This window comes from Lemur catta, chromosome 1 (assembly GCF_020740605.2).
Source record: "Lemur catta isolate mLemCat1 chromosome 1, mLemCat1.pri, whole genome shotgun sequence".
Lineage (NCBI taxonomy): Eukaryota > Metazoa > Chordata > Mammalia > Primates > Lemuridae > Lemur > Lemur catta.
The window spans coordinates 62,575,943-62,648,031 of NC_059128.1; positions in this window are offsets into that span (position 1 = coordinate 62,575,943).

Sequence of the window (72,089 nt, forward strand, 5' to 3'; positions counted from 1 at the left end):
TATCAATTTTGAATATTTTATTTCTATATTAGAATAATACTTAATACTTAGATATACTCACCTTATTTCCATATTATTGATTCTCTGCAATGAGATTTATTAAGGAAAAATGTTTCTAGTTGAAGCAAATATGAATGGTAAACTCTGTATTCTACTTTTTTTTGACTTACAAAAATGTTTTGCTAATATACATTCTGAATCACAGTAACAAAATTATGCTTCCAGAGATACGAAGTTTCATGGTGTAAAAATTTTATTTTCAGATGACATGAGGGCAGACTTTTTCTAGCACTTCAGCATCCTAGAATATAATGGCAAGGTGACATGTAGTAATAGTGTTGTCTGCCTCTACTAGATATAGTCACAAATTAATTTGGGTATACCTATCAGCATTTCGTTTCCTTTATCATATCAGAACAAACATAAATTCAAAATGTATTTTAAGTGCCATCAGTACAGTGTTAGGAAATACAGAAAAGCTATCATTTCTAAAGGTGTTTGACTTAATTTTCTTTTTCACTTTCTCTATAAATTTAGAAACATTTTGGAAGTAATTTGAGGTCTTTAATGAACCCCTAAACAAATTCACTTTAGACAAATTTGGATTAATATATTACTTAGATCCTTACAATTCCATTTAGATTCTATCCTTTGTATTAATTAGTGTAGAATAGGCTAGGAAAACAACTGGACCCAAAGATGTAATAGATTAACACAATGAAAAGTTATTTCTTGCTCCTATAGTCCAAGGAATTTACAAGTTTACAGAATATAGAGAGTGTCTACTTCTCCGAATCATTTGTAGATCAGGGCTGAGGGCAACTTCCGAAACTTCAATATACAGTTTCCATGATTGCTCTGGGGATCATATACCAAGTCAGTCAGAAGGGGAAATGAGCATGGAGGAATACATTTAGGAGACTGAGGCCAGGGGAGGCACATATTTCATGAAAAAGAATATAGTAGCATGCACAAAGCTGTCTGAAAATGAAGCAGGAAAATGTAGTCCAGGAAAAAGAAGAATATGTTTCCTAACTCACCGCAAGTATCCATCACCCAAGCTGGCCTCTTCACCCATGTGCACAAGTAAGAACACACGCTTATTCAAGTGAGACAACCTAATTACCCTCCAGTTACAAAACTCAGCTCAAAGTTCATTAGGTTTAAATTTGGTTCCTCATGTTCTAGTGACCTGTGAATTGAAAGAGAAGTTGTGGATTTCCTCCCATTCTGTTCAGTATCAAGGCAAAGGCAAGATGATTGTATGAAAACTTCTATTCATGAAAGGGAAAAATGAAAAACAGCATAGTTCCCTAGTTAATGGCAGGACAAAATCCTGCAAGGCAGGCATCTTGGCCAGGGACATGGAGAAAGTTTTTTGTTGTTGCTGTTGTTTTGTTTTGTTTTTGATTATATTCAGAGTCTGTTCCCTTGGGGGATATTCTCCTCTTCAGTGTATCTTGCGGCCCTAGGCTCTGTCCTTTGGAAAGTTCCTCCTGTTTGATTGTCTTCAATGGCCACATCTGAAGCGGGTAGAGTAGAGGATGCCTTACTTAAAAACTTCATGGTTTAGACAGCTATTTCCACTGATGAAATTCTCTAATCCTGTTGTTGAAAGAGCAAGGGAATTTCAGATTAGGTCTAGTTGCTTTTTGCACAGATTAAATTATTGAGAAAACAAGATTGCCAAGGAAGAAAGAAATTTTTAATATGAAAGATGTCTTGAGAGAATAGGAAAGAGGATCTTAAATCAGTCTCCTCTAGTAATGAAAATCATGGGCTTTTAAAGAAGGGGCCAGGTGCCTTGGAGCAGGTCATGGTGTAACTAACAAGGTGTATGTGCATTGGGGGCAGGTTTTCAGGGATGGCATCAGGAAGTCTGCCCAGTGGTCTTCAGAATCTCAGCTGTCCTGCAGAATATCCACCATTTCTGGGAAACAACTCAAAAGTTCAAGTAGTTAGTTAAGGAAGAGGATTATAAAATAACATAGAGGGGCCATTGAAATTTGTTCATAAAGCCGGTTATAATCCAAGGGTTGTTTTATGGTCACATTCATTCTCTCTGCCTCTCCCTCTCCCATCCCTTGAAGGACATATGAAACAATAGGAGTGGATGAGGAGACAAAACTTCTTAAGCTGATTTTGCATAAACTGAAGCCCTTTGATTATACTGTCTTAACATGCCTTTGGTTCTCACAGCCTTTTTCAGTCTTATCTCCTATTATTCGGGGTTCACAGAAGTTGGGTTTTCCAGGCCTAGGATGCTTTAATCTCTGGTTTTCTTTATTCCCTTCAATCTCTATTTAAAACCCACTAATTCTTGCCTCAGCTCAGCTCTTCCTTATAATTCATGGCTGAGTGCAGCAAATAACAGTCACACATTTATTAACAGTTTGGCTTATTTTTAAATCTCTTCCCCTAGAGCTACAGGTTCAATAGACACTTTGTCTACCTTCCAAGTAATTACAGGTGTGAGTTTGAGTTTTCAAAGCATTTTGTCCCCATATAGCTCAAATCTACATCTTTGCAACTAACTGTATGTATTTTTTCAACATCTATTACATGATCTCCATTTGTTGTTGTTAGAGCAAAAATTTGTGTTATAGCACATTTTATTTTTTTTAAATATCACTCATTTCAATATTATAATTTCTCTATTAGTTATGGTGATCTGGGCTATATGTAGTAGAACTAAACATGTAACAGTTGAAGACAATAGCATTCTCATACAACTGACTATGAAATGTCAGGTCAATGATGACTCTTGGGGCACTCTGGGAGTTTCTATTTAAGCAAGAAGGAAGGGAAATTAGCGTGAAAGAGTGCTCATGGGTAAAGTTTGTAGAATGGACCTGGAAATGTGCATACTACCTCCTCTCACATTCCAGTGGTGAATACTTTGTTGCATGGTTACAGCAATCTTCAGGGGAAGTTGAGAATATAGTCTTAGGTATGTGCCTGGAAAACAAGGGTAGGTGAGAAGGTTTCTACATCACTTTTGAATTTCCCAGAAGTGGTTGCATAATCCATAAGTAACTGAGTATAATATAAAAATATAAAAGTAGGCAAGGAAAAAAAAAAAGTAAAGGTCTAATAAGTTCTAAAAATGGAACAACCGTAACCTCTGATTTTACAGTCATTTCATAATTTGCATTTTATAAATTGAAAGAAAAGACATTTCTTCAGTTACCTTAATCAAATGTACATAGTCCCCAAATCACCATCTCTTTGTTTATACATGTTTTGATAATGATGATGATGGATGATGATGACAATGTATTTAAAATTAGGCTGGATGATTTATATTTTAGTTCATAATGTTCATTTGGTAAAAAAAAAAAAAAAACAGAAAATGGAGTAAACTTTCGAGTTCTGATAAAACTCTAATTTCTGATACTCTGTGACTTAGCTATAATTATGCCAGTCACAAGGCAAATATTATTTTCCTTTTTAAGAAAACCAATATTTTTTAACAGTGGGAAGAATTTTCTATGTCTATATAATTCATTTCTATTAAGATTGCCATGTTTGCTTTTCTAATATAATTCAGGATTTTGTTGTGGCAAGGGAGAACACTGGACTGCAAAGTAGATGCCCAATAATGTATTTTTAATACTGAATCTAGAGCATATGTCATATGTCATCATTGCTGATATATCCACAACAAGGGTATTTTATTATATCCTGAATTTGGTCAAAGAAAATAAAGTATTTTAGTGTGGCGATGACATTCCGTGTTGAAATAAAAATTGAAGGTAATAGTGATTATATTTATTAAGCATTGATTATGCATCAGAACTTATTTATGATACGAAATAAGGTAGATTCTACCATGCTTACTTTACAGGTAATAAAATTGAGGCTTGACATAGCCTCATTACTAACTCAAGATCCAAAAATGAAAAAATTAAACAATAAAAGTGTCCCTAGAGATAGATTATGAACAACCATCTGTATGATCCTAAAATTCAGTAAGAATTGTCAGTAAAATATATTTCTCTATATTATAATAGCACGTGATTTTTACAGCATTCAGTCTGTACTGCATGCTTCTAGGAGCTTTACACTCATTAACTCATGGAAGACACAACTGAGTGAGGCAGGTACTATTTTCATTATGATATAGGACAATGAAATATGGAAAGGGTAAGTAAATTGCTCATGTCCACACAGCTAGGAAGGGGGAGAGTTAGGACTCACATCCAGGCTGTTTGATTCCAGCATCTGATTATTTAAATACTTCCTTATGCTGCAGCTCACAATGCTCAATTCCTACCAACAAGGAAGTTTATTAGATGAATAGTGACACATTGGCATGAACAAGGGCAAAGTGTTGGCTTGCAATATGTGTTTGTTAAACTGATAACACTCCATTTCCTTTTTGTTAACTGTTGGCTATTGACTAAACACATTACATTGTTCATCTGAAAAATAACTTTATTGATCTGCAAACTTTATAAAGATGCATGCCCTAAAGTCTATTTTACCCAAAATAATTAAAATTAATCAATTAAATATAGCACCCCCTCTGGACACACACCATTTTATTATGTAGTTTAAACCATCAAAGATACAGAATAAACTTATTACCTAAAAGAAAGTAGTAGAGTATCCCATTTACTTCTCCATTTATTTATATCCAAAATATTCAGAAAAGTAGTCATGAATGAACATTTTCTCTTCATTCCACAGTTAGGGAAACAGACGTTGATGGGTTAAGCAAACAGATGACACCACTGATTTTTTTTAAGAAATATTATACCTAGGTCCAGGGATATACAATAAAATTGTAAAATTATTTTGTTCCTTTGGTTAAAGTGAAAAGAGAAAATTAAACACATTCAATATTATGTTCCCCTGAGATGTCAGTTACCAAAATGGGAATGGGATAGGTGACTCTGAGGCCCTTACTCAGGTCTTCTACTACTTACAGCCTTATAAGTGGCTTAAAGGTCTCTCATTAATGGGTACTTCCTAATTGTGAAGTAAGGTGCTCCCTAATGGGTGTATTAGGCAACCTGTGTTGATAAGCTTTATCCATAACCCAAAGCCTCATCTTCAGTGCTGGGGAGAAAAGGCTACTATGATGTATAAACATATTTGTTTCCTAAACCTAATCCAGAAGCTCTAGTAGGTTACATTCTATTCTTTTTATATTTCTATCACATTAAGTGGTTCCAAACCCAAGTAATATTTGCAAAAGAAGGAAAACTTTACCTCAAGAGAAAAAAAATTTCATATGTACTCTTTTGTCCTCAGGATATTTTCTTTAGGAAAAATTCTTCCTCTTAAAACAATATGTGCAGCAGGATTTGAAATGGTTAATGATAATTCATTTCTGAACTACTTATCTAATCTAATGACAATGCCAAAGACTTCATTCAGAAAGTTCAACATATTCTTTTGATTCATTTTTTACTATAGCATTAATAATTACCGATGGTTTCTGAATGAAGAATGGTTTGTATCTTTCTGTTAACACATTTTCTTGACTCATACTCCCATATATAACATTTTCCAGTTCATTCCAAGCTTTCCGGAGTCACCTCTCTCAAGGTCAAGAAAAAGATACAATAATGAGAAAATAGAGCAAACAACTGCTAATGGCAGGAGCAGTTCATAAAAAGCTGCAATGGCAATTCCACCCAGACAGCAAAGGAATGCAACATTTTCACTGAACACTACCTGACAGATTCAATAATCAAGGGAAAGCCTTAATTGATGACACTTCATTAGCATAATGAGTCGAAGCTGGGAAAAGTGAGTCCCTTATTAATTAATCAAGCAAAGCACGAACTGTTTCAGTCTCCTACACTCTGCCATTTTCCATTAATCAAGAAAATGTGTATTAAACTCATTTGAAATCTCGGCATGTGGATTATCATTCCAAGGAAGAGCAATGGCAAAAATGTTTGCCCAGCTGCACACATCTGCTCTGGATTCACACACACCTCTGATTCGGATTTGCAAGGCTAAAATCATGTACAGAGGGCACAGAGATAGCAGTTCTCTGAAACATGTAAATCACCATCTCATTAGGAAAGCAAACAAAACCCCATCAACCTCACTATGAAAAAAAGAAAATGAAAAAAGAAATTAACTTCATTTGTCATTCCTCCCCTTGTTGTCCAAATCTCTGTTGCATGAAATATCATACAATATAGACATGTGCAAACTACTTATAATAACATGTTCAACATCCATACCTGATTCCAGGTTCACTGTTTCAGATTCTATATATTCCACTGGGTCATGAGAGAAATGATTTTTGGTGGTGGTCTCTGGTACAAAGAAGTCATGCACCTTAAGTCCCCAACGAACCACAGGCACAGGTGTGGAGAATCAATGCTAATGAGGTTAACAAGCCAGGATCAAAACTGTGGAATCCCTATAGCAAAATGGACTTGAAGAGAGACTAAAACCAGAACTCTATTATTGTGAGGTCACTTCCCTGTGATGTTTCCTATAATTTTCAGGTGAGAGGTGGCTGTAAACACATTAACAAGCTAAAGAGAGCTAGAATAGAATTTTAGAAAGAGATCACTGTAAAGGAAATCTATATACTTAGATTTCATATCTAGTTCTGATGGCCACTGTTATCTATGTAGCTTACTCTTAAAGAGTAGGAGCTTTAGTTCTCTTTCCTACAGTAAGAAGTTTGGACTACAGGAACTCTTAAGTCCATTGTAGCTCTTAGATGTCATTAGGAAAAGTCAGAAATTCAAAGCAGGCAAGGGTCTGATTTACTCAGTTAACTGACTATAGAAACTTTCTGTAACTTAAGCATGATGATTTAATAGAACTCCTTGCTTGCTTCTTAACTATCTGTACCAATGACCCCGTGTATTGTTGTGCCAATTGTGCACACAATGATAGTTTAACCAAACTCCATCTTTCCTTCTTATACACTGGTGCCAGTGCCTCCTGTACTGTTCTGCCCATTGTGCACATTTTTGTCCAGCGCTCCTTAAAGTTATGTAGTGCCCCAGCTTCATGGCCATACATGCCAGCTGTGGAAACCCAGCCATGTAAAATCAAGATCAGTCAGTCTGTCTTCTCTATATAGTCCATATGCATCCATCCTTGTTTCAGTCGAAGATGGATATGAAGCATTACACAATCTTACTGGTTCCAGTGTAAGCAGAAGAAATAAAAACTGATCAGATAAAATACAATTTTATCCATTGCCTATTTTTCATCATTAATTTTAAGTGCATGATGATAAAAGACAAATTTGTTTGACAGAAAAGTGACTCATCTAAATATTCAAGTGGGTGCATTAAGCCCAGTAACAAAATAAATTCTCATCTGAAGCACGTGTGGCATTCTAGAACTTAAGTGCAGTGACATACAGATCACCAGCAGAGAGTCATTACTGCACCAGGGGCCCTTTCATGTCAGCCAAATTGGTCCCAAGTTCTGAATATTAACTGTTTGAGCTCTGAGTGGAGATAGACATTACCTCTTTTCAGGACAATAACCTGCACCAATTTGAAAGAGCTCAGCTTTGTAGTGAGGACAATTTTATAGTGATAAATTATATTTTGCAATCTGAAGATAGCTGAAGCCATCACCTATAACATGAGTTGATAACCAGGGACTGCATGTTCTCAGTAGCTACTTTTTCTTATAAATATTTTATTGATTTTTCAAGCCCTCAAAGATTACTTGTTGTCATAAAGTTGGCTTAATGTATACTATAGATATTGTTCTATGCATACAAAATGAAATCCTCTCTCAAGTATGGTGGGAAAAGGAAAAATACCTGTTATATGCAGGATCTAACAATTTTTGAGTTGCACGTATTGGCTTTTTAAGATTTTCAAACCTTTTCACTATGTGCTGAATTTTCTTGCAATGTGCTATTTGTGTTTATGAGTATCAGCAGTTGGTAAAGGAACTTCAAAACTAATTTTAAGATGAGAAAACATAGTGTATGCCAATGTCAAAAGTTAGCCAAAATGCAAACAAAAGGAAAACTCAGAGACAGAAGAGTAATTGTTTTCCTTTGATACCCAAAATAATTCTGTATCAAAAATATGTGTTTATTTCAAAATATTGGACAGTTGCATTTCTGTAAAGGATGGTTCTCCCTACTGTTGTGAAAGTAATAAATAGTTAAAAACTGAGATAAATTAAAAGGATGGAACCCATGCCTTGGTAAGCTGAGAGTATAAAGTAAGGCTGAAGAATTGTTTCATATAACAGAGTAAAATAACAGAGCTATTTAAAAAAATCTGTACATGGTTAATTTAATAGAGATTTAAATCTATCCAAACTCTAAAGTCAGTACATTTTTTTAACGTGGGATGAATTTATGAGAAGTGCTAAGTTTAAGGACTTGCCCAGTAACTTACCTTTGAAATTATTTTGCTTCTCAAAAGTCAATCATATTCATCAAGTTTGAGCTCAGTTCTTGTTTGGGAAGATGCATTACCCTTGTCAGATTATCTAGTATACTATTTTGTGTGCCACAGAGCAATACCATAAATAAATAAAGGTACATCTAGAAAGAAATAAAATTTAAAATATACCAAAGTTCTCAGAATAGTATTGATAGAGAAGGCAACTTTAGGATAATCTTACAATATAGGAGAAGTTACAATAGATTTAATTTTATATTTGCTATTGCTCATAAAAATGTAAAAACAGAAACATAGCAAAAATGAATAAATAACTGCTTTAAGTTGTAAATACAACAGGGAAAGATATGTGTACTGTTTCTGAATATATTTTCCTCCAGGTCAAACTCATCATTAAACAAAGAATAATGTACCAAACAGTGCTAGGAGCAAAAATAATAATAATAAAGAGCATCATCCGTAATTTCAAACCTTTTGTTCTTTCAATTACACAGCACATTATGTAGTTAGTACATAAGAGGCAAGTTTTACCAGTACCATCTTTTAATATTTCCCAAGAACTGCTGGGTATATTGTACTAAAAAAAAAAAAATACTTATAGAAAGAAAATCTCAGCCTGGAAGAGATGCAGTAATGCCAAGTGACAAACTGTACAAGTGATGAAGACAGAAACTAAATCTGTATCTTCTCATTGCTAGGTCACTGCTTCATGCTAACTCCTCTTTTGTTGCTTTGCTGAGACAAACAAGTGTTTCCGATGATCTTTGATTAGAAAACTGTGAAGATAGTTCATACTATTTTAACATGATTATTAAGAAGATGAAAATGAGTGAGATTTATATTCTTTATATTTCTTATTTGTTGAGTTATGAGGTACAAAAATTATTCTACATAGCAATCAATACTAAGAACTATAGCCTCTTAGTTAATATAAAAGAAATACAAAAATTAAATTTTGACCTATTTTAATAAATACCTTAATAAAGAATGTGATTCTTTTAGCATATTATTAAAACAGAATCCTATAAATTTATAACTAAATCCATATATTGTATTACTGGAAAATTCAAAACTTCTCTTCCTTGGATTGTGGCATGATTTGAAGTTATTGTTATAATTCAGTCTATTTAAGGAAACTCCCAAGGGATTCATGTTTTAGAGAGCACTTATCCCAGGAAGTTAGTATGTCAAACCAAGAGCCAAAATTTAAGACTAAATCTGATATTGCAAAGATGAAGATGATTGCTTTGATACTGTCAAAACTTTCAAAGAATTAAAATTGATTTTAAAAATCTGGGACAACTCAGAACATCAATATATTAAAACCACATATGTTTAAATGTTCCTGAATATTCGGGTAGGGGAGAAATGAAAAGCTTAGAAGAACCAATTAAGAGGCTGTAGAAGACCTAAAAAACTTTTCTACCCATGATGAGAGCATCCCTATATTCTAGGCAAGCCTAGAGGCAAATGCTATTCCTTTAATAACGTTGATAATTTCAAGTCATCACACGTTTCCATATGATTTTTACAAAGAGAATTATTCATACTTTTATACTCAGGTTGAAGATTGAGACAGCATATATAGGTGTTATAATGTCAAGAAATATAAGAAACACTGCATTCATCATATTTTAAGGTCTTTATTAATAAAGTGTTTAATTAGCTCTACTTATTTTAGAAAGTGCATTCAGGACATTTGATTATAGCAACTTTTAAAATTTGGGTTTACAGTTCAGAAGGGGACACTATAGATTAATTCAATTATAACACTGAATTTCTTAAATAAAAGCTGTATACTGGTGAGTGAATTGTGCCAAAAAAAAAAAAAAAGCTCTAGGAAAACAGAAAAGAAGTCTAATATTTTGATAAAATAACTCAATGTGGTATATAGAATATTATCTGGCCACACATTCGGAAGAATTCTTAATCATTGGAACATGTGATATTTAATCACAACTGTGTGTGTTCATTTTGGATTTATTTTTTTTATTTCTCTCTCCAATGTCCTCACAGTTAATATGTCAACAAAATACCAGAAAATAGAATCATCACCATAATAAGGGGGAAAATGCTGACATTCTATTATCGAGGGGAATATATGAAACACTCTTATGCACAGAGCAGTTCTAACTAGAATATGAAGAAGAGGTCCTGCCAAAGGTGGGAGTGGTAAAAGGATCATTCCAGAAATAATATTATTGGAAAATTTATGAATGCATAAATACTCATAAGTGCATAGTAAGATGAAATAGATTCTCCAGACACTACCTGTAAAACGTAGGAAATAATATTTTGGGGGGGTATTCCATCAAAGATTGTAAGATTAATGTTCCTTCTCTTGTTTCCTCAGATTCAGTCAATGACATCTCTCTGCTTGCTGCAATCTTCACTGTTTCCTTCTCCTTTATTTTTCAAATGAGATCAATTAATAACTCCTATTGATGTTACTCTGTCACATATTTCATCCATACACTCCATGTGATCTCACAGATATCTTGGTTCAGGCTGTCTTTACCTCCCTAGAGAAATAGGAGAGAGAGAGGTAATTGCAGAGGTCACGTTTTGAGATGGATGAATTCAGGGCATACCTGACATGTTTAATTGAAAGAGGAATACATTCTCCAAAGCAACAGAGGGAAAATCAGACAGTGGAGGTGGTTACAAATGCAGGTGAGTTGACAGTTTGGTGATGGGAAGGTGAAAAAGTACCTGTCAGATAATCTGATTTCTCTATTAAGTACAAAGTTTGGTCATCAGTGGAGGGCAAAGTGGAAAGGGAAGCAGAATAGAACATTCAAGAGAAAGACGGTAATTTCAGTGGTTGATATGAAGCCTGCTGGATGTTTTACAAACAGCAATATATCCTAAAAAAATGTGAAACAAACCTTTCTGTTGTACCCATTTGCATACAAATTAGGTGACACATGTTCTAAAAGTCCACTTGAATCTCCAAGTGTTCTTTCAGAATGTATAGAGTCAATGGGAAGAAGGAGCAACTGCAGATGAAAATATTATTAAGGGCACATGATGATAACATATATATGGTCACCCACTGCCCAGTCTTTCTAAAGAAATAACATCAGAGTTACCACAAGAAAATTGTATGACAAGCTACTTCCCATGCATCTGTCTTAATAAATCCCCTCCATAATTTTGGTACTAGTTCCAAAAGGGAGAATTTGCAACCTAATGCAATGTCTGTCTTGAGTGCCTTCTGACTTTGCCTTGGCCAGGCCCCATGCTGATGTTCTCCTTCTTTTCTGGGTCCTTGATAATGAAGCTCTCTAGTTTTCTCATTGGACAAAGCATAAAACTCCACTCCCAGTCATAGCTGTGAAATAAATGCCCTACTTTGAACCATAGGTATACAAGCCAGCCAGCATCAATTGAATTTATCATGAATATAAAAATGGGAACTATTATAATATAGTACAAGGGAAAACATGAAGCTACTCTATGCCTAGAAGAGAAGAATGACACCTGGTAAGAGGGAATAATCTGTTTAGGAAAATGGTGGAATAGTTTTCAGATTAACAAAATAGAGGCAGGGGCAAATGGTACACTGCAGAAGTCCACTTAAAAAAATGAAGCACAAATTGGAGTCTAGTTCTGATGGACTTGGATGTAAGGTCAAATTTAATCTTTGAGGAAACATGACTTGATTCTAAAACCAATAATACTGATATACAATCCCTTAAGCCTTTCTGTTGCTGCAAAGTTACAGTATAGACTAAATCAGCGGTTCTGAGCTGTGGGGGACCTTGTCCCGTAGAAACAACTAGCAATGTCTGCAAACATTTTTGTTGTCATAAGGAGGCAAGAGTGCTACTGGCATCCCCAGTGCACAAGACAGCCCCTCACAACAAAGAATTATCTGGCCTACAATGCCAATATTACAAAGGTTAAGAAACTCTGTTCTAAATGATAGCCAAGTGGCCAGAGTTGGGGGAAGAAGATTGAAGAGTAGGTGAAAGATTTACCATTCCCATATACTCAAGGTTAGTCTTATATGATTTATGTTATACTTTGCATGCCCTCACATAAATCACTGAGGAATGATACTTTATTCATGTGGCTATTTGGCCATTATTTATAATGTTTTCTCTTTCCTTTTAGTTGAAGACTGACTAGTTTTTGGTCATACTGTTGGTCTCTCCCTGGAATTTAAATCGGCTTTCTCCCTACAAAATTTTCCTCACTTTATATCCTGGCTTCTACTCCCAACATAATCCCACCTGTATCTCTTTTCATTTGAATTCTCATTTTGTCCTAATTTTTACACATTTAGACACAAGGGATTAATTTTGATCTGGACACACCCTTACACTGTGTTTTTGCCATATCCAGAGATATAGTAGGACAATTGCAAATGTACCTCAATAAACAGCTGGGACATTTCACAAAATATTCTTGGGATAACATATCAATGCTTAATGATGAACTAATTTTAACTAATGCACACAGACCCATATCTTTATTTTTCTCACATTTTAGAGTGGAAGACTGTTTTTCCAGTATATTTTTCAATCATCAGAGAACAAAAAGAAACATACCCTGCCACAGTTGCCCACCAGCCCTGGAGTACAGCCAAAGGCTGCAATTCTACAGCCACTTCCCTGGAAACACAAAGAACAATATGTTTATTTAATTATGTTGTGCTAGAAAGTCACAATATTTAACTGCTTCCAACTCATCTGCATAATAATGATTGCATGGATTCAGTTATAGTAATAAAAACACATTCATGCAGGAGGTATTGTTCTTTCCTCTTGAATCATATATCTCTTTATCCATGTACATGCTTTAGATTCAGCACATGTTTAGATAATCCTCTTTATGACAGCTTTTGAAACATCTCTAAACAGAAATAAAAATAAGGAGAGAGCTTGGAACATTTTATTCCTCTTAGTATAAAGATTGAAAATGCAAAACACTGAAAATTTAAGGATTTAGAACTCCTGATAAGTATAAAATATTTTCCAACCATACAATTTCAAATGCTAGAGGGAAATAATAATGTAATAATAAATTAGTCTGTAACATGTGGAGTAGCTTCAGAAAACAAGTTTGTTTATTCTTTTTCTACAATATGCCATTGAAAGTACCTCTTCCTGATGAACTGTCCTCATTTTTTTACTGCACAATGTTAGATTATTTATTGCTCTTTCAAAATGGACCAGCTCTCATCATATATTTTCTGCATATTTTATTATGAATGATAAAATTTGTTTATGTGAGTAAGTAAAAAAACCCCACATTTTTCATGATGAACTATTTTTTGGGTAGAAGCATGGTTCTCTTTTTCTTAAAAAAAATAGTAAATTTGATTGCTTATTTAAATTATGTGGCTGTTCAGCTCTAAATTTATATTATTATCTTTTGACATAAGGCACTGCATCATTTTGCACACGTGCATGTAAGAAATGCTGTAGGAGAGAATTCTCTATCTATCTGTGGATAAGTTCCCCAAATTCCCACATATCAAAGTACCAAGGACAAGTTTTCAAAAACGGTGGTGGTGCATGGAGATGTCTCTGTCTAGGAACATCGTTAAATTATCAGTTGTGTCCAAAGACAGAATAATAATTGGTTTGTTCTCAAAATCCCTACTGGCATTTTTTACATGACATTTGCAGGATAGTTTGGTTTTCTTTGACCCATGTTTTTCTTTCTTATCTTCATGTACTTTTGCCCATCTTTCAGGCAAGTAACTAGCAATGATAAAGTGGAAGTGCAAGGGGAAGATCCGGCTCCTACTGGTTGGAATACAAAATAAGGCAAAATATGCCTATGAGGGTTATAAGAAGGTATAAAATGCTATATCATCAATGCTGATGGTTGTAAATAAATTTCATATTTGAGTCCTTTCTCAGGAAAGGACTCTGCTTCAAAATGCTTTCAAACTTAAAAGTCAGTATCACATGAGAGACTGGATGCTCTGTGTTCTACGGCCCCCGAAACTAGGAAAGAGGTGCTGACAATGTAATAGTAGATTATTAAAAACTTGTTCTTTCTAAAGAAGATAGACATTTTATTTCATAAAAGACCTTCTAGACATACTCTTTCTTCTGATCAAGAAAAGACAGTTCTTCAAATTTAGTTAAGATTTACATCTTAATATCCAGAGAGCTATTAAAGGAAACACTTTGTTAACTTTAAGTGATGTTTGTCAGCAATTCTGAAGTAAGACCACACTATCCTTGGATTCCTTATATAAAGATAAGCAAGCTGTATATCTAACATTTTGGGTAACAAATCTATATAACATAGTAACAAATATACTTAAAAATATAGATTAATACTCAAAATTATGTAGAGACTAAAGTTAAAACAAGCAAATAAACAAATGATAACAAAACCGGTAGTTCCCACCATGAAAGGAAGGATTCAGTGTGTCTTGGATTCAGTGTGATTCAGCCCAATCTCTCATATCCAGATCATGAACCCTATCAGATGGTACATAGCCAAAAAAAAATACTTCACTATAGATTCCTGTACAGACTGGACTGGAAAAGATGACAAATAAAATTTCAAAACCTTACAGGTTTTAAAGAAAAATAGTGTGTATATTGTTTGGAGAGACAGGGAGGAAACGAGGATTCCAATAATTAAAATTATTTTCCATATATTTTGATTAACCATGATTTATTGCATGTGACATGTTTCTCTCCAAGCACAAAGTATTCCTTAAAATTAATGAAAGAGTAGTAGGAATGCATGGAATTTGAGTCTTTTGCTACGTGTTTTAGATGTTGACAAGTGGTGGTTCTCTTTGACCTGTAACATGAAAAGGAGGAAACTGCTGGCAATGCTTAGTCATACTATTTTTCATAAAGAGATATGTATGTTTTAATCAAATTCAATCCCATAACTACTTTTAATCCTGCATATATTCTGACTATTCTTTTTTTCCCACAGTGGACACACTTCTTAAGAATTTTATGGTTTAGAGAGGGAGGGGAAATAAGAAGATAGAGACAAAGATAAGGGCATCCAACTGTGTCTTGGAGGAGCAAACAAAGCTTCCTGGAGTAATTAAATGGATAGGAGAGAGAAGTCTTGATATGAGAGAAAATATGAACCTGCAAGGAGTTCGGTAGGCTGAGTTCAATTTATGGAATAAATTGTTTTGCTTTGTTTTGTTTATTTCTAGCTCTTAAAAAAAAGTCTTTGAATATAATTTCTATTATTTGAGATTTTCATGCTGTTTCACTAATTAGCTCTAAATGCAAAGATCTTGTCAAAAACACAGTGGTTAGAAATTGTTATTCAGGACTCCAAAGCAACATTTGCAGAGTCTTTTTCATTATAGCTCACTGGCACCAAAAACAGGCATGTGCAGGCTTTACCATGCGTTCTACCCAGTAAGTGGGAGGAATAGGCTATATTTATTTACCTAATAAATTCCAACCAGTTTTAAGGTTATCAATATTCTACCTCTATCTCAGTAAGCAAATCGCCCATAATTTCTGAGATATATATTTATGATTATTAGCTAATTCAGTTATTGTTACCTTAATCTTAATGCTTTTCTCAATTGACAGAGAACAATTATGACTTCAAAAAATTTTACATGTGGAATTGTAAATTTCCATGGCAGTGTGATGATCTAGAAAAAAGGATGAGTAATTCATAGTATAATATTTGCTATCACCACATGGTTTGTGTTAGCAGTAACTGCACATAGGAAGACCTCGATTTCAAATTTTATGTCTATAATCAAAATATATGTAGTAACAAAATACAGCTTTCACTCCTCTATTTCTTAATATTCTTGCTATAAATAAGACTTGCAAGCAATACCTGGAGAATCTCCATGTCAATTGTACAAGGTGATGACCAGTGCTTTATCTAACTAGGTCAGTTCCCTGCTAAAATCCTTCAATTCTTAACTCATCATCCCCTTCACAAAACTGAGAAGCCACACTACAGGATCTATGGGCACCCCTTCCTCATATCAAATTTCCATCCTAGGCTTTAGCCATGTTGAATTATTTCAGTTTTGCTTTACCAGCTGGCACAGGTTCTCATCTATCACCTGTGCACTTCTGCTATTTTGTCTGCGTGGATTGTTGTTCCACCTCTTCACCTGGCTGCTGAACACTTAGCTTTCACAGTTTAAGGTAGATGTTACCTCTTCCATGAATCCTTCCCCAGGCCTCTCAATCTGGGTTAGGTGCCTCTTAAAATTGTTTTCCATGCACCCTGTTCTTTATCACAAGCTTTGTCATATTGTATTTGTTCATGTGTTTGTGCTTCCAGTAAAACAGAAGCTGTGTATTGGAGGCAGGGAATGTGAATTATATTCCTGCATTTCAAATGCCCAGTACTATTTTTTGGTCATTAGTAGTTGCCTCATAAATGTCTAGAGAATAGATAAGTAAAAACATCCAGAGGAACACTGATTCTCCCTCCCTTTGTGGGAGCATTTTAAGGTTGGCTTAAGAATGCTGGGTTATACTCGATATGCTCCATCTTCATATTGAGTTTTTTATTCATTTAATTCATGGGTTAGAGAAAATTGATTTTCTTGCTTGATTTCTTAACTCAGCAGTACAGTTTTGACAAAGCTGGAGCCTGGTGTTTTTGTTTATTTGTTTTTGTGTACTCCAAATGGATTTCATTGGTTTGTTCTGTACTGTTTACTACTGTAACCTGAATTTCAATGAGAGCTTTGAAGTGTCACAAGATGTGTATGTGCGTGTGTCTATGTATGTTGTTTGTGAGGAAAGAGAGCCCAAGGTTACTGGGTTCAATAACCATTATTCTTTACTTTCTTTTACTAGACTAACTTATGCCTCTTATTAGTGATATGCCTTTTTATAACAATATCTCAAATGATTATGGGATAATTATTACCATCCCCGCCCCTCAGTTAATTCGGATACAATTTAGGGAAGGATCTATTCTCCGTTTGAAATTTTTTCCTGACAAGATATAAATAATTTTATGCTTCTGAACAACTGAACAACTATAATTGCTAAAGTTGTTGAAAATATTTCCTTATACAAGCTATTATCTATGTATCTATAAACAAAGGTTTTAATTTTGATATCTAGAGTAATGTAGAATGCAATAATCTACTCTACCTTTCCCAGGACAACCCTTCAAAAATTGAAGACAGTAAGCTTTTTACATTATTAAATATTTCCAGTTCCCTCCATCATTCCACATATAGCACTATTTACAGATATTTCTCCATACAGATCCTGCTTTTCCAGACACATTGCAGCCAGTTAATGTCTCTTTTAATGTGAAGATCCCCAAAGTGAATACAACAGACCAGACAGTGTGACTAATGCAGAATATTATAGAGGTATTATCTCCCATCTTCTGGGTAGTATCTGGGTTTCTACTGATAAAATTTGAAATATTTATGTTATTAAGTATGAAATTTCCGATTTCCTTAAGTGCTAAGTTTGACGGTTGATATCACTGACATTTTACTTTGACACATCTAGTTTTATTTTTATTATGAAGGTACATCTTCAGTCTTTCAAATGCATGTTTTGGCTTGAGATTATCTTTCAAATTTTTTAGAGCAATTTTTGTGAAACCATGGATAAGTAAAAAATCTGTGTTATTTTTGAATATGAGTTCCATCATAGAACCAATGCTGCATAGACAGCTCAAAATATCAACGAAGTGTTCAGGAATGATGTGGCTAATGAACACACGTACATTGACGGTTTGAGAAGTTCTGTTTTAGTGATTTTATTCTTGAAAATGAGCCACATGAGTGACCTGAGACCAAGGTGGGTAATGATGAGCTGAAAGCTGTAGTGGAAGCAAATCCATTTCAAAACTATGAGTGAATTAACAACAAGATTTGACATTAATATTCCAACAATATTGGACCATATGAAACAAATCAGCAAGGTAAAGAGGCTGGACAGATGGGTCTGCATGAATTAAATGAGCATCAGAAGAGAAATCATCTTGACACTTGCCTTTCTTTGCTGTCATGACAGAAAGGTGAACCATTTACACACCGTATTGTTATGTGTGATGAAAAATGGACTCTTTTTAACAATCGCAAGCATTTGGCACAATGGTTGGATAAAGATGAAGTGCTGAAACAGAGTCCAAAACTAAATATTCATCAAAAAAAGCTAATGGTTTCTGTCTGGTGGTCCAGTGCTGGTATTATCCACTGTAGCTTCATGAAACCTGGTCAGTAAATTAAAGCAGATGTCTACTGCAACCTGCTGGAAGAAATGATGAGGATACTTGTGATTAAGCAGCTGAGATTGGTCCACAGAGACAGGCCAATCCTCTTGCAAGACAACACTCAACCACACGACGCACAAACAACACTGCTCAAACTACAGAGGCTGGACTTGGAAACCCTCTGTCATCCATCGTATTTACCTGATCTTTCATCAGCTGACTACCACTTCTTTCAGGTTTTGGACCACTTCTTGCAAGGAAAATATTCAATTCTTAACAAGTTGTGGAAAGCACCTTTGGCAATTTGATTGCCACTCACTCTTCAGGCTTCTTCACTGCTGGCATAAACAAGCTACTGTTAAGGTGGCAAAACTGTGTGGATAGTTTAGGCACATACTTTGATTAATTGTTCTGCTTCTTGTTTGAGATATAATTAAGCACACTTTTTATTCAAAATTAGATATTCCATATTTAATGACCTAATAGCATTTGTTGTTGACAACCATGCCTCATGGTTAGCTAAGACTGTTATCAACTAATTTTAAACTTTACATTTTTGTTAACACAATAAATATCTGAAAACCATATTTGCAGTAAAACAGTTTTATAAAAGTATTTTATGGAGTATCATACCTTATTTAATCCTCTATTTCATATGCCACTTTCAGTTCATAATTCTGATTATGTATCCAATATTTTGGTTATTGTTCTAAACTTCATCTTTCCTCATTCAATAAACTAACCTTCTATGCTTCTTATGTAATCACTTTTATCTGCAAAGTTGTAATAATATCTATCTGTCTTTAATACTTTAATAATGTGTATGTGAAAAATTATATTAAACATTTAACGTTCTGCATTGTCTACATAGCCAACCTTCAACAGCCATCACTTTACTATCCTCTCTCCACTCATCATCACCTCTTACAACATTTATGAAAAGTACAAGGTTAAATTATAAGATACCACCAACAATTTCCCTCTAGATTCATTATGATCTTTTAACAATATATTAATACTTGGAAATGGTGATTAACTATTAATATGCCAACCTATAAATCATTCAGTCTACAATCTCTCATATCATTTTAAATATATTGCAGTAGAATCTGTCAGTGACTTACAGAAATCAGGTACATTTATCTACACTGTTTAGCTTTTCTATCACTTTAGTAACAAAAAGTAAACACAAAGCTGGTTTTTCAAGATTTGTTCTTACTAAATTCATTCAGCTGCTTAAGTGATTAACGAATCAATTATCTCTTGTTTTTAAGTTTTAAACATAACATAACAAAATATACATGCATTATGCAGTGGCTAAATTTCTTCTAGATTCTATTCTGTCTTGCTTCTATTTTGCAGTAGAAACTAACTCCAGTTATCAGAGTATTAGCAATGCATGTGGCTGCCTAGCTAAAGATCGTATTTTGTGGTCTCCTTGTAACTGCATGTGGACATATGTCTAAGTCTTTGCAAATGGAATATGAGTAAAAGTGGTATGTACAACTTCCACATCATTTCCCTAAGGAAAATTGCTTGCTTTCCACTGCCCCTCTGATCCCTTACCACGGGCTAGAAAGGGACGTGCTGCTGATACGCAATTCATCAATTTGATGGTGGAGCATTAGGACTGAAGAAAGCCAGATCCCCTCTTGACCTTGTGGAGCAGAATTGCCCACTTCTGCACTACATAGTACATAAACGAAAATAAGCTTCCATCTTGTTTTTAGCTTCTGTATTTGGGGTCTATTTTTTATAGCAGATTACCTTATATGATAATTTTTGCCCCCATATAATCAATGCTGAATTTTTAAGCATTTACTTTTACCATATTTGCTTCAGGTCTTTTTTTAAACAAAATAAATATTACGGATACTATCAAAGCATTCTCCCAATCATATTTTGCTCTCTCCACAGAGGTAATCACCTTTTTGAAGTCAGAGTGTATCTACTGAGCTAGACCAGACCACAAAGACTAGCAGGAATGACTCCTTATCGCTTTCACTCTGGTTTTCTGTTGAACCTGCAAACAAGCACTAGAAAAAGACTACAAATGAATAAGTAAACATCTCAATGCCTGTTTAGTTGCTCATAGGATGAATTAATAGTGTGGTGAGGAATGTGGTCTGTGCAGAATGAGAGACTCGGCATGCTGAAGAATCCTAGCGGGTTTAAAAACATTAGGCTTGATAAGGGAGCATGTAAGTACTCAAAGCCTACCTGACACATTAAAAGCTTTTATTTTGCTGTATCACAGTGATATTCACTTGTGATTACATCATCAGACTTTAAGGATACTGAGCTATGGCCTATCACAGCTTTATGCTTTTTCGACATTCAATAATATTTTTAAATCAGATGCTCAAAATTCACAACCTAGTAATTGAATTCAGAAATAAAGAATTGTTAAAGTATGAGCACCCAGTTACACTGTACTGTCACTGTGTAAATATTTTTTAAGTTACATTAAATTTATATTAGAGTGCAATCCAGTCAAAACTAGTAAAAATGAGGTAAAAGTGCTAAGAAGAGTGATGATTTGACTATAGAATTTTTATTGAGACTTAGAGCACTCTGCTTTTTAGTATGCATAAAAATTCATACCAGTAGAGAAAAATGTGTGCCACATAATGAATGCAATCATATAAAACTGGTTGGATACTATCTCAAAGTAGACACTTCCAAATGAAACAACTACATTTATATCAACAGAATTAAGCATTAATATCCAACACCAAAATAATCCATCCTTTGATTAGTTTAGTTTCCTACTGAGCTGTATACTTTATCACCTTTGCCTGTTTTACTGAGTCGATACCACTACATATATATATGTTATGTGTGTGTATGTATATACTATATCCATATATATACACACACACACATACACAACACACATACATACAGTTTTTATTTTCTCCTGGGCCCAAAAGTTAGTGATAAATGTGGACAAAATGTTGGTGATACAAGTTTAAGGAATAATAAATGCTTTTTGAAGAAGAGTATAAAATGTTAGCTTCAGCAATTCTTAGTACATGCTAGGGACTAGAGCTTGGACTTGACTTTACAGCCAAAAAAAAATCTTTCAACCACAATATTTTCAAAGTTAATCTGAGTAATTTTGTGTTAACATGGAATTCTCTTGAAAACAGAACCTGAGGTAAGGGTTCACATATTGCTAGGATCTGAATGTGGCCCCCAAAGTTCACATGTTGGAACTTAATCCCCGATGCAACAGTGTGGAAAGGTCGAGTCTAAGAAGAGGCTCTGCCCTCATTAATTAATTAGTTATTGTGAGAGTGGATTTGTTACAAAAGAGAGTTTGGCCCCCTCTTGCTTCTTGCTCTCTCGTGCTTTCTCACCCTTTTGCCTTCAGCCATGGGTTGGCACAACAGGAAGGCCTTCACTAGATGCGTGCCCCTCAATCTTGGACTTCTCAAGCCTTCAGAATTGTGAGAAATAAATTTATTTTCTTTATAAATTATCTAGCCTGTAGTATTCTTTTATAACAGCATAAAATGGACCATGACAGATGTAGACTGCTTGTTTGGGGTAGTCATCTAGAGAACAAAGAATAAAAGCCAGTCTCAGGGTCTTTATTTAGTTAATTTCCATCATAGACAACTATGGCTTAATTCCATTGAGCATGTTCTGAATATCCGTGCAGACTGTGTCCAAGAATTCTCCACCTGTTGCCTGTTATATGGTGAAGGAGAGTTGTTTTTTTGTTTGTTTGTTTGTTTGTCTTTTAATCTCTTCTCTTCCTCTGACATGTCTTTAATTCCAAGCTAAGGAATTTAAATTTTATTTTAAAAATAATAATGTATTATTCATCAAGTACTATATACGTCACAACAACTTTTCTAGGTATTATTATGTTATCCACATTTCAGATGACCAAAATAACATTAAATATTATGTAAATACACAATATGCATGAATATATAAACATACAAATATTACTGAAAATAGCAGTAGCATTATATAAATTTCCCAATTTACCCAGTAATAAGTGGCAAGGCCAGTACTTGGAGATAGTTGTTTAGTCAGGAAAAAGATGTTATAATAAAATTAGTATAATATGGGAGAGTTGAATGAAAGGATTATAAAACCATCATGTAGGAAAATCACTAGGAATGGTGCAATGCCGAGAACCAGTGGGTTCCAAAGCAATATTTTTAATCATTGTAATTAAATCATTTAAAAATATATAATCTAAATATTTGTTTCATGAGTTTGATCTACAAGCTAATGTTTGAAAAATATAGGATGGAAAGTGGGGAAACAGGGTTGATTTACAACGACCATAGAGAGAGTACTGCGGACTTGCCAGTGTTGTTGCAGTCTGTATGGATGTGACAACTAAACTACATATGCAAATAGAAGACAAAGAAGAGTAAAAAATACGTCATGTGTGAAGCATGGATGCCTTGCGCTAAATGATCTTATTAAAACAAACATACAAAACTGAAAAGGGAACAGGTCTAAGAAGAAATATTATTATTTAATTTGGCAGCAGATTGTATATGAAATTCTAATGGAATATACTGATGAAAATATCTAGCAAGTTGTTGGAAATGCAGGAATGTATCTCAAGGGAAGGTTAGGATTGGATACAAATGAGAGTGTGACCCGCAAAAAGGTGATATTTATAGGCATGAGTTAGTATAAAACACAACATTAAATATAGAGAGAGGCCAGGCTCAGTGGCTCACATCTGTAATCCTAGCATTTTAGGAGGCTGAGGTGGGAGGATCACCTGAGCCCAGGAGTTCAAGACCAGCCTGAGCACCATAGCAAGACCCTGTCTCCATAAAAAATGTAAAAATTATCAGCTACTCAGGAGGCTGAGGCAGGAGGATCACTTAAGCCCAGCAGTTTGAGGTTGCAGTGAGCTGTGATGCCACCATATTCCAACCCAGGCAACAGAGAAAGACTCTATCTCAAAACAAACAAACAAACAAAGAGACAAGTGCTTTACATAATGGGTACATTTAGATAAAAAGTTACATTCACTAGAAAGATATAATAAATTTAATGTCGTGCCTAAAATTTCAAAATATATAAAGCAAAAGTTTACCAAACTAAAAGTAGCAAATGAGAAATTCACCATTACAAAGAATTTCACCTATTTTAGAAATTAATATATTGTTTAGTCTAGTAATCTGTAAATTCATAAGAGAATGATGCAAATTAACGAGTTTAACCTAGCGGATGTATAGAAAGACACTGAACCAAGACTGTAGTCTGTGGATTCTTTTCAAGAACTTTTGGGAAGAATAAATAAAAGAAAAAGAAATGTAAAATATAAATCAATTAAAAAAATCTATTCCCATCTGGTAAAACTTTCAGAAGATATCATGTGAAAATATCTTTAAGAACTTAGGACAGGGGAATTTTTTTTAAAGGTACCACAATCACAAACTATTAAAAAAATGAGTGATTATTTGGACTAAGTTGGAATTATGTAATTGTATATATCAAGAATATACTAGAGAAAAATGAAAACCCAATAATAATGCTTGTCACACACTGAAAAAAGATTAATATTCAAAATATATATTTAAAAATGCCTACATATCAATTAGAAAAAGTCAATAATACATAAGAAAAACATGCACACACAGACTGCAAGAAAAAATATGCAAATATATTCTCCAAATCATCAGCAGGAAAAACAACAACAAGATACCACTCATACCAACCAGATTAGCAAAGATTAAAAGTCTGACAATATTGTTTATTGGTAAATATGGATCTAAAGACTTTTGCACTATTGATAGTCACATAAATTGATGCCACCATTAAGGAAAACAATTTGTGATTACTGAGTAAATTTGATATACGCCAACAATTTGACTTATATGCTCTAGAAGAATGCGTATGTGCCTAGGAGAAATGTAGAACATCATACATAGGGATATTATTCATAAGGGCAAAAAATTGGTAATTACCTAAATTTTCATCAATAATACAATAGGTTAATTTTGTTACAGGCCTAAATGAACACATTAGAGCAGGAAAAGTTACAACGGGATGATCACCTGAGGAACTCAGCCACATGTGCATCCAGGTCACATGCAGCTGTTCCGGCTGATAGGTCCACCTGAAGTCCCAAGCAGCAGCCAGCAGCAGCTGCCAGATCTTCGAGTGAATGAACCCTAAACTGATTCCAGCCCCTAACCTTCAAGCCACCCTAGCTGACACTGAGTGTAAAAAAGATAAGTTGTTCCCTCCAAGCCAAATTTCTTATTCATGAGCAAAATAAATGTTATGTAAGTTTTGGTGTAAGGATGGACAAATTGAACCACTCAACAGAATAGTCATACCAGAAAGAGACCAACACATCCATAGTCACCTGATCTATGACAAAGAAACACAATAATACATTGAGAAAATAATGAACTTTTTAATAAAGTGCTAAAGTAATTAAAAACTGATACGAAAGAAAATATGTCTTGACTTCTGCTTTTGGCCATACTTGTGTAACAGGGGCTAGAATTATCCTCCCATGTAAATACCTAGAAATGTTTATATACCTAAATACATAAACCACTATTTTAAAGGAGTACAGGGCCGTGCCTCTTCCTGAAATAATAAAATTAAATGAGCTGAGCTCTACAATTGGCCTGGATTTCTATTTTGAGACAAATGCTAGATCGCAGAGCAAGGAAGCAGCACCCAAACAGAGTTCAGAAATCTCACTGAGTTGAGAAGAGAATGTGGAGTTCAAGGAAAGCATGGTGACTAGATTATAATCGATTAAGTACCCAGGTGTGAGCTGTATTAATATCAAATAGAGTTCAGAAGAATTATAATTACCAAGAGAAAATAAGGATATTTTATAATGATAAAGAAGCCAGTTCATCAAAAAAATCAGAGAAATCCTAAATGTGTATAAACCCAAAAATATGCTTCAAAATACATGAATCAAAATTGAAAAATAGAAAATTCAACAATTGTAGAAGTTTTAAACATACTTCTCACATTAATTGATAGAACATTATACAAAGTACAATACTACCAGTCAAACTGACTTTATTGACATTTCAGTACACTGAACAAAACACATCAAAAACTGCAGAATTCATGTTACTTTCAAATGCACATTGAGTAATCACCAAGATTCATGAAATTCTGAGTAATATAATAATTATCAATGAAATTAAGAATATTGAAATAAGAGAATGTTCTCTTACAACAATGGAATAAACTGAAAATCAGTAACAGAAAGACATGAAAAATTCCAAATTATATTAAATAGCACACATCTAAATAATGAGAATTTCAAAAGACAAATAACAGAGAAATTTAAAAGTACTTTGAACTTAATGAAAATTCATACACAAAATATGAAAATTTGTAGGATGTGAAACATTGTTTAACAGGAAACTTATACTATGAAATGCTAATGTTAAAAAATAAGAAAGCATTAAGCCAATGATAATGCTTCCAAATTAATAAATTATAAAAAGAAGACAAGTTAAAGCCAAAATACATAGAAGAGTAGGAGAAATTAATGAAATAGAACACAAAATAGGAAGGCACATCTTTTTCTTTACTGAGAAAATTCAGTTACTATATGGAATCCAGTGGGATATCCAAATGTGTTCCTTTTCAAAATTGTTTAGGGTATTTTCAATTTGTTGAATTTCTAAATACATCTTAGAATACCAACTTCTCAATGCTGAGCAAAATGACTGCTGGAATTGCGGCTGGAATTGCATTTAATTTATAGATCAATTTGGGGAAAATTGACATCTTAACATATACTTTTTTCAATTTGTGAACATGATATATCACTTCATTTATGTTGGTCATTTAAAGTTTCTTTTAAAAATGTTTGTATTTTTCAGTGAATAGGTCCTAACATATTTTGTTAGATTTACCCCTAAGTAGTTTATGCTTTAGAGGCTATTGTAAATGGTATTTTGTAAAATTTCAACTCTCAGCTGTTTGTTGCTAGGATATAGAAATATAATCTATCTCTATACATTGACCTTGTATTCTCCAACCTTGTAAACTCACTTGTTTCTGATAGCTTTTTTTTAAAGATTCCTTATTTGTATGTGTCAGACTATGCTGTGCTCAAAGTTTTACTCCTTTTTTTTTAAATATGTATTCCTGCTATTTGTGAAGATACTAGAGTACATTTATAATTCTATGACAAAATAAATTATATATTTTGTGCATGTAATATAATAGACACCATAATGGCTCCACTAAACATGAGTAATATGTCTCTTGACCAGTGGCTTTCAAAAAGTTTTGTTTTATTATAGCCCAAAGTAAGACATACTGTACATTACAACATGATGCACACAAACACACACACACACACACACATACACGCAAGCAAACATAACTGAGACAAAATTTTCACACAATATTTACTTTAAAAATGCATGATACTCTGTAATATTTTCTATTATATTGAATTGTATAATATTTTATCGAATGTATTTTAAAATAGTTCTCAAAATCCATTAAAATATTTACTGTTAGGTCACAAATTACTATTTGAAAAGTAAATTATTACAAAGTGTAAGTATTGTAAAATCCTTCCAGAACTGTCCCCGCAAAGCTGATAAACTATTGCTGTGAACATAAAGGCTACAGAATGTATTCATTCATTCATTTACAGTCATTCAACAAATATTTATTGAACACTCACCATTAGTTTTCTAGAGTGGCTGCACAAAGTACCACAAACTGGATGGCTTAACACAACAAAAATGTATTCTCTTAGAGTTCTGGAGGCTAGAAGTCTGAAATCAAGGTGTGAACAGTTACATATTCCTGCTGAAGTTTTTAGGAAAGAGTCTTTCTTTGCTTTTATCACTTTCTGGTGGCTCCTAGCATTCTTTAGCTTTTAGATACATCACTCCAATCTTTGCTGCCATTTCCACATTGTCTTTGTGTTTGTGTTGTGTCCTCTCCTCTTTTATAAGAACATCAGTCATCAAATTTAGAGTACATCCTTAATAAAGGATGAGATCATTTACTAATTATACCTGCAGGACTCTAATTCCAAATAATGTCACATTCTGATGTTCCAGATGAACATGAAATTTTGGAAGATATTATTTAAGCCATGCCATTATACTTATACTGTTCTAGGTGCTAGGTCTATAGTAATGAATAAGAATGAAAAGCTTTGCCCTTATTCCAATAAGCACCCAAGAAAATGGAATGAGAGTCTATTTCCTAGGTACCATTCTAAGGATATCTAACCAGGAAAGAAAAAACTCATTATAACTGCAAAAGGAAAAAATAGTAGTCAAGCAGGATAGGCAAATTACTAGTTCACTGAACTGAAAGGCCACAGTAGGCAGGTTGGCAGATGAGCCAAGCATCTTAGTCAGTTCAGGTAGTAATAATAGAATATCATAAACTGTCTAGTTTAAACAACAAACATTTCCTCCTCATAGTTCTGGTGGCTGGGAAGTCCAAAATCAAGCATCAGCAGATCCAGAGTCTAGCGAGGGCACTCTTTCTATTTTGCAGACAATTGTCTTATCATTGTATTGTCACCTGACTTGGAGAAGAGAAAGAGTGACAGAGCAAGCCCTCAGGTCTCTTTTTAGAAAAGCACTAATCCTTTCATGAAAGCTCTGCTCTCATGAACTAATTACCTCCCAAAGACCTCACCTTATAATACCATATATTGAGGGTTAGCATTTTAACGTATAAATTTAGAAGGAAACAAACATTCAGTCCATAACACAGAGCAAGAATATAACAAAGCACTCAAGAATGTTTCTGAAGTATATTTGAGTTAAAGGTAAATGAGGGATATAATGAGCACAGACTGTCTGCACTTGTTTTTTTCCTGTATGTGGCTTGGCTTCAGTGGAGTTGCAGCATGTTCTTACAGAGGTCAAACGTTTTGTGCACAAAACTGACCTTTACTTTTAAGGAGCTTGAGTTCTCAGAGGAAAATATATGATCTTTACAATTCATGAATAATTTAATGCAGTAGTTCTTAAAATTCTGTGAACAACAGATTCATCTTTTTCAAAATAAAGAAGTGCCACTCTTCCCCCAAATTTCTGAAATTAGAATATCTGTAGAGTAGAAACCAACCATATGCACTTTGAAAACTTTCACAGATGGCCCAGAAAACTTAAGTTTTAGGATAAAAAGGTCAATAATTAAGAAAAATGCTGATCATATAAATTTCATCTTTATCAGGGTATTTGCCTTGAGATTATGTGCCAATATCACAAATTAAAAAGAATTATGAGAAATATATACACTTAGGAAAGTAAATTTAAATGGCACTGGTTACTGTTCCTGGAGATATAAAAATAAAAGCCCTAGCTTCTGATACGGAATGGAAGCTCACGGTCTAGATATAGCAAAAAAAAAAAGAAACAAAAAAAAAGGCATAGGGCTCATCTTTGATTACTCTCAATTTTGAATTCACAGTGTTAGATTTTCTTCACAGATTTTTCTATAAGAAGGACAATATTTTCTCTATTTTCAAATGTTTTCCTTTTGCCATTTGTTGAAATTTGTTGCAATTAGTAACCAAAACTCTTGTTTGATTTGACTGTGATTATTTTTTTTAGGTTTCTAAAGTATATTCAGCATTCCCTTTGCCCCTTATTAATATTTTATAGGGTCATTAAGATTTTCTGACTTTGATGGTGATGTCTCCCATTGGTTTCCTGATTGTTTAGATCTGATTATATTATTGCATATGATGCATTTCAAGCATTAATGATATTATGCTTGAGGATTCCATTTGTGTAATTATAAATAAAGGCTCAAAAATCATGGTATTTTCTGAAAATGCCACACCTGTTTTCACTTATGTGCTCTCTTCCTTATCACTATCTTACACACTTAAAGAAACATTTAACAAAACTTCTCATAGATAAGACTTTTGTCATGGGCAAATAGTTAAATAGGTGCTAACTCTTCCAAAACCAATGCTTGTTGATGTTTGCTCCCTGGCTGGCAAAAGAACCTTTTGCACAAATGCTAAGAGGGTTTGTTGGCTCCACTATGCACTATAATTCACCCTGTTATGGAGGAAAACAGCTGTTTTGTGATCATGCTCTGGACATTTGCCATATTGACATACTGAGTTAAAAATCCCAACTTGCCTCTCAGGACTGCAATTCAGTCTCTAGGCTATTGGAAAGTGAATGGAAGAGAGAATCTCTGGACTTTCTCTTTCACTTCAATGACTTTGGTTCTCCTCTGTAACTTAGGTTGTGTTTTGTTATTTATCAACGGCCAAATTTGTAGCAATGTATAGCAATAAAAATATTTCTTTAAATTTCATATCTCCAAGTCAAGATATTCAAATATAACCACAATCATTTATAAAGTGAATTCCCTGTGTTGCAATTAGTAGTGGCATATAACTCCACAGGCTCATGAAGATGGTTTTCTCCCAAATTATGTACATAGCTCAGTGGCTGGTGTCAGCAGTTGGTTTGTAGGCAATTTGAAGTTAACAAAAAGCCCTCAATACTAATTGCCATATTATTTGTAACATACCCAAATACAGATTGCTGCAGGAGAAACATCAAGGAGAATTCCCTTATCTCTACAAATGTAAAATCTCATAAAAGAAAACCACATTTTAAAATTTTAATCTTAATGGGTTTTAACATTAGTACTCAAGACACTCAAGAATTTTGTATAATATCCTGAAACAATTCACATGGGATAGTCCATTTGATATTCAGAAAATATCCCATGTTCTCTTAATAATGTTAGGTGCATTTAAAAAACAAGAATATATGAGACACATTGAGAAGAATAAAGAAATTACTTCCTTTCTTAGAGACACATCAATTTCCAGATTCCTTTGGATACAGTTACTATACTGTTGTGAGATTTCTCTAATTTAACCATTACACCATGGAACAATCCTCTAATAACTCACTAAGGATCATTAAACTTAATTTAAAGCAGTTAGTGGTTTATCAAAGGGACAAAACCATTAATTCCTTCTCCGAATGGACTCACTGGGCATGCAGATTTGGAAATCTGTTGTCTAGATGAGGAAGACATGCAGATGCATATGCATTTTAATCATTCAGCATAAGTAATGGCCACCCCATTTAAAGAGCACAATTTCCATTCTGCTCTTGTGTTCTTTATACTCACAGCCTAGGTTTGTTTGTAGAAGGATAATATTATCCAGACTTTGTCAATAAATTATGATGAAATTAAGAATATTTGTAAATTTTAACAGTGTAAATTACTTCCCCAAACTCTCAGACTACTTTCAAATATGAACAAAGAAACACTCCAGTTTCTTGGAAAATATGAATCATCATTGTTTTCACAGGAAATTGAGGTAGAAGTCACAATACTGGTATGTTTGTAATGAAAGAGTAGGGAAAGGGCCTTCTTCCATTTTCCAGGAGATATAAGTCATGCAAAGAAGATTTCAGTAGATCACAACTAACCTGGCACCAGAGTCAGTTTCATAGATGTCACATGGTTGTACTTCCTTCTGTATGTGCAAAACAACCATTTCCACAAATCCCATTCCCAACACTTGAAGAAGAGGAATCAAGGAAGAGAAAGGCATAAATCTGAAACAGTCCCACTGATTGCTTGGGCATAGGATGAGAAACAGTTCAAGAGTTATTAATTTCTAAAAAATTTTCAGAAAATTTATTTTTGGGAATGGGTAAATTCACACCTAACAGGTACAATGCACACTATCTGGGGGATGGGCACACTTATAACTTTGACCCAAATGGTACAAAAGCAATTTATGTAACCAAAACGTTTTCACCCCTGTAATATTCTGAAATTTAAAAAAATAAAATTTATTTTGCTTACATTTACTTTGTAATAGAAGATTTTTCCTTTCTTTAAAAGTCTGCTGCATGCAAATGTGATAAATATCAAAAGGATAATTATTTCATGAGAAATATTTATGCAATGTATCATATTCACTTATAAAACACTTTAAAACAAAATAAATATTTTGTGTCATGACAATGTCAGCAAGAATAGGACCCTTAATTATATAAGGTGGAATTTTGGTTTGTTTAAGGAACATTGTTACCTAAATTCTCTAGCTTCCTTAGAAAGGTCTTTGTGCCCTGTACCTAAAAACATGTCATTCTAAAAAAGGGCTTGAGAATGTTTATTTCTAACATAAAATATCTGCTGCTGAGGAAAAAAAAAAGTGCTTGCAGTTCTTCAGCCCCCAACATGAGACAATGCTTGAGAAAAGAAATGTGTTTGCTTTCTACAATACTATTCACAACCAAATTATCCCAAAGTGCTTTACAGAGTAATTAGTTGGAAACTAGTATGAGAGCATGCAGGCAAACATAGGAGCCATTAAGACACTCAGCAATAGCTCACATACTGCTCTGGACATAAGAACCTGTTTTTGTGAGAGTGGAGTTGTTAGTTCAATTATAGAGTAATTTAATAGAATAATTGGAATTCCTTTGGGTTTGGTAAGTTTTACAGATCATCAAGAATGATAAGCTAGGTATCTATATTCTTTCAATTTCTCAAAAGGTCCAAGTGTGAATTAAAACATATATTTTCCCCCAGGTAATTTATTTACAAGAAATGATTATTATGAGGTTGATTAATAACAGGAAAATACTTAGATGATTCTTTCCAAAAGATATTATTTCACAAATTCCTTTTTTTACTTTCACCAGTTGACAAATGTTTTCACTTGTATTTCTTTGAGCTTTGTTTACACAAGGATCCAACTAGAAATCTTTTTCTCTCTTCTAAAATTATTTAATCCCCATTCTTCCTATATGCCCCAATTTAGATCTAACCTCTTTCATGAAAAATTCATCAATTGAAATACCCACTTTATTGATTTTATATCACATTTCTTCTTGTGTTTATCACTTGGCCATGACTCAGGTTATTTTTGATGATCATTTACATTTTGACAGTAAGATCCATTAGGACAGTAATAAAGTTTATCATTTCATTGTATTAACAATACTTTGGGCAGGGAAGTGGCATGACCAGGTACATGGTTTCCAAAGTTCATGCAGATATCAGTCTAGAAGTTGTATTGGCAAGAGAAGATGGCAAGTCTTCTGTTCTTATCTAAGAAATCACTGCACCCTGATGGAGCAGTTAACAAACAGCCAAGCTTCTGACTTCTACTCTTTCATCAGCCCAAGGCTACTTCCTTATTCACCCATGTTCCAAATTCTTTTGATCAACAAGCCCTCTTTAGATGCCATTTCACACATAAATACCCATGTACAGGCAGATATGGTAACGTAACTAACTACTGTCTTCAGCTTTTCACCATTTTGAATGTCAAAGACAGCTGATGGATGAGTTCAGCAGCTGTCATGTCATTTCTTGCCTTCCTCTGGTCCTCATGTCACAGCATGGACTGCCCCCAACTGGCCCCTCTTTCTCCACAGGAGAAAGGAAAATATGCAATAGGGAAGAATGAAATAAACAATTAAAAAGGATACTTGCATTTTTATCTAACATGCATCATAAAATGTTAAGGGTCTTTCTTTTGCTGTAAAACCTGTTCTTACTTCTCATACAATTGTTGAATGTGCACCTTATTTGAGTATTCACTAAATAAAGGTCATTGAAGACAATGGTTTCTGTTAAGCAGAAGTATGCTTTGTCGATTTGGATTTTTCTGTCACTCTTTTTGTCTTGGGCAGGGACTCACTTTGGAAGTCTTTTTGGCCATGAGGCTTTCTTGGTAACAGGTGCAGGCTGTTATCAGTGAAACTAGATAGATGCCATCTGCAGAGTCTGGAAGGTAGAGCCTGGTTTCATCTCCGTGGTTGTAGCCTGTACTTCATTAGCCTGACTGACTCACTAGGAAACACTGTCCTGGGTCAGAAGACAGTCTATCACATTTCAAGACTGAGTCCAGTTGCCTGGGGTGAGCGCTTATGTCTCAGCCACCCAGGGAATATGGAAGCTATGTGATACTGCAAGTATCAGTTTGGGCCCTCTGGTTTACCAGTGGCAGAAAAGCAAACCAAAAAAATGTATTCAAAATGGACTTTCTTAACTCATACACAGAACGGTTCCGGTAAAGGCTGGCCTTGTTCCTGGGGCTCATATGATGTCACCAAGATGTGATTTCTCTCAAGCACTAAGCTCCATGTTGTTTGTGTTAAATCCATTCTCTTCTTGGTGCCAAGACGGGTGCAACAGCTTCAGCTTTATATCCTTTGATATTCAAGTTCTATAATCCCAGTGGATATCTGATTACAACTCATTAGCTCTGACTGTGTCAGGTGCTGTTTCCTGAAACAATTACTGTGGCCAAGAGAAGGCAATGCCTAATTCCAAAAATTGGAAAGGAATCAACAATCAGCATATCAGCAAGGGCTGAAAGTAATGGAAGGTTGGCTCACCAAGGGAAGTTGAGGTCTTATTTGGGACTTAAAGGGGAAATATATAATAAATGGCTAAAACTGGATGACTACTACACCATGAATAGAAAAAATTCTTTCTTGTTCCACTAGAGGTTTGCTGTAGTAATAATGACATACTTTGTGACATAATGTTCATATGTTTAGGTGGACATTGGATAAAATTTGCATAAATATTTATATAAAAATATTGTCCTAACAGTTTTATCTAAAAATTCCCATATTAATAAAAATAATTATTAATATAATTATAATTAACATATAATTATATATAATGTGCCCTAAATATGCATATAAAATATATATTATTATATGGGTCCTAAATATATATTGATATATATAAAAATAATATGTATAATTATTATGTATGATATATAATTACATCTATACATATAATTCATATAATATACATATATATAATTATTTTATTAACATGTGAATTGCACACACATATATATATTTAGGGCACATTTGATCCATTAATGGTATTTTATCATCTTTCTAACTCTGAAAGTCTCTTTGTGTGGCAGTACCCTCAAGAATGGGCAGAATAGGCTCTCTCAGTTGAATTAAAGTTTCATGGTATGCAAGAATATCAAAATATTTCCCTCAATTTTGTAATTCTATTATTTATTAATTCAAAATATTTATTGAGTAACTGTTTTTTGCCCGACACTACATTAGCTATTAGGGATATAATGAACTGCAAAGACAGAACTTCTTCTCTCATGAAATTTAAGCAGAGTGGTGATTTAACCAGGTTTGCTTTTTGAAAAGAGCACTCTCATTAATTTTAGAGAAGAGATTGTAGGAGTGTCAGGAGCATATACACAGAGACTAGTTATGTGGCCACCACAATAGTGTAGGAAAGGAATGAATCTAAGTTTAACTTATGCAGAAATATGTGACATAGAGTAAAGTGGCAAAAATAGAAAGAAAATTTCAATATGAGTTATGGACAAGTTGCCAATGGATAAGAATTGAGAGTGAGGTACAGTGGGACATTGGCGTTGCCTCCTATAAGTCTAACATGGAAAAATTGAATAGATAGTTCTCATTCTAAAAAGGAACATTGAAGAGGGCTGGGTTTGAGAGACACTGAACATTTTACTTCTCCTATGACACTAATCGTATCTCTGGTATTCTACTTAGTTCTAGACCTATATTATTCCCAATCATAATATTATTGCTCCATTTAGTAAGAGATCAAGTCTTACAAGTTTCATCTTTACCATAGCGTACAACATTTTTATCTCTTAGTAGTATTTATTGGGCTCAATCTACTTTTGAGGACTGATAGTATAAATGAATAAGCACAGAACGAGCTATACATTGCAGTGCCTATAAATACACTATCACATTTTATTTCATTCTTTTCAGAATTGTCTTCACTAGGAATCCTTTTCAAAAGACAAAATTCTGAAACTTTTAAATAATAAATACCTTTAAAAGTATGATCTGATTTGTGATTATTTATAATAATTTATCCCCTTTTAGGGAGATTATTTTTTATTTCAATAGATTTAACAGTGCAAATGTTTTTTGGCTATATGTATGAATTGTACAGTGGTGAAGTCTGGGCTCTTAGTGTACCTGGCCCCTGAATAGTGTATGTTGTACCTCGTAGGTAATTTTCATCCCTCACCACCCACCTACCCTTCCCTAAGTCCCCAATGTCTATTACACTGCTCTGTAAGCCCCTGCATATCCATAGCTTAGCTCCCACTTATAAGCAAGAACATGTAGTATTTGTATTTCTATTCCTGAGTTTTTTTAATTACACAGGATGAGGCAACGAAATCATATTGGTTAATTTCTCTTCTGGAGTGATGAGAGAGGCAACCATATGCATCTTTTCTCTTGTGTACGTCTGAGAAAGCTTTGGTCAGAAAAGACCGTTTCAACATTTAATGTTCCTTTTCCTTCCTCCACCCCCAGAATTAAGAGCTATATTAAGTGGGAAATACTGAAAAAGAAGACTAAAAAAGCAAGAAACAGAGAGATAAATAAAGACATACTTTTCATGTTCAGGTATTTATATTTTGTCTTGAAGAGGGTCATTTGAAAGCTTTTGTTCCCTTTGTCTCTGAACTCTCAAATGTACTTATTTTCTAAGCATTGATTTGAATATACAAATGGCTTATAATTAATCATAAATTATAGGTTTGGATATAGAGTCAAGGAGGAAATTAAGACAGAAATCAAAAGATTCTTCAAACTAAATGACATAAGGGAAACAAGTTACCAAAATCTGTGGGAATCTGCAAAATCAACCCTCAGAGGAAAATTCATAGCCTTGAATACCTATGTCCAACAGATAGAAAGATCACAAATCAAAAATCTAATGAATCATCTTAAAGAATTGGAAAAGGAAGAGCAAACCAACCCCAAACCCAGCAGAAGGAAATAAATAACTAAGGTCAGAGCAGAACTCAATGAAATCAATTCCAAAAGAATTATAGAGAAGATTAATAAAAGGGAGAATTGGTTCTTTGAAAATATAAACAAAATCAACAGGCCTGTCTCTAGATTAACTGGAAATAGGAAAGAAAGTACCCTAATAAGCTAAATCAGAAATGAAAAAGGAGGTATTACAACTGATACCACAGAAATATAAAATATCATCTCTGAATACTATAAAAATCTCTATGCACATAAACTTGAAAATGTTGAAGAAATGGACAAATACCTGGAAACACACAACCTCCCTAGGCCTGACCTGAAAGAAATAGAACTCATGAACAGACTAATATCAAGTAACCAAATTAAAGCAGCAATAAAAAATTTTCCAACAAAAAAAGTCATAGACAAGATGGTTTCATAGCTGAATTCTACCAAACCTACAAAGAAGAACTGGTACCTATACTGCAGAAATTATCTCATAACATTGAGAAGGAAGGAATTCTCCCTAATTTATTTTTGTGAAGTCAATATCAACCAAAGCCAGAAAAGGACACAACAAAAAAAGAAAACTACAGACCAATATCCCTTATGAATATATTAAAAGATGCAAAATTCTCAATAAAATCCTAGCAAACCAAATTCAGCTGCACATCAAAATATAATCCACCATGACCAAGTGGATTATAAATTATCTCTTGTTTTGATATTTTGCTTTCAAAGTATTTGTCATATCTGGATAATATTTATTTCTTTGAGTTCCAGGACTACTTTGATCTTCTTTGTATTCTTATCTCATCCCTTACACTATCTTGACTAAGAATTTGCTTGGTTGTTAGGCTTCCAAATAGTTGTTGCATTAATTTATTAGATGTTTTTTATTCTTTCAGTGGTAAATGGTTAGCTTTTAGAATATGTGTAAAGAACATATCCTCTTTAAAAATGTTCCTCCCACCAATATTACTTTACCCTAATGTTCTTCCTGGGTTGGAGTTATTTCACATAAAAAATGATTTTAACTCACTCATAAATCTCCCATATTTTTTCAGAGAAAAATGATCCTAAAGCACACCCTCAGGGTTATTTTTCAATCTTCTGATCTTGTAATCACTAGAGCTCAAATAGTTCCCCTGTTACTCTCTAACTTTTAGACAAGAATTTATTTATTTTCTGAGTTTCATCTCATTTTAAAAACTGCTTCAAAAATGAGGCCCATGTTACCTTAACATTGTCTTTTTCCTTGATACATGTCCTACTGTTAAATAAATACATGTCGTAGTATTGCAAACATATACAGCACACTTTCTATGCTAATCATTAAATTAACCCTAAAATGATTTTCTCCTCAAAACTACCTTGGGTAAAATAGCACTCTAGTCCTGGGCCAAAGAAATGCAACATTTTCTAATGGAATCTCCTAATGGACCAGTGTTCCTAAGTCCTGGATCAGGATTATGTCACTTGAAAAAATATGCATGGTGCACCTCAACCAAAAGACTCTGAATTTAATTGGCCTGGAAGAGAGCATAGACATTGATGATAATAACAATCAGCCTGCATGAGAAGGGCCACACTAGTCACTAAAAAAAACTTATTTTGTTCTGTTTTTAACAAAACACAAATCTAAAGACCTAGGTTCTAGTTTTCCGTAACTCTGTCAGTAATCACCTTGTGAATGTTAGCAAGTGATTTTCTCTCTCCAAGTTTTAGCTTTTTCACCTGTAAAATAAAACATTTGGATGAGATGTTCAATCCTTTATTAGGCCAACAAATCTTTATTATCTACGAAATTCCAGACACATCAAGTTCCAGGTTGGGATGTAACCAATATGAACCTGTCCATGACCATGATTTTTTAGGAAGTGGCTTTTATAACTGGCAGGGCATTTTCATTTACAATTAAATTCTCGCTAAAATAAATTTCTAGTTCAACAAAAACTTTATTAGCTATAATTGCAAACACTATTTTCTTTCACCTTTTATTTATAGTTAATTGCTTTATCGAGTAATTAAATTTTTATATTGCTCTGAAGGATTTTTGTAGACAGAGGTCAGAATTGGTTTCTCATATTTTAATCACCACATGTTGTCACCATATTTTGGAAGGATGAAGTGGAAAATAATAAGCTTTAATTTAGTTGTCGGAATGAATAATGAGGCAGAAACCATGACCCAGAGGATAAGAGGTCAAGCAAGTGGGCTGATGATATTTAGGGCAAGATGAGAGACTACAACAGCTTCTCTGTTTCTGGTCCAAAGAAAGCTGCTGGTATGATTACCCGAATCCTTAAAGTTGGGTCATTGGTGCCTAATAATCCATCACAGAAGAATATTGCTTGCCCAAGACCTGATTACCCAGATCTGGTAGGTCTTCTGCATACACATTACCCACCTTGTCTCTTTATATGTACTCATAAAAGGAATAGAATTATTCACACTTTCATTACCCATCTTTTCAAGAACTTTATTATTTTATCTTCTAGCTCATCTTTTAATCTTGATGGTATCTCAACAACCACTCAGCTTTCTCTTACATGTTAACATCATACAATGCAGGCAATGTCTAACCTTTCTTTTTTGTCTGCCTTTCTGTGCTATAGCATTTCTCCCAAACAGATGATATGGAACTCTGAGTCTTGTTGTATAAAGCATTCCAGGATTCCTGATTTATGAATTATGAAGCAGTTTGTATCTGTGTACAGATATTTGGGCCCTATTGATTTGGATTAGTTGTCTATTATGAGCCTCAGTAACCCTCCTCCACCCTGTCTGGCTTTATTATTTAACTTTTTGAATTCAGTTTGGGGTCTGAGTGTCATTTAGAGTAAAAGAAAATTAGCAATTTGGGCTGTTCCTATATTGCATTCACTCAGCAGAGCAGACTGAATATATTTTTAGGCACTGCATGTTTATAACCTAATTTTCCCTCATTACTTTACAGAGGTGACCTTGTTCTAATACCTTCGGCACCTGATGTTATAAAAGTGAAATTCTTTTCAAATCTGCTCTGTTAATGTGCTCCTGCTCAGAAACAAATGCAAGATAACATTAACATTCCAGCCACAAAATACCTGCTAATTTGCTTGCAGTGAAGATAGAAAGCTTTTCATTACATATCACAAACTTCATTTATGTAGAATGAGTCACCAGGCCTGCTGAAAAGCCAATGAGCGTCTAATCTCTAATGCTGCCTTCAGCTCTAACATCAATCCTCCCAGTCCAACTCATCTTTTATCAGCTATTCAGTATTTCTTTCTTTTTTTTTCTTAAATTTCCATCCTGTTACAAAATTGTGTTGTTCATCTGTCAAAACAGCTTTGATTTATGCTTTTTTTTATATTACAGCTTCAGAGAAGAAAATACACACATACACAGAAATATGCTATTTTCTTATTAAGGTCAGAATGAAATGCATGCAACAGAAGATGAGCAACTCGGTTTCAAACAAATGATGGCATTATTAAGTTTATAAAAATTGCATTCCTGATCTTAAATTCTGCTTGATATGCATCCGTCCATGTTAGCTTTGTCTTGAAAGTAGTCTTCAGAAAACTGTGCAGATTTATATGCCATCTCCAGACACAAGTGAAAAAGAAAAAGCTTGTAATGCCTTGGATTGTTCTAAACTCTATTAAGAAAGTGGCCTTTCACTTATGTTTATCATATTACAGTCATACCCTTACTGCATATTATCACTGATGGAGTCCTCTGCTAGTCTCCTAGAACTTTCTTGAAGATTAACCATGGAAAGTTACTTTGGGGTCAATCGTGGATCATTCCCAAGGAAGAAAAAAAAAAAAAACCTTTCTTCATCTATCATACTTAACTACAAATTTGCATTACATATTTTAATGGTATTGTTACTTGTTAGATGCAAAATTCCCCCAAGAGTCTTGGGGACTCAGAAAACCTTACATCATACTTTCCTGAAAATGAACGCTATTGCACTGGAAGAATTAGGTAGCAAGTTAAATTGAACTTAAATTATAATCTTCAAGGTAAAAAGTCAATACAAGTAGGCAAATAAAGTGTGTGTAGAAGATATGAGATATTCTACTCATTTCACCTTTGTGGCATATTATACAAAATTAATAGACTTTTTTTTCTTTTAAACACCATGGACATTTATCCTGCCCAACAGGCTCCAAACAGGTATTTCTTTGCTGTAAGCAGTAGAGCCTGAGGTGATTACACTCAATTTGTTGTATCCTCGGCCCTAATAGGTCTTCATAGCAACCTGATGAAAAACACAGGTTAAATGGAGCTCCAGGGAGAACTCTTCCTAGAATAAGGGCTAGTCTTATTTGTCTCCAGAAAAGGCACATGCCTCTCTATAGTATGATTATTCTGTATGATTAAAATGGAGCCAAAGACAGAATAAAACAGAAAGTCACTAGCTGGTTCCAGCAGGTGACATTCAAGTCACCAATACCAAAGGTCTTAGGATTCTAATGCAGACCTTCTCCAGAAGTTTCCCACCTCAAATGGTGCCTTCTCCAGCCCAGAATTTATGAATGTGTACACACAAAGGTTATATGTAAAGAATACTTTAACATAAAATTTCCCTGCTTTTTAACAGCTCCAGTAAAAGTATTGAAAGCAGCCCATCCCTGGTTTTTCTAAATCTCCATTCTCTCTAAAGACTCCAAATTTCCAATATTAATAATTTATTCTTTGAATATTATCAACTTATTAGAAGAAAAAAGTCTGCTGAATCCTCAATTTTCTTTATTTCTCATTTACTTACATCAGATAATCATATACCTAAATGAAAAACACTTTAGTAAATTTGATGCTGCAACAGGAGTTCCTCTAAAACAATCTGCAAATGATTTTTGTATTGAAGATTTTGATATAACTGTCCTTTTCCAACACCCTAATTTCATTCTGGGAAATACAACCCTAGAAAATTTACCTTAGATAACAATGGTATGCAACCTATATCACTACATATTTTCTAGTCTGTTTATCAACATAGCTTTTATACCTACAATAACCCTACGAAGATGATGTGTGGTCAACTAGTACATCATCAGGACTGGGGTATGTTGGAAAGAATTTTGGTTTATAAACCAAGTTTTGGTTGAAAAGATCTTAGTTCTAGTTGTAGCTCTAACAATTTTAAATACTAGTTGAGATAAGTCATATAACTCCTTTTAAACCACAGCTTCTTCAGTCATTAATTTGACTAACTCAATAAAACTAAATATGAGCTATAGTTTGCCCAGAAATAAACAAAATATAATCTACACCTTCAAGTTATGATGTAGTGGAGACTTAGATATATAATTAGGACTATTTGTTCAATATTAGACATATAAATGAAAATTTGCAAGATCAGTATAAGAAAAATGAGAATTACCTTTGCCAAATACAGTAAGACATAAGAAGAGAATTTGAAAACTACACCCATTTTATGCAAATGCAAATATTATCATCAATATCATCCTAATAAAGAGTTTCAGCCTTGATAGGCAGAATAATGGCCCCCAAAGATATCTGCATCTAATCCCGGGAAACTATGAATATGCTACCCACATGACAAAAGGGACTTTGCAGATATGATTATGTTAAAGAGTTTAGGATGGAGGGATTATTTTAGATTATCTGTGTGGATCTAATGCATCACAAGGATCCTTCACAGTAGCAGAGGAAAGTGGAAAAGATCACTGTGATGATATTTGAGACTCAATCTGTCCATGCTGGCTTTTAAGATGCAGAAAAGGGACCATGAGCCAAGGAATATATGAATAGATGGCTTCCAGCAGCTAGAGAAGTACAGAAATTGATTTTCCCTTAGACTCTCCACGAAGAAATGTTGACCTGGCACCTTGACTTTATCCCAGTGAGACCTGTGTTGAGTTTCTAACCTACATAAATGTAGAATAATAAATTTGTATTGTTTTACATCACTAAGTTTGTGATAATTTAACACAGTAGACATAAAAAACTAATGTGCTCAGATTTTTGATGTCGGAGTGAAGTAGATCCTACAAACTCAACCTTCAAGACCGAAAGTCAGGCTAGGTGGAACACTACTCAGGGAAGAGATCCTACGGCCAGGAAACACAGGGACAGTATGGGGCATGAAAAAGAGTCAGGGTGGTTCTTGGTCTATGTGGCCAGGGAACAGAAAATCACCGTGAAGCATAATTGATCTATGGTTCACACATTAAGTATCTGTTGTGTACATAATTGTATGCTGGAAGTTTTAAGAAACACAAGAAACATAAATTCAATGCATCTTCTTATATGTAGAGTCCAGTTAAAGAATGTTAATACAATAACAATGCAGGACAGCAGTAAGTAAATGTCATAATAGTAGAAATGTCAGCATAATTTTCAATAGTATAAACTATGGGTTCTGTGAGTCCACAGATAAGACTATTTGACAAAAGAATACCAGTGAGGATGGGGATGTGAAGAGGTGAAAACATAACAAAGGTCTCAAGGCCAGTGTAAGAATCAGATGTGGTAAAATGTGGAGTGAATGGGAAGATTCTTACCCCTACTTCCCACAACGACTAGAAGATTTCAGGGCTGATCTTTTTGTACATATTGGACTTTCATGAAAGATTTCGTTTGTACAAAGACATAAAGCCTTTTCAAAAAATTTGACAACCACTGCAGCAATCAAGAGAAAAAACAGTGAAAATTGAAATTTGGAAATCCCATAAATGAGACACCAATTGCAATAGGCCAAGTTCAAAGTTAATAGGGAAAAAGTAAAAAAGACACATATGGATATAGTAGATTTAAAAAATAGAAGTAGTAAGACTTGATTATGATTAGATAAGGGAGGGAGATAAAATGGCCCTAAGATTCCAATCTTGAAAGACAAGGTGGATAATGCTGCCATTATTCACTGATGGGCAATGCTGGTTTGAATATATTAACTCATTTAATCCTTATAACAGCCCTTATGATAACAAGGAGGCTTATGTCATTATTCCAGATTTGCTGATAAGGAAACTGAAGCTAAGGAATTTGTGTAGGTCACTCACTTAGCTACTGACAGGGCCAGGATGCAAGTTCAGTCAGTGTGGTTCTGGGGCCCATTGTCCCTGCCACTGCGCTGCACGGGATAGAGTAGTTATTATATTTAGAGAAAGGGAGTAACCTTCATTTTGGACATTTTGGACTTTCATTCTGTTTCATGTGAGGCAAATGAAACAGAATAACTCTATGTTACACTTTGCTATCATTATAGAGTGATCTCAGAACATTGCTGCTGTGTAGAACAAAGTTGACCCTGACAAAAGATAAATCTAGACACCACTAAGTTATTGTGTGAATCAATAGGACACCTTAACTTTTGCTAAATGTGCTGAGAACTCTACTATTCTTTCATTTTCACTAAACTATAGCAATTCATAAAGGAATCAGGGAAAGAACTATTTCCCTAGGGGCAATCATGCCATATGACTGTTATAAAAATATAGTTTTTTGTTTTTGGTTTTTGTTGTTCTTGTTTGTTTGTTTGTTTGAAATAGGGCCCTGCTCTGTTGCCTGGGCTAGAATGCAATGGTGTCATCTTAGCTTGCTGTAGCCTCCAACTCCTGAGCTCAAGTGATCCTCCTGCCTCAGTCACCCAAGTATCTAGGACTACAGGTGCATGCCACCACACCTGGCTAATTTTTAAATTTTGTGGAGATGGGGTCTTGCTCTTGCTCATGCTGGTCTCCAACTCCTGGGCTCAAGAGATCCTCCCGACTCGGACTCCCAGAGTGCTAGGATTACAAGTATGAGCCACCCCACCTGTCCAAAAATATAGTTTTAAACATCAAATCTGAGCAGTGTTATTGAAGTCTTTTCATATCACATTAAGTATAATTTCTGAAGAATCAATAGGACACTAAACAAACCCCTGTAATAAGGAAAGTATCTGATTATAGATGAGTTGGCCTTTACAAATAGAAAAAGAAAATTTAATTTAAGAATTGTATTTGACTTTTTATAACGTTGGTAAATTCCTCCATAGAGTTTAATTACCAAACTGTCTGTGATAACAAGTAAAATAACAAATATTAGTTCCAATTTAGGTATGGAATTTCTGGCATATAATTGGAGATTTGCAAACTTATATAAAGTCAAGAGAAGCCTCATTACCCACAGATAGTTGACAAAATGCTTTACCACCTGCATATTGCCTGTTAAATTTAGATCAAGATTGACAAAATATTTTTTCCTGTGATGCTTATAACTCAAAATCCAAAACTTCTAAGACTCCCTTGCCCTAGTTTTGCTTTTCATTTTTTATTTTCCTTTAAGAAATCTTTCTTCATAGAAACCTTTAGAACTCCTGTGAAACTTTTTTTTTTTTTTGTTCTTATTCCTTTGCTGTTTGGAATTCCACTTCAGAGTTACAACTACATGAAAGCTTTAAGATAACCACCACAACAAAAACAAAAGTGTGGCATCAAATTGAATCTGACCTTCTGACAGCCAGAGTAGAGCAAAATCTCTCCTTTAAACCCCTCCAGTATTGGGTGAATTTTTTAAACCTAAAAAGCTGACTCTTATTGATTATTTTTGTGTTATAAAAGAAGTATTATATCTGAAGAACTTTTTATAATAAAAGTCTGGAAATTCTCAGCTACTTCGCTGAGAAGAATTCTAATGTTGACTCAAGAGTCCATAAGTACCAAAAGAAGGACTCTGACAATTTGGAGAAGACTATAAAGAGTAGTCTTTCATTTCCTCTGAATTTGAAGGTGAAGTAACTTACGACTTTCTGATATGTACTATATTTGGCTGTAGAATCTGGGTATATGTCATAAATAGACTGAGAGGATTCTAAATGTTGAGAATATACTGAGATTAATTAATTCAAAAATAAATTGATGTAAATATATTTAAATATATATATATTTATACACATACATGTTTACTTTTTTAGTATATATAAATTTATTTTAAATTTAAATTTTCAAATATATGTATAAGAACACTCAGTACAGAGATATCCCTTATGTGATCTGCTAACATTTTGGCATTTTCCTCACATGTAAACTCTGATTTTCTGGGTTTGAAGTCCCAGGTGTCATTCACTCTGGAAGTAAGAGAATTGTTTTGGGAGCTCTTAGGTCATTCTGCCACATCTGGGTCACTGAGCTCAGATCCAGGCAGAACAGAATGTCGCTTTTCTCCCAATGGACTTCTTTTTTAGTGCATCCTGCTTTTAATATTCACTCTCTCCCTAGGGTCTAACTGGGTTACACTCAAAGTCCAGCTCAGCACAAGGCCAGATTTCTGACACTCTTGAGGATTTTGTGAACTACATTAATGTTTGAAATATGTGTGAAGTTATGAGGCACACATAGATAAAAGAAATAAATCCTAGCACTTCACTATTTCAAAAAGTCTTTCTATAGATTTTTCCTCTAAGTAAACTATTAAAACCATTGGAGATAATTCCAATGACAATTATTAGAATGCTGTTACTATTTTTTAATCCTACCTATAAGGTGAGCCCATGGCAAGGATCCCAAAGGCAGTACAATAAGGAGCCTATAATGTATTCACTTAGTGTCTAGTGAAATATTGTTTAATAGAACTCATTTGGAACATGCAATGTCTTTATAAACTTCCTTCTAACACTGACATTTACACTCAGCCTAGGGATATTTCCAAAGTAATTAGTTACACCAAAAACACCCTAAAACACAATTAGTTTTAATATAGCTGAAAATCCATAGCAAAAGTGGAAAGGTCCCTGTTGTGATTGCACTTCATCAACAACAATGTGACATATAAAAATCCCCAGTTCAGAACTGAAACAATATAAAAGTGTTTTTTATTTCAATAGATTTAGGGGATACACATGGTTTTTGCTACACAGATATACTGTATAGTAGTGAAGTCTGGACTTGTAGTGTACCCATCACCCAAATAATGTACATTGTACCCAATAGGTCATTTTTCATCCATTTACTCCCCACTTCTGAGTCTCCAATGCTCTCTATACCACTCTGCATGACTATGCGAACCCATAGCCTAACTCCAACTTATAAATGATCAAATGTGGTATTTGGTTTCTGTTCCTGAGTTACTTCACTTAGGATAAGTGGCCTCCAGTTTCAGCCAAGTTGCTGCAAAAGACATTCTTATTTCATTTTTTTTTTTTTGGTATGACTGAGACATATCCCATGGCATGTATGTACTACATTTTCTTTATTCACCCATCGGTTGATGGACACGTAGGTTGATCCCATATCTTTGCAATTGTGACTTATGCTATGATAAACATAAATATACAAGTGCAGTCTTTTTGATAATGACTGCTTATCCTTTCGTATACACCCAGTAGTGGGATTGCTGGATTGAATGGTAGATTTGTTTTTAGTTCTTTGAGAAATCTTTTTACAGAAATAACATAAAAGTATTTTTTGGTGACTAATGCTAAGGCATTTGTTTTAGAAGTGATGGAATGCAAAATACCATGAAAAACAATAATGATATGAGTACTTTGGATTGCACTTTAACAACCAAAAGTGCAACATGTCATGACAATTCTTGCCGATATTGAGAAATCAGAAAGGCCAATATTCATGTAGGATCATACATAAATTGATTTAGGAGAAATTCTGTTCTCTTAAAAGGAATTTATGTGACTGCTTTTAAGAAAAATGTAAAATAAGAAAAACATAAATCCATTTAGTCCTTTCATCTAGAAGAAATTTAACATAGAGAATTGGTTAAGCAAGTGGTAAAAATTGAGTAGTTCAAGTGAGTACTATGAAGCAACCTAAAAATTAGCAACCATGAAGACATCTCCATTCCTAGGACAAAAGAGACGATTAGAGAGAGTGGTGTCACCAGAGCAAGGAGGTAAGGCTGTTTTACAGGAATTAGCTCTCACTACTGGGCAGGCAGAATTAGGAGCCACGGAATAGGAGTATCTTAGTTCATTTAGGCTGCAATAACAAAATACTATAGACTGGGTAGCTTATAAATACCAGAAATGTGTTTCTCACAGTTACGGAAGCTGGAAGTTCAAGATCAAGGTGTCTGCAGATTTGGTGTCTGGTGAGGACCCATTTCCTGGTTTATAAATGGCACGATCACGCTATGTCCTCACATGATGGAAAGGGTAAGGCAGTTCTCTGGGGCATCTTTTATAAGGATACTAATCCTATTGATCTACCAAAGGGCCCATCCTAACAGCATCACATTGGTGATTATGTTTGAACATATGAATTTGGGGGATGGGAGTGCACAAAACACTTAGACCACAGCAGAAGTTTTTCTATAAGGAGCTGAAACCAAACATGGACACAGTCACTGCCAGAAATGCCACTGTAGGCAGAGTAAGAGGTGGAAAAATACCTGACTTATCCCCTACTCACACCCACCAATACCTACAATTTGTTGAATGTAACCAGAAATCAATCTTCATGAGAATCTATGATACACAGCTAAGTAAGAAAAAACAAGAAATAGATGTGCAACCAAACAGGGAAGTGACCGGCACAGCAATTATGAAAAATAAAAATTTTAAGGATTACTAAATATCAAATCATCCAACCTCTTACCTTCCCCAAAGTATTCATAGCCAGAAATGGTGCTGAAAAGATTTGTGCTTTTGATGAAACAAAATTCTGCATTCTGTAGTCTGGTCACATTTTCTCATGTTCGCCTACCTGGCCATCATTCTTTTTCATAGCTCTTCACTTGTAAAGTTCATTTGGTGACCTTAATGATTATTTTATTATATTAGATACAGAAGCTAAACATTACTCAAGCTCATTCCTGAGTGGTAATCTTCAAAAATGAACAAAAAACATCGAGATATCATGACAGAAGCCCAGAAAACTTACAGTTCTATCCTACTGTAAGTATTTCTGAAGTGCTCTGTCTATAGACTTTTATGTTTCTCCTTAGTCTGGAGGAAAAAAAGGAGTATTTAGTTAATCAAAGATCTTCTTATCCAATAATTTCAAGTTACATAACCCATTCCATATCCATTCTGCTTAAAATGTCACCTTCCATTTTGCATAAATATTTCCAGAATTCCAACTATCTATCTCTGAAATCACATTGAAAAGATTTATTACCTCTTTTTCTGGAAGGTAATACCAAATCTTACTCATATGAAAATACCATTGACTTTCAGTCTTTTTTCCTAAATGTTCTTCTGATGCTCTATGTCTAACCCATTAGGAATACATTTTGGTGGGGTTTTTGATTTTCGTTTTTATTTTCTGCTTTGAATTATGGTCTTAAGCCAATTTTTAGTACTGATAATGTGGTTGTTCTTATCCTAGCCAAATACAGTTTATTTTCCAAGTAAAATTTCAAGGCATATTGTATTAAAGCTTTTATTCCAGTTCAAAACAAAATTCAGGAATGGAAAACAAATTTTGCTCCTTTCTCTATGGTCCATCAAAAATTCTGTTGTTTGTTCTTATAGTAGCATGGTTACAATAGAATTTAGTATTTGTTTTCTTTGGGGGGATGATGTGTTTTCTGCATTATTCAGTATTCTCCAAATAGAACCAACTCTATCTTTCTCTTTCTTTCTATTTATCTATATGTATGTGTATATACTCACACACACAGTATATAAACATATATACATCATATTATAATCCATGCAAGTGTACATAATGTACATAATATATGTATACTGTATATATGTGTATAATACTTTCCTTCTATTTTATATATGTACATATAGTTATAGCACATAAACATATGTATACACAGTATATATATATATATATATACACACACACACACATACACATACATACTGTATACAACCTGTGTACATATATAGTGTATAATAAGATGCAAATATATATATACACGTTCATGTCCAAAAGAAATAAAATCATTTAGTCAAAAGACACCTGCACTTGAATGTTTATCACAGCACAATTCACAATTGCAAAGGTGTGGCGTCAAGCTAAGTGCCCCTCAATTCACGAGTGGATAAAGAAAATGTAGTGTGTATACATACACACACACAGACACCATGGAGTACTTATTACCCAGCCATAAAAAGGAATGAAATAATGTCTTTTGTAGCAATGTGGAGCGAACTGGAGATCATTATCTTAAATGAAATATCTCAGGAATGGTAAAACAAACACTCTATGTTCTCCCTAATAAATGGGACCTAAGAGACTGGTACATGCAGGCAAAAAGTGATGTAAAGGACATGAGAAACCAAGAAGGGGGAAGGGTGTTTGGGTGAATGTGAGATAAAAACTTACCTATTGGGTACTATTCTGGTGATGGGCACACCAAAAGCCCTGACTGAAGTATTACACAAGATATCCATGTAACAAAAACACTTGTACTCCCCTAATTAATATTTTGAAATAAGCAAATGTGTAACTAAATCATTTTTTTACATATTTATATTTGAGTAAGCTTACAAAGCAATGCTGGTAATTGATTATTATTTTAAACCTTGTTAAGCATTACTTGAGTGAATTTTTCTGTAGTATTTATTTAGCATTCTAGTTTGGAAAAATATATTTTCTTTTTTATATAAATATCTGCTTTATCAATTTTTACACTTTATTTTTTATACTTTATAAAAGAGTACAGTCATAATAAAAAATGTTGCCAAGGAGATTAACTTTTAAGTTGCTTTGTAGTTTTTATTAATTAGATGCCATTTCTCATATATTAATCATCCTTTTTAACTTTACAATTTCTCCATCCAAGTTTAGATATAAAATAATTGTCTTTTAGTTCTTTTGTTTCATACTGTTTTAATTTTTTCCTTAGTATCTTTCATATTTTTCTTTCAAAATTTAATAGCTATCAACTTAAGAAGTTGAACATTCTTAATTTTTTTTCTTTTTTTAACAGTATGATGGATGGTCTACAAATTTGAACTCCACTGGAAGGTGTGTTCTTTATTCTTTTTTTATTAAATAATTTAATAAATATTTTAATATTTTAGTTATCAAACCACACACTACTTTTTAAATAAAGTTTCAAAGTTAGAATTAAACAGCCATGAATTTCCTGTCAAAAAGCCATATGCTTGTGTATAAGAAAAATATGGATTATTAATAGTTACTTTTACTAAGATAATGTCTTTCTCTATATAATGTAAAATTTTTATAAGCATAGGCCCCTTAATCCTTTTAATGTCCCCTAAGGTAATTGTGCATGCATGATTTCCATTTTATAGATTATAAACTAATCTGAGGAAACTGGGCATCATGTTTTTAAAATTTTTTTCTCATCCCACAGCTATGAGCCACACAGATTTTAAATTTATTGTGAGCATAGACTTTATTTTGCTCATATATCATATTCTCCAAAATCCAAACAGAATTTAAATCTATGTAATTTAAAAAAGGAACGTTTCAAAGTAGGAAACCAAGCTTTGAGACATAGCTTTCCCATTTGAACAAATTATTAAACCTCTCCAAGTTAACATCTGTAAAACATCTGCTTTATCCACAGCACAGTGCTATTTCTGAGGCTCAAATGAAATAAATATGTGACTGTGTTGCATAAATTACAACTCCTATATGTTAGCTGTGATGTTATGTTTATACCCCCACTTAACACTCTGAAGCCAAAAATGAATCTTACCAATATTGGCATCCTTCAAGCCATAGTACAGGTATATCGGATGTGTTCAATAATCATTTACTGAATTGAAAAATGAATATATGTTTTTAAACACTCACTGTGTCTGGCCCTGATCCTCATGGTGATGGGTTGAATTTTTAAATATGGTCACCAGGAAGGCTTCAAGTCAGTAACTGCCTGAAGGAAGTCAGGTGGAAAATGTGTGGCTAACTGGGGAAAAAACGTCTAGGCAGAGGGTGAGGCAATGCAATGCCCCTGGTGTGGAGTGAGCTAAGGATGAATATTCAAGATACAGCAGGAGGAAAATTAGGCTGCTGCAGTGAGAATAGGGATGAGGTGGTAGGAGAAGAGATCAGAGGTGCCAGAGGGAGAGAGATTAAGAGAGGCACTATAGGCTGCTGTAAACATTGTTTTTTATTACAGAATTTGGCAAGTATGGCGTACTTTGCACAAGAAGATACATATCGTTATTTGTTTTTTGAACGCTGTATCTCCTATGATGAGAATACACTGTAGGGGAAAAAAAAGAGAGGCAATAAGACCAGCTAAGGGATTAATGCAATGGTCCAGGCATTTTATGTGGTGGTGGACTCAACTAAGATATTCTAGCAGCAGTGCTGGTGATAAATCAGATTCTAGATATGTTTTAAATGTAGAGCCAATAAAGTCTGTGATTGGGATTATGGTGGAACTATATAGAAATTTGGGGAAAATTGCCATCTTTATAAAATTTAGTCTTCCAATAGATAAGCACAGAACATGTCTTCATTTATTTAGGTCTTTCTAATTGTCCTTAATTAGCTTTTGTAGTACAGAATTCTGGAACATATTTCCCTGTATTTTTCTCTAGAATTATTCTATTTTTGTTGCTATTATAAGCTCAATCTTAATTTATTACTTTTAATCTACCTTAAATTGTATGTGTGTGTATATATATCATCATTATATACATATATAAAATATTTTAAGTTCCCCAGTAATTACTAAAATAATGACATTAAATGTAAGACAAGTTAACAATAGAGGATAAAAATGAATTTAAAATACTTTGATTAAGGCAAAAGAATGAAACAAAGGAGCCATAAAGGAACAATAAATAAAATCAAAAAAGGATAGCAGAATAATAGGCTTAAACACAATTATATGTAATTATATTTAATGCAAATGTAATAATGTGCATATGTATGTATATATATACACTGTAAGATTTTATACATATACATACATGTATATGTATAAAATGTTGGGTCTTTTGGATTTTACTTGCAGGTTTCATATTTTTCTCTATTAACTCTACGCTGTTTTTAATGGTTACTATAGATACTTTGAGCATCTTTATTATAGTCCAGTGAAAATTATTGGTTCTTATCATTCATAATAATGTTGGAACTTTGGGGATCTTCAAGGTATTTAATCCTCTTTTGATTATACACTAATTGTGTGTGTGTATATATATATTATCCAAAATAATTATTGCTAATAAATATTTATGTAGATTTAGCCATAAATTTACTCTTTCCAATGCTCTTCATTTTTTCGTAAAATTTTGTGTTTCCATTGAGTAACTTTTTTGTTTACCTTGTCAACAGAAAAGAATACAAACTTTGTAAAATAATGTAAAAAGGTTAATTCTGATCTGAATATATGTGACTGTACCCCAGAGAGCCACACCCAAGAAGCCTTGAGCAAATGGTTTTGCAGTGATTGGGTAACAGTTTTGTTTTATACATTTTAGGGAGACAGGAATTACACATGAACTCATAAGTCAATATACGGAAGGTGTATATTGTTTAGCCCAAAAAGGCAGGACATCTCAAAATGGATAACTTACAGGTTATATGTGAGTTTAAAGATTTTTTGATTTGTAATTGTTTAAAGAAGTAAAGCTTTGTCTGAAGGCTTGCAATGTTTTAAGTTAAGTTAAGTAAATCTGTTAATCATAGACAAACCACTGGATATATACCCAGATTCAAGTGATCTGTGAAGTAAATTGATGACCTGCAGGTGTGGTTTAACCTTTGCCTTATATGGCCTTAGACCTGTTAATGATTTTGTATTTTATTGTTACAAAGAATAACTCCGAAGGGGATGGGACATAACTAGGTGTGTCTGATCTCCCTTCTCCTCAGGGCTCCCAACTCAGCTTTAAGGTTTTTCCAAGATCTGCTTGGCCAAGAAGGGGTTCATTCAGTAAGCTAGAGGACTTAAGATTTTATTTTAGTTTATGACCTAATGAAATTCCTTTATTATTTTTTAGTACGTGTTTTCTGGTGATAAATTTTTATTTTTCCTCTCTCTTTGTTGGAACATAACTGTATTTTACTTTCATTTTTAAAAGATAGCTTTACAGGGTATAGAATTCCAGTTATCATATTTTAGACATGTTTCTATTTTCTTCTGAATTTTATTATTTCTGTTAAAGGTCAACTATCAGCATCTATGCTAATCCTTGGAATATAAGGTGTTGTATTTCTCTTACTACCTTGCATATAACCTTGATATTTCTAACTATGATTTTTCTTGAATTCATCTTGCTTGGGTTATGAAAGCTTCTTCAAATTTTAAATTGATATCTTTTGTCGCATGCTATACATCTGATAAATGGCCAATAACCAGAATCTACAAAGAACTCAAGCAAATCAGCAAGAAAAAGTCAAACAACCCCATTACAAAGTGGGCAAAAGACATGAACAGAAGCTTTTCAAAAGAAGATAGACTAAGGGCCAATAAACATATGAAAAAAATGTTCAGCATTACCAATCATCAGAGCAATGCAAATAAAAAACACAATAAGATATCACCTAACCCCCGACAGAATGACTTTTATCAAAAAGTCCCAAACTATAGATGCTGGCGTGGATGCAAAGAGAAAGGAACACTTATACATTGTTGGTGGGACTGCAAACTAGTGCAAATCTCTATGAACAATAGTATGGAGATTCCTCAAGTAACTAAAAGTAGACCTACCATTTGATCCAGCAATCACACTACTGGGTATTTACCCAAAGGGAAAAAAGTCATTCCATCAAAGAGATACTTGCACTAGAATGTTTATTGAAGCACAATTCACAATCACAAAGATGCGGAATCAACCCAAGTGCCCATCAGTTCATGAGTGGATTAATAAAATGTGGTATATGTACACCACGGAGTACTACTCCACCATAAGAAAAAAAGGAATTAATACTTTTTGCAAAGATCTGGATGGAATTGGAGACCATCCTCCTAAGTGAAGTATTGCAAGAATGGAAAAACAAACGCCAGATGTACTCATTATTAAATTCAAACTAACTAATCAACATTTATGTGCACAGATGGAAATAAAACTCAGTTGAAATCATGCAGGTGGTGGGGAGGGGTGAGTAAAAGCATACCTAATGGATACAATGTACACTATATGGGTGATGGGCATACTTATAACTTTGATCAAGCAGTATAAAAGGAATCCATGTAACCAAAACATTTGTACCCCCATAGTATTCTGAAATTTAAAAAAAAATAATGAAAAAGAAATCTCAGTAAACCCTGAGAGCCCTGCCCTTCTGAAGTTTACATTTAGTTATCAAAATCTGAAGTGCTCCAAATTTCTAATCAAGCATTTATGAAGTTGAATAGACAGCCTTTATTCATTACTTATGCTTTATTCAGACGAATTATTTGCAATCAGAAAAAGTGAATGAAACTATTTATCTCACATGAACTCTCCGGGTACTGGAATTTTTAACTAATAATATGGTTCTTTGGAATCTTCCAATTATAAAGTGCAGAAGGAGAATTTAAGAGTTGAGTATAATTTTATTGAAAAGAGTGTGATTCCTAAAGATCACAGATGCTAATTTAATGATGACATTTTTTAAATCCTTCTATAGAATTATTTAAAAAATTTAGGCTCCTATCATTTTGGAGTAGGAATTTGAGGCTACTATCATATTGGAGTAGGAAAGCCTGAAAAAATAGCAGCTTTTTATGTTTGTTTGCTTACTTACTTGCTTGTTAAAAGAGAAGTACAAATTGAGGTTGATAGAATCTATCCTCCAAATCCTAACTCAACTTGATCTCATGGAGTCCTAGAACTTGAATTCTGACAAGGAGTTTCTGAAACTGTAAATGACCTGGTGCTCTGTGTATCACAATATTTAATTGCAAGAATTAACTGCGAGACTCAGGATAGCAATTGATTGTATAACTCAATCAGGAAGGGTTTGTAAGCACCTATTATAGTGTGATTAATATTATGCTAGTTGGTGTGAATATATTAGAGAACTTAGATACAGTCTTAACTTTCATAGAGTTTATTTGAAGATTCATACCAAATAAACACCTTAAGAGCACAAAGTAACACCTTGCATGATTAAGGGTTTAGTATTGTGACAGAGACTTTCAGGTGAAGGAAAAGTCAATGAAGGTTTTGCTAATTAGAAAAGAATCTTAGGGGGAAGTGAACTGGAGACAAGCCCATTGATCTGGATGGGGTTTGTGCAGGTAATGATATAAAAGGAGTGGAAGTGGATTCGATCAGTATTTTTGTGTGCTACTGAAGCTATGTTGGTATCAATTAAAATTATACTATTCTTAAAAAAAAAAAAAAAGGAAAATGGGAAGAACATTATAGAGAACCACAGCATGAACAGAGAATGCAGTGAGAAGGAACATAATTGTACAATTGTGAGTGTGCAGACATTCCCAGAGTATGAACTGAGGACCCTTGCCCCATGTTGTATGAGAATTTCTGTAACATGGTCCTAGTCAACACTTAGCTGTCTTCCAAGACTGAGACTTTTGTAGTATTTTTCATCTAAGTATATAAATGCAAATAAATAAAATATATTTTTAAGCACATTCTTCAATATTGATTAATCCTTTAAGTAGTATGTATTTTGTCAAGAATCTCATAATTAAAGCACAAAAATGAATATATGGAAAGCAAAAGTGTACTTAGAGTAAGAAATATTTCCATGAAACAGAGCTCAAACTCAGTTTCTTGTCCTACAAAGTATATTCTTTTTTCTGGTAAAGTATGAGATTTTGTATAAATGGTGAACAGATATTTCTCTAAGGACACACAAAAAAGAAAAAGACTGAAATTTCAGGCAAATGTTTTTAGAAAAAGTGTCGTGCCTGTAAGAGTTTTAACACAGAGATTACTTAAGGTAAATTGTGAACTCTTAAATATTTAAGAAAACTCTGTTTCCAAAGAACATACTACAAGCAAGGGCCAGTTGAAATGACTACTTGAACTGGATTCTCTATGAACTCAATCCTTCCCAAAGGAAATCTATGAAGGTGTTAAAAAATTTCCTTGTTCAACACTATAACATAGCTTCCTTGAATGCTAAAGACAGCTAAAATACAGTGCATAGTAAGTTATATTACATTAAAATAGCTTCAGTTCAGTTGAATAGGGACTAACTCCCAGTCTTTTATAGTATTAACAAAGACAAAAAAGAAATACTGCTAAATCATTCAGCTTATCACCTCACAGAGCTGTCAGACACTGGGCAAGCACATTTTTGTTTTGCTTATTACTAAATTAAAATTAGGAAAATTCTGTGGGGAATCAGTTTCACCTGTGATCAAATGCTTTCAAAAGCTGTGAGTAGTATACTGATAGATACATATTTGATAAACTAAGTCTTAGAAGTCTTTGCTATCAGGGTTTATTCTTGCCTTAATTTAGAATTGCAGTAAAAAATAAATGTTCTTAGCTCAATATTTCTGCTAGAAATTTTCCTTATTATAATATCCCACCACCACCCCTAAGTATTGTTTGTTGTTTAAAGTCAGTATCTGTCATTATTTTCTTCCCATAATCCACATTGTTCACCTTTTATAGAGAATAGTGTAGTTATTTATTAAATATGCTGCATTAATTCAAATATTTGGACACTTACTAGTTGGTCTTCAAGCCAATTTTGGATTGACTGGCAGCAAGCAGAGAGATATTGTAAAATAATTCCAAACAAGGAATCACTAAAAGGAAATCTGTAATTTACACTGCACCTTGCTACAGGGTTGCTCCAGAGCTCATTCTGTTTAGATCTCTAAACACATCTGAACCTGCATGCAGACAGCATGCTTTGTCAAGCTTTGCTCGAAGCCTGCAGAGCACGGTGGGATCCAAGCCATATCGGAGGCTCCACAGTACCCTTACTACTTCCACTCAGGTATACTACCACGATGCCACATTGTGAAACATCAGACCCGTCACAGAAATTAGTCCCTGCTCCAGCATCAGATTGCCCTGACCAGTACACCGGCAATCAGCTCAGTTACACGCTGACGAGTCCTCTATTACTTGAGCTTCAGTTGCATTGAATTATCTCTTCTCAAAGCTACTGCTGACGACTTGTTAAACAAAACCAACAGTATTGGGGAAAATGCTTTCTGGATTATGGAAATAAAAGTATAAATATTATGTATTCAATTTTCCATTTACTTTCAAAATCTTGCAACTGACTCTATGTTTATCTCATGATAGATTCCGTAAAGCCAAAGGTTCCTTCCTGGAGCTACATGCAGAGATACCTTGAGAAGCTGTGTTAGTTAGGAAACACAAAGACACACAAGAAAGCTGTATAATAGCTTTAATAATATAATAATAAATGTTGCCAATGTCCCATTAGATTCTAAGTTAAAAATCACAGTGTCCTCTCAATACATATACTTCATAATTTTTGGACGCCCAAACATCAGAACTTTGTAACGTCTTTACACAAGATGAAGGTGCAATAATTATCCCCAGATGACATCTCAGTCATCTATTGCTCTCCTCTCACAGACTCAAACCATCTCTTAAAGAGGGCTGAGTTCAAATTGTCTTGGAGTCTCTTCACTTTTCATATGTATTTAGGTCCCAGAATTTCAACATCTGTACAAAATGGTATTTCTTACTTTAAATGATATAATTTCAGCAGTTTCTCTTTAGTTCTACTTTTCATGGAAATATGTAAGATTTAATGAGCAGCTGATCTCTATTTCATATGTTTCAACCTGATACTGGCCTTTCCTCTGTCTTTTCTTCTATTCTTAGGTATTGTAAATGTCCATATTGAGAGCATGGGCCAGTAGATCTTTTTCATATCTGTCCTTTGCCTTTTACAGCATGTCCTTGCCGGCTGTCCTCTTTTCAAATTTTGTTTTCCTCTGAATGGGCTATTGCACTGATGGCTTTTGGCAGCTGCTGAGTGCTAAACCTGCATATAAAATCAATCTGTGGGGCCAGAGCCACAAAACAGGACCTACTTGAAATGATTTTTTTTTAGCTTTCCGGTTACTGTCATATTACAGTTTTAGTGCAATGGGCAAAGACAATAACTCATTTTACTTTATGAGAAATCTTTACTTTCAATAGACACTGCTTGGTTGAATTCCTTTCAGATTGTATTCTGGAATATATGAAGCACTTATAGTAATTCAATATCCTCCTCTTACTCTAAATATCGTGGAGAAGAGAACAAGCCAGAATCGTTTGCACCAAATTTTGTATTAATGTGTAAAAAGTTGCTAAGATATTATGGTACATTCAGTATTTTTCCAAACAGGAGAGAAAACTACTATATCAGAAAACTTTTCACATTACTTTCCCTTTGTGTGTTTTTCTACCCTATCTCAAGAATAAGAACCCTAGTTAACTGCATTTATACTATGGATTTTGGTGTCAACTCAACCTAGATTTACATCCTACCTTTCTTTGAATGAAAAGAAGGAATGTTCGTGAGTCAATTTCTTATGTAATATTTAAATCTCTTATATTTATGTTTAAAATATAATGATAGTTCCTAACTTAATGAATTTATGTGGAGATTAAAAGATAAATGAATAATGCATATAATGCAGTTAGCACGATACCTAACTTACAAGAGACTCTCAAAATATGTCATTACAGTTTTGATTCATCATAATAACTTCCACATCTGTTGTCTACTATTATGAGGAAATTGTGCCTGTGTAACTCACACTATCAAAGTCACTTTCTTCTCTGAACAACCAAAATTAAAAACATATGGGATTTCCAGGATAGTTAAAGCAACTTAGATAGTGTTTAAGAACTCAATGAGAATTGAGAATTTTAAAAATGCAATTCTTCAAAAGAGTCCTTTGTTATCCTTATCTTTACTGTTTAACAACTCACTTCAAACTTAGTGGCATTAAACAACAACCATTTAATTATGCTTACAAACTCAGTGGTCAGATATATGAAAAGTACACAACAGGATTAGCTCTCTTGCTTCACAATGTCTAGGGACTCAAACGGAAAGACTCAAATGATGCAGGGCTTTAATAGCTGCTCTAGAGGCACCACCTGCAAGATGAATTCTAGACCCAAGTGTGGCTCAGTTGGGACTGTTGATCAGAGCACTACAGCATGGCCTCTACGTGTAGCCTTGGCTCCTCACAACATGGTGGCGGGATTCTGACAGAATTTCCTGAAAGGGAACTTTCATGGAGGTGGAGTTCCAAGAGTACCAGGTGGAAATGATATGACCTTTTCTGACCTAGACTTATTTGTCACTTAGTGATCACTTTAGCTGTACTCTCTTGGGTCAAAGCAGTCATAAGCCTGCCCAGGTTCAAGTAGAGGAGACATAGACCCCCGCCCCCCCCCATCTTTGCAAGAAGAGTTAAAGAACTTTGAGGCCATATTTTAAAATACCAAATCTTTTCTCCATAAACTACCCTTTTTTGATCATTCCTTCTTTTAGTGCTCCCTTATCTCTTATTTATTCAGCATTACTTAGTACTCATTGTGCATTGCTTTGTAGTTATTCCTAAGTCTATTAGACTTTGTAAACTGTTACCAAGAATATAATAAATTTTAGAATATAGGAATCATATCTTCCTTTCATTTGTGTCTTCAAATAGTTTCCAGCATTGGATTCTCCTGTACTCTGATGATTTCTTCAATATGCTAGATAGTAGCAGTGTCTTACAGAAATGCATATCCATTGGCAATAATAGTTAAAAACTCATAAAATAATAATTTCAGAAATTAGGAAAAATATGGTAGATAACAATGTACATTTTAGGACAGCCTATCTAAACCAATACTTCCCCTAAAAAGATTAAAAATGGAGAAAACAATATCATTTTATTTAACAAGACTAGAGTTACTAATTCATAAAGAAACTAAAGTATTCATCAATTTTGGAATCAGAAAATTTCTGTGTTTTCCTATCACATGTCTAAAGTGAATACAGACTTACAGCACTGAGGGGTTGGAATCTATCAACCATTGTTTGAGGGGACATTTTCACTGTATTAAATTTGAAATACTTATGATGGATTTGAGATATTATAGCATCATTAGATTGTTTTACTATTTTACAAACAACCTTTCATTCTAAATTTGGAGCAGGCAAGATTTTGTTAAAGTAATTTTTAAAATTTTTTCATTCAAAATTGTCTATTGAAAACATTTTTCCTACAATCTAAGATGCTATGAACACAAAGATAACTAGAATAAAATTCTTGTCCACACACAGATTATCTTCTAGTTGCAAACGTAAACAAGTGACCCTATAATATGTATGCAGTGTAATAAGTGCTCTGGGAGAGAAGCAGTCAGGATTCTATTGAGGCACACCGTAGACATTAAGAGACAAAAAACTCATTTGTAATAGGTGCTGTGATGTGCTGTTCAGGTTTCCCAACAAGAATAAAGGAATTATTCTTTTAGCTTTATTGGCAGCACTCACCTGGCAAGCTCTTTCAGGAATTTCCTCCGCTGGAGAGTGACCTTGCCTAAGCCCATCACCCCTTCCCCTGGCAGCTCATAAGCAAAGACTGGCCCAATTCTGAAGAGCTATACTAACTTTAGAGTTCTCCTCAAGTTCAGCTAACATCTTTTTTTGAGACTTCTCTTTCTATTCGATTGTACTCCCTTCCCTTTCCTTCCACAGGTGTCAATCCCAAGAGCACTTGCTAATAAACCTCTGAGTGCTAATCTTTTTCACCAAATCTACTTCCCAGGAAACGCAACATGTAACAGTCACAAACGAAAAAGAAGACATCATTAACCTATCAAGAGCTATTACAGCAGCCACCTTAATGCCATCCCAAACATCACTGCCATGTTAATCTTCATGAGACAGGAAATAGCTCTTCTCAAGAAAAATCATGATTCTCTTACATAATTAATAAGTTTCACATTACTCAATGTAGTATTTGAAATCCTTCATGATCCTATTCTGTCCTACTTTACATCTTCATTTTTCATGCCCCATTTATTGTATATTCAACTAAACAAACTCTGTTACTGCACTACTGAATCTTTTTCCCACTTCCATGCCTATTAGCATGCAGTTCCTATGACCTGGCATGTCTGCACGGCCAAACCCTATCCCTAATTTAAGACTCAACTCAGAGAATCTCCACCCACCAAACTACACTGGTCTTTCCTTTTCCTGCCACTAAGCTAAAATGGAATGCTCCCTCTCCTCTGAACATTCATTACATTCTGTCTGTGCTTTTCTTTTGAGACTTTTTATTACCTAGTTCATACAGTAATCATTTAAAAACAGGAAATCTTTTCTAGATCCTAACTTGTACATAGTGCATATCACAAAGATAGGAAGAATAAAGGAAAGGCCAGAGGGGGAAAACTAGGGGTAGGGTAGAGTGGTAAGGGGATAGAGGGAAAAAGAAAAAAGGAGGAAGAATGGGAATAAGGAAAAAAAAAGAACCAGAGGATGACAGCAAAAAAGAAGAAAGGGTAGCACTTTGTCAAAAAGGCTGATGAAAAAAATTCAGAGTAATCTACTTCTTTTCTTAATATCAGTAACACTTTGTGGCAGTTTCACTGTAGTTAAATAATAAAGACCATCATCATTTTGTACTTTGGCCAAGGCAGTAATGAAATGGCAAGCTTTAGTAGTGAACTTTGAAATATGTTCCTATTAATTAATATATTTTTGTCCTTGAAGCTGAGATTGTACCTGTATTAACCATCTTCCTTCCTCTTGGTCTATTTCAGGCACTATTACAGGGCTCTATGTTACTCGTTAAGGAATTTGGAGAAAGGAGCAAAGGACTTAAAGAAAGATTACTTTATGGATGCTCTAGAGAATTAGAAATGTAGCTATCTGTGGATATTCAGCAGACTCAGATGCAATAGGAGAGTATGAATGCTCCATACCCTGGTCACCCAGGACCTTCAATCTGTGCCATGTTTCAGTGCTTCCAGGAGCAGCACTCAGAAAGGCAAATGGAACATTTAATTTGAAATATTCTCATAGCTATAATTCAAAAATAGTTTATTAGGAATCAGCATAATGCCAGTTTGGGTGACAGTGGATCTTTGGATTTTCTAGTCCTATCCCAATCAGATCTCCGATATTTACTCCAGACAGGTGCAGAATCACTGATCTGAGCCTGGCCCTCACTGTGACTCCATTAGATATTTTCAGACCTACAGACAGAAACTCTCCATTTTGGCAATACTGAACTCTGGCCAGGCATAAGTTTGTTGTAAGCACCTCGGGCTAAGTCATCAACAATCACCTTATACTGTTCATAAAATAAAAAAAGAATATGTCCAGCAGTCATAAGAATTATGATAGCACCATGGATTATTACTTTCATCTGAACTGCCCTTTTGCCTGCTCCTAATTTCATTTAGTTTAAGCAGCATTTCTTTCAGAATTGAAGTCTGATCATCCCCAATAATTGATGATGCTGAAAGAAGTCATCGTTTCAAAATCCTGAGCAGCTGTGGTTTTTACATTTGCTGACTCTTTTGTGTTTGCCTTTATCCAGGCTACTTGTCAAAACATTCCAAAATGGTTGGACTATTTCCATCAAGTAGTCTCAGCAAATTCCGATTTGAGGGAAGCCTGCTCAGCCATTATCCCTTCACCATTTCTACATGTACCTTAGTGACATGCAAAACGTACTGCACAGTTTGTTCACAGTAGTGGAAAAATTGATGCTTCTTAATCCAACTCTTCCTTTTCAGGTTAATAAAGGTCATATTAATGGTGTCTAGAAAAGCTCATGTCATTTTCACTTGTCTCACGATTGGAGTAGAACGGAAATAATATGGGATTGGTAGCCAGAAAATTTGAATTTGAGACTCAGCTCTATCAGTTGCCCACTACATTTTTTAAAAAGCTGCAACATCTCTGCCTCCATGGCCATCTAGAAAATGGGAGGATAGAATGCTAAAATTATTAATCCCTCATCTTTGTCAGGAAAAGTTAGTAAGATAATGGACATGAAATGGATTTTCAAATTAATTCTAAAAATCTGTACAAACTTTCGCACTAAATAATTAAATTAGTTCTGCAAACTTGCAGGCTATGTTTCTGAATCAGCATAACCTAATCTCAGTAAATTACCAGAGTCAATTATCAAGAAAAAAGTTATACTCTCTTTTCTATTTCAGGATATCATTTTTTTTCTTTTTCCTGTGGGAGGCATGCCAAGCCCAAACAGATGGTGTTTGTTAAAAAAGAAAGGTAATTTAATAAAGCCAAACTCATGTCGTTTATAACCCATTTTAAAAGTACAAAGCATAAACTGTTTTACTATTATCCAATGGCATCAGATCACTGCTCCACCAAAAAGGTCAACTCGGAAGGACTTGCAGTTTCACAGCTGCTTCTCAAAACTACTCTGACTGTATCCAATAAGGCTGTTTTGAATAAAGAAAAAGTTAAGCAAGGAAAGATTTCCAATTCTATTCTAATTCTTAAAATGGAATGATTGACTTGACATCAAGGAATAAATATATTTCAAATAGAAAATCAAAACTTTAAAGAAATTCTGTGACACAAAACATCCAAAAGCTCATGTCCCTCAATACTTTCCAACCAAGTGATGATGCTTCTCCCATTTCTCTTTAGCATGTTAAGCCCCATCAAGTGGGAACAAGAGCATCGTTTGCTTAAACATCTGCAGTCCTCAGTCAGTGGTTTCATTGGCCCTCAGTCCGATATTCTGTTTCCAGTGGAAATGATGACTTACACATTCTAGCTAGAAAAATAATACCCAAGGTAGTACTGAAAGATGGGCAAGCTATTTAGAGGGGATATAAGGAGCTTTACCACTGAAGCAAAGTGACTTAGGAGTCACCAAACTGTGCCTGAAAGTAAGTCTTCTAACTTTCCCTTGACAGGGCAAAGTAACAAAATGGCAGGGTGCCCTTGAGAGAGCAGACCATGGCAGAGAAAAATGTTTAGGAAACAACCTTTATATTTATTTATTTATTTATTTATTTTGCTTTTAATGTAGGGGCTACTTCTTTTTCAAATTGTTTAGAGAAAAGTACATTTCAGAGATGTTCTGATTGATTTAAACATGTGGGAATTTGAATTACTACCTTTCCTATACGTATTTCTGAGAAAAAACAAATGAATACATCTGATTGGTGCAAAGACATTTCACTTGCAACAAGCATGGTATTGGACTCAGAAATTTCTCCCTCTCCTGTACGTGTGTGTTTGTGTCTATCAGTGTGTGTATATACATAGGTAATATATATGTAAATCATATGTATATTATGTGTGTATAACACATGTGCAGTTTTATATCCCAGAAAGTCTTCCCTGAAAGCAGTAATATCTCACCATTTTGGTGTCAATACCATCATTGCATAACCAGTATGTATAATAGATCATAGTCAATATTTTCATAAACAGAGATGGATTTAAGGTAGAGGAGAAAAAAAGAAGCTAAACTCTAAAATACATGTTAATCCCAGAACGTCATTTAATGACTTGTAATTTGTGTGTTGCTTTGATGTCTTAAGGCCTCAAAATTGAAAAAAAAAAAAAGTAAATCTGAATAAACCTTTTATAATTTGTTAAAGTTCAGGATGAGTTATGTTAGCATGAGTTGAGGAAAACAAAACACTAGAAAGATATGTGGAGTTGTCAGTAATTCATCAGGGCCAGCCTATTTTAGCACCTAATAATTTTTTCTGTGCTCCTTCTTTAGAAGAGAACAAATCAGAAAGACAATGCAGTAAATTCTCACAGGGGAAACCATAATTCTATTGATGTGCTTCAAGATGGCTTTTTGTTTTCAATTCTGCAAAAGCAGGTCGATAAAACTAATGCAGGTTCTCTGCTAAGATTTTTCTTCTACATTCTTAGTTAGGTGAACTGATAGCAGTAGTTTAACTGATTCAGCACTGGCAGGCATAATGGAGCAAGCTTTTGCAGACAAGTGAAACACAAAAGGTAAAAAACAAACTAACAAACAAATAAAAACTAACTGCTGGAGTGCGGCAGTTTGTTTTATCAATTAAGCATGTAAACTCTTGAGTTAAGCAACCTGGGCTAAAATCCTAGTTCTACTTTCTAGTTGTGTGACTTCAGGAAGAGATTTAACCAATCCATGCCTCATTTCTTCAAATGTTAAGTGAGAATAATAAGAGGTAAGAGAATTAAATGAGATTGTCCATATAAAAATCTCTTAGATGTTCTAGCAATTTCTAAGTGTTCAATAAATGCTGACTTACTGTTACTACTATGGTATCACTCTGATAGTCTAGCTCTTTGTGCACTAGGATGCACTTCCTACATCGTTAAAAAATGTCAGAATAAATGATGTCATAAAAGAAAACAAGAATCAATACTTCTTACTTTACATGAGAAAGCACATTTGAATTTAGATTTGGACAGAGTTTGGTATAGAAATGTGGAAGGAGTCTATAAGGGAAGGGAGGAGTTTGAAAAGGTTTTTAGCAACTCCTTTCTATCTTTCTTTTAATTGCTACAATCCTCTCTTTTTTTTTTCATAAACTTATAAGAGGATTCAAAAAGGTAATGTATGTAAAGTGCTTAGCACATGAAAAGTGAATAATGAAGGGTAACTGCTAGTACTATGATTACTGCTTTGTTTTTAACTTTATTTTGCATCATTGTTGTTCCTATGTCCTGCTCTTGCTCAACAATTGCTTTTTCTATGAAGCCTAGACTGGAAAATTTTAAGCTTCAATGAATATTCATTATTCTAAATTCCTAAAATCCTTATGTTCTATACTACATAATTAAGCTCTTGAAAAATTTCAAGACAATACATTGTCATTTCATACATGTATCTGTGCATGTTTATTTACATTTGTCAGCTGGGTGTTTTCCACCTTCCTATCTACTGTAATAAATATAAGATATTCTCATGTTGAAATAATCTCATATAGCATATAAAAAGTGGATCAAACAGCTTCATACTTATGTATGAAATTTATAATTAGGAGTGTTGACAGTAAGTAGGAAGGTGTCCGAGGGAATTAAGTTTATTTGCAGCCCGAAGACTATCATTAGATAGTACAAATGGTATCATCAACTCGGTTATACATAAAAATACCAATAGTGCATGATGCATTATCTCTGGAAAAATAACAAAGCTCCCTTCACTTTCATTCAAGACTAATGTTGAATATAAAGCTGATATACATTTTCCCTGAAATCAGTGATTCTAAGAGTTGGAGGTAAAAGGAAGAAATAAAGTCTCTTTAATTTTTGTTAATTAAAAAAAACTTTCTCCGTAATTTAGAATATTTTCTTTAGCAATTCATATCTTAAGGGTTACATTTAATTCATTCAGCCAAAGCTTCCACTTAAGACTTCATATAGCTCCTAGATAAGTGGTTCATTGTGCAACTGCGAAGTAACTATATCCGAAGAAGAAATTGATAATGGGGGGAACAAAAACTTACTGATAACAAACCAATTTTCTTTAATTAATAGACTTTATTTTTGAAATAAGTTTTAAGGTTACAGAAAAATTGAGTGAAAAATGCAGAGTTCCCATATACCTTCTCCCCTCCACATACATACACAGTTTCTCTTTTTATTAACACCTTATATTAGTGTGATACTTTTGTTAAAATTGATGAGTCAATGTTGATGCATTATTATTAAATAAAGTCCACAGTTTACATTGGCATTCACTCTTTGTGTTGTAAATTCTATGGGTTTGGACAAATGTATAATGGCATATGTCTATCGTCACAGGATCATGCAGAGTAGTTCCACCACCCTCAAAATCCCCTGTGCTCCACCTATCCATCCCTCCTCCCCATGATCTCCTGGCAACCACTGATATTTCTACTAACTCCATAGTTTTGGCTTTTCCAGAATACCATGTAGTTGGACTCCCACAGTATGTAGGCTTTTCAGATTGACTTCTTTCACTTAGTAATATGTGTTTAAGATCCCCCAATATCTTTTTGTGGTTTAATTTCTTTTTATTGCTGAAGAATATATCAAAGTATGGGTATACCACAGTTTTTATCCATTCACCTATTGCAGGACATCTTGGTTGCTTCCAAATGTTGACAATTATGAATAAAGCTGTTAAAACATTTGTGTGCAGGTTTTTGTGTGAACATGAGTCTTCAGCTCACTTGGATGCATACCAAGGAGCTGAACTATTTTGAATTCCATTAAAAATGAGAGTTTCTGTTGCTCCACACCCTTCTTAGAATTAGTATTGTCTATTGTTTTTTATTTTAGTATTTCTAGTGTGTGGTGGTGTCTCACTGTTGTTTTAATTTATAATTACCTGATGAGAAATGATAATGAACTTTTTGTATGCTTGTCATCTGTATATCTGCTTTAGTGAGATGTCTGTTCAGATCTCTTGCCTTTTCAAAAATTGGGTTATTTGCAGCCTTTGTTGAATTTTATATGTATTTTGGATACCAGTTCTTTTTAAGATATGTTTTGCAATCACTTTTGTATAATAGATTTTATTTTTTGGAACAATTTTAGATTCACAGAAAAACTGAGAAGCTAGTGCAGAGAATTTTCATATACCCTGAGGCTAATTTTCTCTGTTTTTAACCACTTATCATGAATAACATGCATCACCTTTAATAATTATTCACCAAAAAACATGAAAGTTGAGAAAACTCAAATGATATCAGTTTCCTGAGGATAAGGAACGAAAATATCTGCCATTTAGTGACCCTGGATGCTGTTATTTGGAAGAACATATGTGTTTTGCACACATTACTCACCTAACAGCAATAACAATAATTCCATCTTAACTTTATTTTTTAACAGTTTTCAAGTGACTTTAATATATGTTTCTTAGAAGGAATTTATGAGTGGGTAAAAGAATGAACAAAATAAGCTACCAAGTCTGTTTTAATTTTGTGATTCCTTTTATTCTCAGCCTCTGTGTTTCAGGTAGAATAGAAAAACTTTATGGTATGGTATGTTACCTTTATTCATCAAATGAGCTAAGAAAAACCCCTGTTTATAGAAAAGCCTATAATCAGGTCTTCACACTTCCTTTCCAGGGCTCATTCATTTATACAGCTTAGAAAAAGGTTCACTTCCCTCAAATTCATCAAAAAGACAGTAGACTAATGAGGTCTATGTTTCGATATTGTTTATAATGTTTCCTTAATCATTGCTTATTTTTAGCCCAAAGATGATAGTCTCAAAAAGTATATTTTTAAAATATTTTGTAGTTCTAGAACAAGATTAAGATCACCCAAAAGACAATCACCCATTTTTTTGTAAATGCACAGGTTTTGCTTTAGGCTTATAATTCTTTCTGTGAATATATTGCTTCTTATGCAAAATGAAATGCTGTGTTTTATCACATATGTTAAAACACAATACAAATATCATATCTATGTCAAAACCGATATACAGGTAAGGTAATTTTTATTGTTAGAAACATATATATTAAAATTATATTGTCAAATCTGAGATCTGTACTATAATTAACCAAACATTTCCCACATTATAAATATATATATATTTTTTCTGAATAAGTTAAGCCTTCAGTAGTTGAAGGCATTTCTTTTTCTTTTCTTTTTCCTTTTTTTAATAGATAGTATCAAACTATCTCATTACTGAGCAAAATGTTTGTGAGACCTTGAATTTTTACATTGGTTTCACATTTGTCACAAAAGGTGTTTTTGGTAAGTAAGGCATTTGGCTTAAATTTCTTATATATGATATATAATATTTCAGCAAGATGTGAATGCATTTTAAATCATCCTTGGAGTTGTAGAATAACTGTGTCCATTACAACACTCAAGGCATTTTTTAGAATGCTTTATGTCACACATCAGATTAGGAATTTAATATTGTAGCTCAACATAGGAATATTCTATCTAATTTTCTTGGCATTTAGTTCTTGGTTTGTCTATGATGTATAGGTAATACTCCTAAGTCTTTTTGATATTGTGTATAATCTTTTTACTATTTTTTGCTCTTTTGATGTATATATTTGTGTATCTGTGTGTGTTTGTGTGTGTGTGTGACTTGTAAGGGATGTAGGCATTTTAAACATATTCAAATATTAAATAACCAAACAATAAATATGCATAGTACAATGTTTATAAATTCCCCACTTCCTTTCAAAATAATAAACTGAATGAATTTTTAAAATTTTATTATACCGTAATGTAAATTGAGAAAATGCACATATTATTAGCATACATTTTGATGAGATTCTGAAAATGAGAAACTGAAAATCTCTATGTGATCATACCTCAGAAACCCTCCTCACACTCCCCTTTCAGGTGGTGCAATACACCTACCACCTAAATAAAGATCATTAAAATGTCAACTTCTTAAATTGATCTTAAAACATAATGTTCTCTCACATTTAACACCCTAGTTTTCAATGGTGTACAAGTTTCATTTGCATCCATGCATATATTCCCAGGATCTAGGAATGTTTGGGATAAAACAGGTACACAAAAAAATCCTCTGGCTCGAGGAATCAATAATTAGTTAACTCCTATGGTTTTGACAAGTTGTGGTCTGTTAAGCCCAAATAATAAAAGCCCAAATAATTCAAGTTCTTCTTGTATCCAAACCTAAAGCCCTATTAGTGTTTAGGGACTTAGACATCTGCCTAGTCCTTCCCAGCTTCCAATTCTTAAGATTTCCACTATCTTCTCCAGACTTCCCAGCTGCAAATTGTCCCACCTACTCTCTTTTTTTTCTTTCAGAGCACTGACATTATCTAAAAATTTTCATTCTTAGGATGCAAATATCAAAGCTGAGACTCTTAAAGATTAAAACACTATCTTCAATCAAATCTATGACCCTTTGACACTGATTTGTAGACTCAGCTTTTCTCTAAAATTGGGCACAATGTGTGCAAAGGGAAGAGGGAGCTGGAGCAACTCTATAGACTTAGGGACTCATTGGCTTAGCCCACAGTCCAGAAAGAAGCAAAGGATATGGAATTGAAGGCAAAGAGAATGTGGTCAGAACTGAAGCAGAGATTTTTCTAAGCCGTGTCACAGTCTATATGATTTGCCAGCTGAATAATTTTTGAAAAGCAGCATTATTCAAAATGGAGGCACCAGCAAATCTTGAGGACTGTGTTAACCCTGGTTCTGGTTATATTTTTAGACAAATTTGTTAAATAAGAATAGAAAAAATAAGGAATTTTCTCATGTGGGATTATACATAGCTGTTAAGAGAATTGCAATTTAGTTGGAGAGCTAAAAGAGCTAGATTTAAAACAATAGCAAGTAAGACAAAACAATAGACAATTTAGTGCTAAATTTACCAAGACACTAACAGCAATGGAGTTAAAAGCATCAGTCAAGAAGAGACCTATACATGATCTTGCTAAAGAATTAGGAAAAGAATGGAGATGACACTCAAGAAACAATAGATTCATCTGATCAAATGTATTGTGGCAGAAGTCAGTACCCCAAGTTCATAAGACAGAGAGGAAAATCAATCGAAATATCTCAGCATTGTGTTGATGAATGGTAGAAAATTCAGTTAATCCAGGGAAAGCAGGGCCAAATTAAGAACCACCTTGAAGGCCAGGAGAAGAATGTTACTTTGGATGTAGCCAAAATATGAAACCATTGATAGATGTGGAGCACGGGAAGGATGTATGTCTTCACATATTACATCTGCTGTATTTGCACATTTTCCTGTGTTAAATATTAACAAGTGTGGTCTAGGTAAGTTCAGATTAAATGGTAATTGACTAAACATAAAGTTCTTTGGAACCAGCTCTTCACCCCTGCTCCACCGCATTGCTCTGCTTTATATATTGTGATTCTGTGTCACGTTGTATTTAAAACATGGTTTTAGCAGGTTGAAATATTGGAAACCATAGTTATAAGTAATAAAATCATAAAATCTAGACATGGCAGGGGATTTTTTAGTTTAAAATATTTCAAATAGATGGCTACGTGTCTCAAAAATGCCTGGAATAAATTTGGAGCTTAACAAATCTTCTGAAATTATTAAATTAGTCAAATTCAAAATTAAAGTAGTGCACCGTGTAGAAGGGACATAGTGTACGGGAGAGTTCATACACTATTTCATTTTCATCTGGCCTAGTCCCATCAGATAGGAAATCTAAAACCTCCAGACAAAAGATTTTCCTAAAAGCCCACAGAACTTAATAATAAAGAAGAAACTAGCCTTCAGGTATTCTGCCTCTGGGATTCTTCTGTTTTATCCCTAACCCTACATTTCCACTTTTTTCTTTTTTTTTTTTTTTTGTTGTTTTTAGACAAGGTCTTGCTCTGTTGCCCAGGTTAAAGTACAGTGACATCACCATAGCTCACAGCAACCTCAAACTCCTGGGCTCAAGCAATCCTCTGCCTCAGACTCTCAAAGTGCTGGGATTACAAGTGTGAGCTACTGCACCCAGCCTACATTTCCATTTTTGATATCATATTACAGTATATCATTGCCTAGGATAAAAATTATATTTTACTAATCCATCAGCTAATATCAGAATAATAGTAATTTTAAAATCTTGACTGTACAATTAATTATATTAATCGTAATCTCAGAGCTGATCTTTTTCAACAGCAAACATCTTCAATTTATGTTCTTCTAAATTTTCGTGGTTATTCTTACATTTTCGATTTATTGATCAACTCTGGTACCTTTACCTGGTCACATTTTGGAAGAAACATCATCAACATTTGCATATCCCATTAGTAGAAGTGTCTTAATCTATCGCAAAAGTGAATTATTTTTCTCAATTTATTCTAAACACAATGGCATCTCTTTTTTTTATTAGTACATTGTCTACTGTAGGCTCTGGATATTGTTCAAACTAAATTCTTCACATCAATATACATATTTGCTGTGTTTTGTAAAACTTTTTAGTACTTCACAAAGAAAATGACCATTAAATTAACCATCATTTATTGGGCACAGTCTATGTGCAAAGCACTGGGCCAGATGCTTCAGGGGAAATATCAAAGAAGGTGCCATTTTTATGCTTTTGGAAAAAGTGTCTT